The 71,283-nt window shown below is 44.2% G+C and overlaps 3 protein-coding genes across 3 annotated transcripts; 2 read left to right on the plus strand and 1 right to left on the minus strand.

Annotated features, from left to right (window-relative positions):
- Nucleotides 1–239: 239 nt before the first annotated feature.
- On the minus strand, nt 240–19,211 carry LOC134395509 (killer cell lectin-like receptor subfamily B member 1B allele C). The gene is made up of 7 exons (XM_063121672.1): nt 19,127–19,211; nt 16,448–16,531; nt 10,701–10,790; nt 8,200–8,340; nt 4,960–5,114; nt 3,297–3,412; nt 240–436 (listed from the first exon to the last, which is right to left on the minus strand). The coding sequence occupies exons 1-7, from the start codon at nt 19,209–19,211 to the stop codon at nt 307–309; spliced, it is 801 nt and encodes a 266-aa protein (XP_062977742.1). The 3' UTR covers nt 240–306.
- A 22,467-nt stretch (nt 19,212–41,678) lies between these two features.
- On the plus strand, nt 41,679–48,831 carry LOC134396889 (zinc-binding protein A33-like). The gene is made up of 5 exons (XM_063123494.1): nt 41,679–42,173; nt 44,291–44,386; nt 45,199–45,432; nt 46,751–46,773; nt 48,570–48,831. Exons 1-5 carry the CDS (start codon nt 41,760–41,762, stop codon nt 48,757–48,759), a joined length of 957 nt encoding a protein of 318 aa, XP_062979564.1. The 5' UTR covers nt 41,679–41,759; the 3' UTR covers nt 48,760–48,831.
- A 5,921-nt stretch (nt 48,832–54,752) lies between these two features.
- LOC134395510 (nuclear factor 7, ovary-like) lies at nt 54,753–61,467 on the plus strand. The gene is made up of 3 exons (XM_063121673.1): nt 54,753–55,154; nt 58,632–58,727; nt 61,192–61,467. Exons 1-3 carry the CDS (start codon nt 54,753–54,755, stop codon nt 61,465–61,467), a joined length of 774 nt encoding a protein of 257 aa, XP_062977743.1.
- Nucleotides 61,468–71,283: the final 9,816 nt, after the last annotated feature.

Consider the following 71,283-nt stretch of genomic DNA (forward strand, 5'->3'; position numbering starts at 1 on the left):
ACAGAAGACGTGCTCCTGGTGGAGATGATGAAAACTACCAGAAACTGGTGTGTTGATAATGGATCAACAGAACTGGCCTCCTGTCTTCTGGCCTGCTGGCAAAAATCGAGCAGGGCTTTGGGTAGATCTGAGCCTCTGATACCAGAGTCTCCAACCCGAGGGTGTAGGGTTGTTAGCCTAGTGCTCTGAATTTCATAACGGGGAATTTTGATGAAAACATAAGTACCTTACATACACAAAGTTGTTAAGGGTTTTTTATTTTGTGTTTGTGACAAATAACAAAAAACATCTACATCAACTACAATATCACAGAAAAGTAGTGTCTTTCTGGCAAACCCATCTGCGTTCTGTATTGCATTTGTCAACAGTTATTGTATTCATTGGATCCTTTATCGCCGCACAGGAGTTTCTTGTAGCACCCTTCGGTTCTTGAAACCTGTGAAAGAAAAGAGAAAACCTGCTTATCAGAGCTGAGGGGGTGCAACAACTCTTCTGTTTTTCATCATTTATTTCTTTTCTGTGCTACCCAATAGCCAAAGTTCTCTGGGCGGTTCATAAAAAGCAATGATGGTACAAAACTTCGTAATAAGGTCTTTATGGGAATTTTGATAGTTCGAAAATGTGCAAGTAGTATCAGAGGAGACAGGGTGGACAAATCCGTGCTCTCCTTGATACTGTGAGCGCCAACACTTCCCCCTTTCTCTGCCTCAAGCTCCACAGGAAGGAGATGGCAGTAGATGCTTCACCAGGAGCCTGGGAGCAACCACTGCAGGTAGCTTGCTGAGTCCAATACCTCTCCTGCTCATGCCCCACAGCAACTGATATTGGGAAGGATACTGCCACTGATACTGCAGGTAGCACATAGCCATGAGGTCTAGTTGCCATTCATGACTTCATCCACCACAAATTTCTCGAATCCCCCCTTTAGAGCTGTCCACGTTGGTGGCAAACACTGCCTCTTGTAGCAAATTCCACAGTTTAACCTCTTCAAGGAGATTTATAAGGTAAAATTTTAAAACAAAATATTAAATGCTATTAACTAAAAGAACAGTACACAACATTTAATAACTGTAAAACCTCCCTCATGTATAAAACAGAAATAGGCATCCGTTCATTTAAAAGCAGATCCAGGTCTTCAGGGCCCATTTAAAAGCATCCCATAGTAGGGCATTTCACAAAGCTGAGGCCACCACAAAAAAGGCCCTGTCCCTTGTTCCACCAACCCAACAGGCCTTAAAATTAGGCACTTGAACAGGGCCTCAATGGCCAACCTTAGGGGCCGGGCAGGTTCATATATGTGTAGGCTGTTCTTCAAACAACCTAGTCCGGAGTCATTTAGTGTTTTAAAGCTTAATGCCAGTACTTCAAAAGGGGCCTGGAAACACACACACAACCACTGCAGCTGGTACAGAATGGGTGTTAAATGCTCCATTTGCCTGGCTCTAGCAAGCACACCAGCAGCATTCTGCACCAGCTCAAGCTTCCCAGACGTCTTTAAAGGCAGCCTCATATGTAGAGCACACAATAGTAGTCTAGTCTGGATGTAGCCAAGGCATAGATAACTAGCAAAATCTGTTTTCTCCAGATAGGAGTGCAGCTAGCCAAAGTTGATAAAGGGCACCATTGAGAAACAACAGAACCTGTGTTTCCATAGATAGTGCCAATTCTTGGGGCAGATCTACACCAAGCAGGATATAGCACTATGAAAGTGGTATATGGTATGTGTCAGTGAGCCCCAACAGTTGTCAGTGCATTTCAGTACTGCTATAAAGCAGTAGTGTGGCTCCTTCCACTTTCATAGTGGTATATCCTGCTTGGGGTAGATCTGGCCTTGGTCCTTCAGGGGGAATGCAGTCAGTCTCATGGCTCAACTGAGACTGTCAGATTCCCCCGTCCAAAGCTCTTCCATCTTATCTGGATTTAGCCTCAGCTGGATTTGCCCTACTCCATTCCAAAGCTGCCACCAGATGCCTCTTCAGGGGTTTTGCAGCCTCCCTGGGACTAGATAGAGGAAACGAGGTGGTCAGATACTGATAACACCTTAGCCAAAACCTCCAAATGACTTCTTCCAGTGGCTTCATGTAGATGTTAAAAAGCATGGGAGCAAGATAGGCCTGAGGCACCCCAAAACAAGAGCACCATCTTCTGGATATGTCCCTCCAGAAATGACACGCCATTGTAATATTGTGCCCCCATCCCCATTTGTACCCCAGGTAGCCATTCAGAAGGAGACCACTGTCAATGGTACTGAAGGCTACTGAGAGGTCTGACGGAACAGAGTTGCACGCCTCCTGTCCACTCCTCAACGTAAAGCACCCACCAGGCTGTTTATGTCACCAAACCAGGCCTGAAGATGGATTGGAATGGATCCAGGTAATCCGTGTCATCCAAGACCAGCTGGAGTTGAGCTTCTTGCTCAAATATAGGACATTAGATACTGGGTAATATTTATCCAAAATCAGCATCTTATTTTGATATTTTTTTCCAGCTGGGGGTTAACCACTATCTTCATATTGGACTGTGACTAAGGGCTTTGCTAGACCTACCTGATAATCCGGTGGTGAGGAGGGGCCAGCCCACGCTACAAGTAGCGCAGGCTGTCGCTCCTATCCACACGTCAGATGTGACGGGCTGCAGGAAAGCCCCGTCACGTCCGCCATTTTTTATTTTTAAGGAGCTAGATGCGCAAGAACGCTCATGTGCTTAGGTAAGTATTTTTTTAAAAAAACTCTGTTCTCCCCGCTCCCCCCAACCCCGATCTCCCTGGCTCCGATCTCTCCCTGGCTCCAATTCTCCCCGCCCCTGGCTCTGATCTCCCCCCCTGCCCCCGGCTCCGATCTCTCCCCCTGACCCCGGCTCCGCTCTTCCCGCCCCCAGCTCCGATCTTCCCCCCTGCCCCCAGCTCCGATCTCTCTCCCTGACCCCGGCTCCGTTCTTCCCGCCCCCAGCTCCGATCTTCCCCCCTGCCCCCAGCTCCGATCTCTCCCCCTGACCCCAGCTCCGCTCTTCCCGCCCCAGCTCCGATCTCTCTCCCTGACCCCGGCTCCGCTCTTCCCGCCCCCAGCTCCGCTCTTCCCCCCTGCCCCCAGCTTCGCTCTTCCCGCCCCAGCTCCGATCTCTCCCCCTGGGCCCCATGTGCAGCTTCTCCCGGCTACGCACAGGAGGTGAGCCCGGGTGTCAGCCCAGGCTAACCCCTGGTCTAGCAAAGCCCTAAGTCTAGTTATATTGAGCTCTACAATTTCCATACTTTTCTCCATCATCCAGAAAATGAAGGGTTCTATAAAAGAGGAACTCACAAATTTGGATCAATCTGCAAGCCTGTAATCCACACCCATTTGTTCTCTGGAGATGATGATAAGGAGAGTCCAATCCAGTATCTGGGTCCTGGCACTGTAATATTTTGAATGAATTCCTGTATCAAAGAGAAAGTATTTGGGGGCATGATTATTCCTTTGTTATATGCATTTTCCTGCCAATTTCAGGAAAGCTCTGGGCTTCTGAACATTAGAGCTGTGTCTTGCTTATCCGTACATTCAGTATAATCCAGTGTCACTCCATCTACACACCAATCCCTCCTGCCCAATTCCTTTCATCTCCAGCACCTGTTTTAATCCAATCAGAGCTGCATATCCGGACCAACCACAGTGACCGCAACTTGGGTTTCTTGTGTCTGAATGAGTGTTTATTTCTGCATCAACACTCCACGCAGCAGAGCTTTGGCTCTGGGGTTGGGATGTAGCTAAATGCCACCCCAACCAGCACCCAAGCTGGAGCCCCAGTGCTGGGTGAGCCAGAAATCTTTTGAGCCTCACCTATGGATTCCAAAGCTAGTCTTATTCACTGGATGGAATTCCACTTACTCGTCGAATCCCCTGCCTATTCCAACTTTGTAAATAAGCACACAAAGGTTACTGGCCCACCAATAAATAAATAAAAAATACTAGCTTGCTGAGGGCAGGGAGGAGAGAGACACCTGCCTGCCCCCAGCAGCAGCCCCACCCCCTGCATTTGTAAACCACCCAGAGAGCTTCAGCTGTGGGGTGGTATATAAATGTAATAAATGAATAAATATCCTGGATGCAGGGGAGGAGGCTTCTCCCCTCTGGTAAGTCATTTGCTCTGTAAACTGGGCACAGAGGGAAGGACCCACTCACCCATCTGCGCACAAATCCATGTTGCTTTTCACTAGTGAGCGAGTGCTTGAATACCAGGCTAGTATATACCCTTGTTATAGCGTGAGGAACATCTGTTGTGGGCACTTGGGAACATTCTCTAACTATGCAGTTCAGTGATTTCGGCATTTAGGGTCAAAGCACTTGCTCTAGTTTAGTCTGTTTGTTAGTTATGGGACCAGAAGAAACGTTGCCTTGGTTCTAATTAAGTTCTCCAACTCTGTTCTACTGGGTGTTTGTGGAATTATGGAAAGGAAAAGAGGAAAGGAACCTCTTGTGAAAGCACTGAGTCATTACTGACTCTTGGGGGGACGTCAGCTTTCGCTGACATTTTCTTGGCAGGCCTTATAGCAGGGTGGTTTGCTGTTGCCTTCCCCGGCCATTATTACCTTTCCCCCAGCTAACTAGGTACTCATTTTACCGATCTCAGGAGGATGGAAGGCTGAGTCGACCCGAGCCGGCTGCATGAAACCAGCTTCCGCTGGGATCGAACTCAGGCCGTGGGAAGAGTTTCAGCTGCAAAAACTGCTGCTTTACCGCTCTGCGGCACACGAGGCTCGGAATTATGGAAACACTGATGAATTTAACATAGTTTGGGAATGGGATGGAGCACAGAGCTGGGCCCTAGCCCCACATGATTCTCCATTCACCAACCATCATGCCATTGATTTAAGGTTTCACTCCTATGTAGTTTTACTGGACTCAACCTCAAACTCAAGCCTTACTTCAGAATCTGCATATGCTTTCTATGAAATGCATTGTATCAATGTGTAATTGTTTCCTTTACCTTCTCCTCCTTGTCTTGGATCACCACTAGGTGAGAACGCCTTGCTGAGCAATAATCTTGGCTCTCATGCCAGGACTTAATATCTGCTGATGGCCAGTAGCACTTGTCCCTGTGGAGGCGCCAGTGTTCAGGGCAGAATTTGCAAGTGGAATTCACTGGGAAGGGAAAGGAGGAACACACACATAATTAGTATTTCTGGCCAGGCCTCCATATCTAATGTGGAATCTATATTTTTTAGAAATCAGCAAATGTTGGGATCCACTTAGACTAACCAAAATTGTCCAGCAAACTGTTTTCTACTGTGCTGCAGTCAGTTTCAACAAGCTAAACATTTGCAATCCATCAAAAGTTCTGGAATCTTTTCTAGTCCTGCTACTCTTATTTCCATAAGCTGGTGACTGATGGAGGATTCCTAGCGGTACCAATTCAAAGACGTTGTACAGCTGTTCCCTCTTCTCCCTCCCCCCCCCCTTTACAGAATTTCTGCAGAGAGAAAAAAAATACAGAAGAGGCTGTGGGGACACAAGCAGAAGATGACAACATCTGGACCGTCAAAGAGGCAGGCTGATTGTGCAATAAAGGCCTTGTCTAGAAGCACTCTTGGAGACGGAGGGAGGGGAGAGGGGATAGCACTGAGCTGCCTGAATTAGTCACAAAAAATGAGGACGTCATCTTAAACTAACTGAAAGACATCTTTGGGCCAAACTACATGTTGCACTATATCTACATGTAACATTAGCCAGGCACAACAAAGTGTCCTCTGGAAGGCGTGACTTGCGGTGGGAAAAGTGGATTTGGCAACCATTGGGTTTCTGGAATCCAGAGTGGCCTATACTTATCTTTGTAAGCGAGCGTCTGGAATCCCAATTTGGGGTGGGGAGAGAAAGAGAGAGAAGACCGCTTGGGTAGGAGTTTCAGAGGGACAAATCACCACTTCCCAAGGACGTTTTGCACCACTGATGCAGTTGCATGTACTGAATACAATTCATACTGTACAAATAATCACCCAATTGGGAGAATCCAGGAAATCTTGAGAAGGTGATTTCTCTCGGTGCTGCTTCCCAAATGGTTTCTGTGCAACTAATGCATTTTGGATGCCCTGAAGCCAAAGGAAATATGTTGGAAAAGCCATAACAGCCCAGCCTTAGCATCCACTGGATCTCAAGCCTTGTGATATAGGATGGGATATAAATGTTTCAGTAAATAAATAAAATAAGCCTCGTTCCCTAGGTGCAATGATGATGGCAGTAAACCAGTCCCTCGTGATAGAGCTCCACTGACTGGAAGGGCAGGCAACTGCTCTCATCTGTTGTAAGTGCCTAAGGCAAAGGACACGATGGGGCCTCCCATATTCCATGTCCAGAAGCCAGCTGAACTAGCGGTTGAATCTTAATTCAGCACTGGCATCCCCTGCTATATCTGTGAATAGCAGGACTTCATTTTGACGAGCACAGGAGGAAAGCGCATTGCTCTTATTCTCTGCAGTATGATGAAATCGGCACTGCTCCTTCAGAGTTATACAGCAGAGCTGGCTGTCCCTAAAACCAGGAAAAACATACTCCCAGGTGTGGGGGTGGGGCAGAGAGGAAGTAATAGCTCCCACCCCTCCCCCATTATGCCCACTGTTCTGAGAAGAAGCAAAAATTCCAAGTTATCCAGGGCAGGATCTGAAGGGAGAATTTGCGCATTTGTGGAGGGAGCTTTTATCCTTTACTTTGCTAATGCACAGCTGTGCATCTTTAGTTTACAAAAATAGAGGTCTGCTGCGTTCCCTGATAGTTTGATGGAATCAGGGAACACAGCAGACCTCCTTAATTTCGCCCCAATAGAGCAAAGAGTCAGGGAATGCAGCAGATCTCTATTTTTTATAAACTGGAGATTCACAGCTGTGCATCAGCAAAGTAAAGGATAAAAGCTCCCTCCACAAATGTGCAGTTTCAGATATAAATTGGGGTGAGTTAACACAGAATCAGAAAAGTTAATTAACACAACCTTTCCCTCTGCCCAGCTTCCCGCAACCAATCAGGGGATGCCATCCACCTCCGGCTCAACCCTGGAGCAAAGTCACATGGCAGAAGGGCTGTGGTGAGCTCACTTTGATGAAAAAAGTTGGGGTAAGTTCCCGATGTTTTTACCATGCAGCTTTGATGAAAAGCCCCGCGGTGGCTGCAAGTTGGCGACTGCGTCGTATAACTGATGCAGCTCCACTGCGGAGCTTAGAAGACATATAGACAGACCCCTGGTTAGCGTAGCATGTGCAGGGCAGGCCACAAAGCACACCCAGCTCTGTCCTCCAGTCATGGGAATGGCTAGGGGGACTGCAGTTTACAACACACGCACCCTCCAGCACCTGCAACCTGAGGCAGCTGCTTCACTCTGCCTTGTAGTAGGGCCTGCCATGTGGGGCATACAAGTTGGATTGGGGCCATAGCACTGCGAGACAATTAAGACCCCCTCACTGTTACCCCAATTTAAATCACTCCCTCCTCTATGCTGAAGCTGCTATTACCTGTGGAAAGGGGGAGCGTCAGACACAATGGAGGAGCCTCTATGTGGCTATTAGTAGCTTCAGTAGGGGAGTGGGGGAGAATTTTACATCAGCTAAATGGCTAAGTGAAAAGGATTTACCACCACCACCCCAGCAGTGCGGCACAATTCCAGTACACACACACACACACACACACACACACACTGCCCCACTGCTTTTAAGTCTAAAAAAGATACTTAGAAATCAGACCATGGATCGTTCACACCATGCGTAGTCTGGCCTTTAGGTCAGGAGTGGGGAACCTAAGGCTCCCATCAGCCCCAGTCAGCATTGCAAGTGATCAGGGCTGATGGGACTTGTAGTCCAATAACAACTGGAGGTCCATAGTTCCCCCACGCCTGCATTAGGTAATGGTCCGGTCTGCGCTAACACAGAGAGAGGCAAAGTGGAGCCCTCTAGAGGGCAAAGCTCAACACGGAACATACTGAGGTCTGGAAATGGATATCTGAGTGAATTGTCTGAAGTTCTTTTACTGCAAAGTTACTGCAGGAATAAAGCTACTTGTTTTTGAAAACTGCACAAATACCCATAGGGAGCAAAGCACATTTGTTTCCAGGAGGTCAGATGCCACAAAACAGCACAGGTTAATGTCCAGTAAAGGAGCAAAGACAAAGCACACAGCTGCTATGTATCCTTGGCAAGAACTGTTGATTAAGGGGCACCAGAATAACGCTACAAAACATTGGCTTTACCTGAGGAGCTGCTCGGGTTTTGGTTGCAGAGTCCGCTTCTTAGACGAGACCGAAAATTTTCTAAAGCGGCACTGCAGTTCTCTGAGCATGGGCCAATAGATCTGCCAGCTTCAGTCCCAGGTTTTCCTTTCAATTGCAGAGCTTTCAAAGATCCAAAGTGAAAATTCAGACATTTAAACAAATATACATAAGGTTAAAGTTCAAAATGTGGAAGCCAAAGAATAGAAAAAGAAGATGGATGTTAATGTAAGATAAGGGGAATGACCTGAAAAAGAGACACAAGTATTCTGGGTTTTATTGGCATAATAAATAAAAAATATATCCAGGGTTACAGATGCAAGCTACTCCACATGCAGGTAAGCTCATCCCTTCGTCAGTTTTTTTGGATGCTTAAAAACTGGACAAAAACAACCTGAGTAGCTTTGCCATACTAAGGCCATGGCTAGACAGGCCTGTATCCCAGGATTGTCCCGGAATCATCCCTGTGCAACCAAATGACACACAGGGGATCCCGGGAGCAGGCAGGGACGACCCCTCCATTTGCCTGGGATAATCCTTAGGCCAAAATCAGAGTACCTTTTGCATCATTATCAAATAATGTGTATTACACTTGCTGGATTTGAAGAACTCGGAAATGGCATTGGCCATCCTGCATATAAGCCTCAACATTATTAATAGGTTGAAATTGTAAACTTGAATTGCTCTGTGTTTTATCTTTTCTGGTCTGGACTGGGATGTCTTGAATGAGGCTGTCTTACATTGATACCATTTCATAATAGGACCCAAACTATACTTTAAAATAAATTGATTACTTTTTGGCAATATAAAAATTGCAAGTGTGAGTGACCCAACCTGAATCAGAACTGAAGCAGGGACAAAGAGTTAAAAGTCCCCAATCTTCATGCTAGGGTCCCCTGTCTAGATTGGGCTCATCGAGATTACTTTAGAGTAAAAAGAAAGAAAAAAGAAAAAGTAAGGTGTAGTTTGGATCTGGGTTGATATTTTCAACAACCATGTGCAAGTTTGTGTGCAGAATTTCCATTATCTAAAGGAAGAGTTCTTTTTTCTAATAACTTCCTTGACACTGGTCGCTAACCACATGGTAGCCTGTTGGCTTAGTGCTGCATTTCTTGACTTGTGATATACATTCTACCTGAGCCTTTATTATTGTGTTGAGTACCCTCCAAGCATTTTCAAGGGATTTAACTCTCTTGAAACCCCCTTAACTCCTTGTCCCCAGTGGCTCCAGTCTCCCACCTCATTTGCCAGTGATGTGTGCCCCTCCATCAGTGCCAAAATACCACTTTGGAAGAACCATAACTCATCCGTCGCCATTTTCTTTTTCCAATGCTTTGAAGTCCTCAAACGGGTTCATAATTTTTTACTTATTCCTTGCCCCCTGGTGCAGTTTCACCTTGTCAATTTCCTAGTACATTACTTACTCCACTTCAGTGCTTCCCTTGACAGCTCTAAAAGCTGTAATATAGCTGTAATTCCAAAGGACTGGGAGGGAAATAATACCAAAAGAAAATACAAACCTGTTTGTGCAAATCAGAAGCACTGAAAAAAACATGCAGAGTTATTGCTCCAAAAAGCACTGAACGTGTGAGGGAGATAACTCTCCCTTGTCAATGTCATCCTCTTGCTGTTATGACTTCAACTGACACTTGTCAGTTTCCTTCCCCTTTTCCACATCCCCAAACTCCGGCAGCAGCAGCCAAAAGAGATGGATTAAGGGGCTGGAGCATCTCCCCTATGAGGGAAGGTTACAACAGCTGGGATTGCTTAGCTTAGAAAAAAGGAGGCTAAGGGGAGACATGATAAAAGGTGTGTAAAATTAGGCATGGTGTGGAGAAGGTGGATAGGGAGACATTTTTCTCCCACGCCCATAATACTAGACCCCAATGGGGCCATCCCATGAATGGAGATTCAGGATAGATAAAAGGAAGTACTTTATACTTTGTCACACAGTGCATAGTTAAATTATGGAATTCACTAACACAAGATGTAGTGATGGCCACCAATTTGGATGGCTTTAAAGGGGGGTTGGATAACTTCCTGGAGGAGAAGGGCTATCAACAGTTATTAAGCCCTGATGGTTATGTGCTACCTCCAGTATCCAAGATAGTTATTGTGTGTGTGTGTGTGGCCCCGCCCGTCAGTGGTTCTTCTAGGGGGCTGTCGATATGTTCTCTTTGCCCCACAATGGCTTCAAATTTCCCAACCATCTGGTCATTCCCTGATGGTTTCTTTCATGTTGGTGTATGGTTAGTCTTGTTTCAATTCATGAACAATTAATTTCCCTGATTAATGAGTGTACATTTTAAATTTTTGCTTGAATCATCGGGTTCCTCCTGCCAGACATCCTATTGCCAAAGTCAAAAGGTCCCTTAACTAACACGTATCTTGTGAGCGTGTGCCTGTTTGTACGCCTGTTTGTAGACATGTCTAAAGAAGGACATTCGGGAACAAGTACTGATACAGATCCCTCTGTTACTCACCCAAGGCTATAACAGCTGCTGCCAGGATGACATTGCCAATGTATCCTATCCATAGAGCGATAAGGTGACGACGAGGACATGGGGGACCATCTGTGAAAAGTGACACCTGATGCTTGAAATTGGAGGATGGGTGTTGGAAGAGCCTTAAACCTCCCTCCCTTCAAAGGATTTCAGGTTGGAGGAACACCCCAGTGATGAGACGTTCTGGGAAGTCAAGGCTTTTCCCCTACGCAATGTTACCTGTCAATGCACGAAATGCAAAAAAGAATGCATTCTCAATGGTGCCGAAGGGAAACTTTTTTATTTGAACCCATTGCCTTTCAGAAACAAACGCTCCTTTATCTGAGGCAATCTTATCAATGCAAATGCTGCAAACAGATTAAGACAACAGATTAATCATAAGTGTTCCTTAAAGTTGAGAAATGTAAGGAATACTTCTCTTTCACACATTTGCCTTGATAGCGAATGAAGAGTATGTTGGAGTCCTGGACTGGACTCTGATTTTTCTTTTTCCATATTTCTGGACTGATCTGCAAATCCTGGATAAAGTGTGGAGTCAGCAAAAGACAATCACTGAAAAGGTCAACTTTGCAGATGTGCTTGATTGAATAATTGGGCTATGACATAGTGTTAATTTTTCTATTAGTGCCAATTATGTATTGCATCATTTGTACTGTAAAGTGTATATAAAGAGAGTTTGGAATCACTGTAACCAGATTAAATAATCACTCTTGTTCCTGTGAAGCCTGTTGTAAGCTGTATATCTTGTGACCATGTGTGAGTATTGATTGTACATTGGCTTGCCATAACTAAGTTATTTTTGTGCCAGTAAAGTATTTATTTTTGTACATTACAAACAAAAATCTCTACCTTATAATTCTTGAGTCTTTTACTGTATTCATAGTTGAGAGCCGCTGTAACTCTGCTATCACTGTGAGTCTGTTTTGTACAGCACGTTTATGTTCAGTGATTACCCCGACAGAGTAGTAGCTGTAAACAAGCTCAGGGCTAATCTATACCTACAGCTCTTTCACAATGGAGAAGGGATAATTCCGATGGTTCCCAGCTTCCGCGATTGGGGCTCACGGGGCACACGCCACCGATATTTCCCGCAATTAAGGGAGAACCATTGTGGGAGAATGTGTGCCCCGTTACAGCGGTTCTGAATGTGTATCGGCAGAAGTGGGTAGGACTAGGCAGATGGCTACGGGGCACAGAATATTTTTTTAATAACGCCTGAGATCTGCGCACCAGCGCAGACACACAGCAACATAAAGGGGGGTAAGTATTGTGTCAAAAATGCGGTACTGCGCAGAGATATGTTTGTTTTTTAAAACACACACTCGGCAATGAAACACGCCGATGCCCATGCACACGCCCCTGACAGCAGGTTGGCTGTTCAGTGAACCAGGAGCTCATGCTGAACAGCAAGAGCTTCTCAAAGGGGGCACACCAGCCGTGGACATCGGGATTGTAGCGACAGAGCTGTAAAAATGTAACAATAGCAGTCAGCGATATTCTGGGGAAACTGAGGGGTGGACCCGAGATCACAGCGGGATCAGCTGTGTGTCATGTGGCCCGGTAGGGATATTATTCTAGAATAAATGGCTGGTGTAGACAGGGCCTTAGTCTTTGTTTTCAGTATTTTGTGGGATTAGTCCTGATCAAGGAGCTTTTATCTCTGAAACATGTTGGGTTCAAATGAAGAAGTTTCCCTTTTGCACCTTTGAGAATATATTCTCCTTTTGCTTTTCATTCAGTTTGGGTCCCTCCCTTCTGTTTTGTGTTTGTTTGTTTAGCTGCCACTGCAGACATGCACTGGAAACCATTTACCAACAGACCAAATCGTCACTGAAAGTCAGCATTTGCTCATTAGTAGATTGTGGAGTAGATTTTTGGCAACACAATTCTCAAATCCACTGACCTTTTCAAATCTCAATAATTATTTACTTGGCCTGATGGTCCAAGGGTGCTGGTCACATAGAGTGCCGAAGCATGCATAGTTATAGCTAATTTAAGTTTTACAGTCCAGATTCTGATTCAAAAATAGTTATTTATTTGTTTGTTTTATTACTTTTCTATACCACCCAATATCCAGAGCTCTCTGGGTTTCTCTAAACCAAAACACTGGGGGTAAACAAAGTCCAATGGACCTTCATCAGAGGAAGGGGTAGGTAGCACGTGGTTCCAACATTGTGGTAAGAATGCATGGAGAGGTGCATTGAATACGTGGAGAGGTTCATGTGGCACCTCCACCCCATTATCTGAAGTGAAAAGAAGTTATGTGGTAAACACCTTGACTATAAAATCGGCAAACCTAGCAGGCATTTTCAGTGGAACAAATGATTCAAATCCTTCTGCTAGGCAGCTAGAAAGAGAATAGGCCACGATGGTTAACAAGTGTTAAGAGGGACGGACAGATTAGCTCTGCAGGCATCACTAGAGGTGGCCTCTTCTGCACAATTGTCTTCGTATTGGAAGAGGATGTGGGCAGAGAAGGAGGTGGTGGTGGGGAGATGCTTACAGCTTTAGTCCGTGGCTTGGCCAGAACACTGTGGGCAAGGTCTGACAGAGTGATGTGCACCCATGGCAGGAGCCTGAAAGCAAAGTTCTAGCTGCATGCACAGTTCAACTTTGCATGCCGGATCACTTCTTTGGAACTTGTCATGTGACATGAAGAGTAAGATCAATGGGCTCAGGTGTGCCTAAGGCCCTAGCTAGACCTAAGGTTTATCCCAGGATCGTCCCAGGGTCATCCCTGCCTGCTCCTGGGATATCTTGTGTATCATTTACATGAACGGGGATGACCCCGGGACAATCCTGGGATAAACCTTAGCTAAGGTTTATCCTAGGATCGTCCCGGGGTCATCCCTGTTCATGTAAATGACACACAGGGGATCCTGGGAGCAGGCAGGGATGATCCTGGGACGATCCTGGGATAAACCTTAGGTCTAGCTAAGGCCTAACTCTGTATAAGTCTGAAAGTACAAGAGAAAATGCAACTGGATGGTTTGCAAGATTCACCTTGCTCTGGTGCTTAGTATTTGAAATCCCTACAAGTTGCACTGAGACTGAGTCTAAGGTCATCTCAATAGGAGAGAGTTCTTTCTTAAGGGTTGCAGTCCAACCTTCTGCTAAATCTGCCCTGAGTTGTTGACTTCGAGAGTGTGCCAATTTCTGCTGCAAGGGTGTTAGTCAATTTTGTGCCCTTTGAGTCTTTCAGCCCACCCTTCGCCATGTCAGTTCCCTCTTCCTTGCTAAGGCCTTCTGAGCTGTCAGCAGCTATATCGGAACAGAACTTGAGTTTCGGTACCTTACCATATCTCCCACTTATTCTTTGTTGCATCTCCTATCTGGGTGCAACCGAGGGAGGAGAGTAGGTCAAGCTTGCTGTCATCAGTGCCTAAAAGGAGTTTGAGGTCTACAGAGCTAAGCAGTTATGCCTCCATTTTGCTTGGTGGCAAGCCACGCCCCCTTGCTCTGGTGCTTAGTGCCCACAAGGCAGGGCAGAACTAAAGCCTAATTTATCATTCAAACATAAACTCTATGGGTTATACAGAATTAAGGTTGCTGAACATGTCCCCTTTCTTTCCCCAAGTAAAATGTCAGGGTTTCGTGGATGCTTTTTATTCAGAAGCTGAGAGACCAGGGGTGCTTCCAGATGAAGGAGCCCGTAGCACTTAGCAGGCAGAAGGCATCGGACCACTATTCCATCTTTTTTTCCTTAACGGATTTTCCATGGCAAGAGAAAAAATGGAAGAAACATTGAGAATATATGGGAGGGTTATGAATTGAAGATGACAATGTAAATGTTGATGCATGAGGCAGGGCGATGGTGAAATAAAAGCTTCATCTGGAAGGACCCTAAATGTATTGAGCTAATTGGCATCACCTGTTATTAAAAGCCAGTATGAAGCTGTTTTGTTCAACTGATATTTTTATACTATGCGTTCGATCCAATTGCAATTAAAAGCTTTTATATTTGTATTTTATATTATGGTTTTATACTGTTGTTTTATACATTGAATGGTTTTAATTTTTGTGAACCGCCCAGAGAGCTCCGGCTATTGGGCGGTATAGAAATGTAATAAATAAATAAATAAACATGTTGGTTATTATAGTTTTAATTTTTGTGAACCGCCCAAAGAGCTTCGGCTATTGGGCGGTATAAAAATGTAATAAAATAAATAAATAAATAAATAAATCATTATAACAAATAAATAAATCCCAATGATAGAACATAAACTACTTTATACATCATCCCTATAAGCCAGGCATATCTTTACAACACCAGCAGCATTTTGACATCTCTATGTTAGACCATGCAATTTCCAAAACACAATTCAATAAATTCTATTTCCTTTGAAAAGTCTCCATTTAATTCTCACTTCCCTCAGTTCAGCATCACTTGTCATCTCTTTCATGACAGCCAAATCCCAAATTTCAAAGACTTTATTTATTTATTTATTTATTCATTTATTCATTCACACATCCATCCATTCACATTCAGTTTCTGAGTCACCTTGTAGCCGAAGCTCTCATGGTGACATACACAATATGGCTGTTAAGCCTGTTTTGGTATTGTGGACTTTCCTACATTCAAGAAATACGTATTATTGATACTAATGATTAATATAGAATAAAGCTTGATCCTTCCTTGGAATATGTCTTTGATTAGATTGTAAGCCTATGCGGCAGGGTCTTGCTATTTACTGTGTAATCTGTACAGCACCATGTACATTGATGGTGCTATATAAATAAATAATAATAATAATAATAATAATAATAATAATAATAATAATATCCAGTATTAGCACTTTGGATGCATTCTGGGTTTTTATTTTATTTATTTACAATATTTATATACCTCTCCCCATTCAAAATTTCGGAGCAGTGTACAAGATAAAATAAAATAAAAACAGAATAAAACACCTTAAAATAGATTTTTAAAAGAAGCAAAATGAAAAGTGAACCGTGAACCGTGGCTAGTCATTAAGAAAAGGCTTCCTGGAACAATGGTGTTTTCAAGGGGCGCCAAAAGGAATACAAAGTTGGCACCTGTCTGACCTCCAGAGGCAGGGAATTCCAAAGGAGGGGGGCCACCACACTGAAGGCTCTTCCCCTGGTAGATTCCAATCGCAGGATGGCTCAATGTGGAACCACCAAGGTTTTGGTCAGAAGCAGCCAGAACACCAAAAGTGCAATCCAAAGTTTTGAACCCAATTGGAGGGGTGGGGGGGATTCAGCACCTCGGATTGCTCTTTTAGAGTTCTGGTTGGTTCTGACTAAAATCCAGGATGGAATCACAGCTCCACCAAAACTGGAGCTACTAGCCTCCACTGAATCCATCAGAATACATGTAACCCATTATCTCTGTACAATACATCTTAATCTGTGGAGTTCCTTACCATATTTAAATATCATCATCATCATCATCCAATAGATTTATATACCGCTGAACATATTTAAAATTTTCTCTATGTGGTCTTGGACCATATCCTTTCCATCATGTTCCTTATCCAACATCTGAATTTATTTTAATCTCCAAGCAGTACGGTACCATCCAGAAATAACGTTAAAATATGCTTCTTTCAAAGTAGTACACAAAAAGAAATAGAATTCATAATTCCATAGATGCTGCTAAACATACTCTATGCAAACAGTGTAGATCTGAAGCTAGAGAAACTTTTATATTGGTGTCTCAACTGAATTTTGAATCTCAATTAAACAAAACTGGAAAGTGGTACCTTGTCTGCCCGTTGGTGAGGCAGAATCCCTCTTAGGCCGGCGGTTCAGAGCAGTGTAGCCGTCTTCTTCCTCCACTGCGGCCCCTTGACAAGAAAAGGGCGCAAAGAAGCAGCTCATAGATGCAGACAGGCCTAAAGGTAGCTATTGGCGTACTGGTCAAACAGTTTTGTGATTTTATATTTAACCCTCTTCCTCCCTGTCACTGGCAATGAACGCTTTTTTCTTTTTAAATAAAAGCTTCTTGCACAATTTTACAAACAAACAAGATATGAAATGAGAGATCTACAAGCAGGTATCTCTATTTTTAAAAAAGATCCAAACAGGTGTGGAAGTGGTGGAGCTGGGTAGAATAGGGTCACTGAGGGGAAAGTGTTGTCAGGGGAGGATTATCTCTTCTCCCATGCTATTTTTCTGATTTAAGTCATCCAGTAATTGCCATTTGCTCCAAGGAGGAAAACATACAAGCACTAAATTGGTGTACCTGTTTTTTCACAGTGGAGTAAAGATCCTCAGAGGTCAATTTCAACTGGGGGAAAACTGAAGTGGGTAAAGGAATACCCCCACCAATGCTCCCCCGTGTTTCTTTGTTGAATTAATTTTTACCTCCCCATCTGCTCATGGGAGTTCCATTCGCAGTTCTCCCAATTTTCAGCTTTTGACCCTTATTTTCCAAACTAGCTAGCAAATCTGGTTTAATTTCCATTGTCTTTACTGTACGTCCCTCATGCTAGCCCCATTCCCTCTAACAGTCAACTCAGGTAGGTGAGTGCCTATCATTTTAGAAGAAAAATGGGCTCAGCCCAAAATAAGGTAGTGATTTCTTTTTACATACATGGGGGGCTCTCTAGCTATAAAGAAATATCTAAATTTGTACATTTAAAAAATGCTAAAAAAAACAAAACCCTAAACAGCCTGACAAAGATCTCTTTTCCAATCTCCACCCACCCCTGACCCTCTACTATATTTCTTTTAAAAAATATTATTACATTTATATCCTGGCTTTTTTCATCCAAGAACCCAAGGTGGCATACATAATCCTCTTCCTCTCCATTTTTATGTATTTTATACTTACTGTTGTTCCCTGCCTCGATCAGGATGGAGAGGCGGGTAAGAAATATTATTATTATTATTATTATTATTATTATTTCCTCACAACAACAACAACCCTGTGAGGTAGGCTGGGCTGAGAGTCTGGGACTGGCCCAAAGTCACCCAGTGAGCTTCCATGGCCGAGTGGGGACTAGAACCCAGATCTACACCACACTGATGTAGCTATGAAATGATCAGGTTCAGGGCTAGCATCCCCAAATTAGGGCCTTTAGTGCCTTTTTGTTATGTAAATAGCCACCCCAGAGATTCTTGAGCAGCCTTATTTATTTATTTATTTATTTATTTATTTATTACACTTTTATACCACCCAATAGCCGAAGCTCTCTGGGCGGTTCAGCCTTATTCTTCCTCTTCCTCCCAAGATCCCTACAACCTATTTGCATTTCAAGGGAGGTTCCCATTTCAGTAGCAGTGTCCCTTGAAGTGCAGATAAGTGCCAAGACTCTCGTTCACGCACTGGTTATCTCTCGGTTGGACTACTGCAACCTTCTTCTCTCTGGCCTTCCTTCGTCTCACATCAGTCCGCTGGTCTCTGTCCACCACTCTGCCGCTAAGATCATCTTCTTGGCCCACTGCTCTGACCATGTCACTCCACTTCTGAAATCTCTTCATTGGCTTCCAATTCACTCCAGAATCCAATATAAACTTCTCCTGTTGACCTTCAAAGCTTTTCACGGTCTAGCTCCTGCCTATCTCTCCTCTCTCATCTCACACTATTGCCCCGCTCGTGCCCTCCGCTCCTCTGATGCCATGCTTCTCGCCTGCCCAAGGACCTCCACTTCCCTTACTCGGCTTCGTCCTTTTTCTTCTGCTGCCCCTTACGCCTGGAATGCTCTTCCAGAACACTTGAGAACTACAAACTCAATCACAGCTTTTAAAACTCAGCTAAAAACTTTTCTTTTCCCTATAGCTTTTAAATATTGAGTTTGTTCTGACTCTATACTGTTAGCTTCACCCCACCCGGTGCCTGTTTACATTTCCCTGTGCCTGTTTGCATTCTCTTTCCCTCCTTATTGTTTACTACAACTTTATTAGATTGTAAGCCTATGCGGCAGGGTCTTGCTATTTACTGTGTAATCTGTACAGCACCATGTACATTGATGGTGCTATATAAATAAATAAATAAATAAATAAATAAATAAATAATAATAATAATAATAATAATAATAATAGATAGCAGCTTTGGAGGAGTGATTTCTGGCAGTACCACAGCAGGGGGAACTAAGGGTTACACTCCCCCTCCCTGCCTACTGTGATCCTAATAATTATCCCCCCCAGCCCCGTGGCTGCTATTTACCATTAAAAACATATGCATTGTCCTGGTTTGGACTCATAGTGGTAGGCTGCTGTTAGTTTATTTGAGGACTGTAGCCCCCTCAAACAAGCCATGCTTCCAGGGTTCAGATGATGTGACAAGCCACACCACTAAGAGTAATTAGGGGGAAACCAGCTGGCATGCGACTGGCATACATGGCGGGATTACCAAGCCACTATGGCTTATTAACTATGCCACGATCATGCAAACCGGGCCATTGTCAAGTCTACTTTGGCCCGACTTCAACCTATACCTTGTTTCCCAGATGGAGAGGCAGTTCCCGAGGTATCCTTTCTGGACTGAAGGTTCAGAGCAGTATAGCCTTCTTCATCCTCCATTGCGTTCCGTGGATAAGAAAAGTGTGCAAAGAAACAGGTCGGACTTGCAGACAGCCAGGGAGGCAGCACCAGAAACTGAAACTTTGTCAGTAGCCTGCGTGATGGTCAAACACTCTGAAACATTCTTCACTTTTGAGTTAACCACAAGTTTATCAAGATGTAATGAACAACAGCGATTGGCAGGGTGAGGAAAACAAGGTGGTTTAATTTTTATTTTTTAACACTTGGGGGAAGTGTGATTGAAAAAAATGTTTTTAAATCGTGTTTTTGGTCATACAATACTCTCTCTCAGTCCCCCTACCAGCAATGTGAGTATAACAACACTGGGCTACTTTGTAGGGGAGGGAGAGAGAATATGGCTCTAAGAATGTGGAGTGTATTTGCATCAGCAGAGTAATTTTAAAAAAGTTTACAAAGTCATGAAAAATACATGGGAAAAAACCTGAGTTAGAAAGAGCTAAAACCCTTGTCTTCCTGCTGCTGCCTAATCACAGCTGCTCTACAATTCTGGATTGCTCTATGGGCAACAGTCACTTCTCCAACTGGGAAGACCCAAAACAAAGTTCAAATTCAACCAGAAAATCTCTTCTGGGTGTGCCACTATACTACCACTGTTTCCTTAAGTATAAATCATAGCTGTGACTTTATTCATTTGCTAAGAGCATCTCTACACCAGTGATATATTTCCACTGTTGTAAGTGGCCACTCTCAGAAGTTTGCAGCTCCTTTAGATTACGTCATCAACCTCCTGCATGTCTCCTACACCTTCCCCCAGTTATCCTGTCCTAAAAAACCCTCCCACAACCTGGATATCCTGGTGCTTCTGAAATGTCACAGGATTTCAGTCGAAGTTGTGCTACAAAGCACCCAATAGAGGGCGATGTCCCATTCTTTTCCTATCTAACATTGTCCCATTATTCATTAATTTATTTATTACATTTCTATACTGCCTATTAGCCAGAACTCTCTGGACAGTTCACAAAACAAAATATAAAACCATAAAATGCAATGGCAGAGGAAAACAAAATATAAAAACGGAATACTCCCCCCCAAATTAAAAAATAGGGTAGAAGCCAGTAGGAATGCAAAAAAATTAAAATCTGAGGGGCCAAAAAGCCCAGGAAAATGAAAATACTACAACATAGGTACCAGGCAAGTATTTCGGGGGGAGGCACTCAACCACTAGGGTGCCACACTGAAAAGGCCACTCCTTCATAATCATTTACCTCACCTCATCCAGCTGGGGCACCCAGAGAAGGGTCTCAGACCTTATGGATTTCCACACCAGGCTGCCTGTATGTTCATCCTATGGATTCTGGGGAAGGCCTGCTCTGTGTGGTTCCACCAGCAGAAGTGTGGAAGACAGGGACCTGGAACAAGGCCGTCTCATTAGGCGGTGGTGCCTAGATTTTGGGAATTCTCTTCCCTTGAATCCCGTACAAGTCTACAAAAAAGTAATATTTGATTCACACGTAACTACAATTCAGACTCTGGGGACAGATCTACACCAAGCAGGATATGACACATTGAAAACGGTTTGAAAACTGTATCTGGAGTGTGTGTATCTCAACAGTTGTCACTACTGTTATAACCCATTTTAAAGCAGTAGTGTAGATCCTGCCTGGGTTGAATCGAGGTTGTTATTGATTCATCAGATGTCATCGTTATGTACAAACAGGTAGATTTATAAACTGCCCAGAGAGTTTGGTCTATTGGGTGGTATAGAAATATAGTAAATAAAATGAAATAACCCCTGCACTATGGTTTAACTGTGGGCTGTTACCCATTAACAACTCACAATTCACAACCCAAAAAGAAACCATGAGTTCTCTTCCTCGGTTGCTTGTGATTCACAGCCCATTGTTAAACGATAGTGCAGGTTTTGCATGTAATGGCAGCCTGTGATTCAACAACATGCTCTGAGTTGTTGTTAAATGCAAACCAGTCTCATTGAATTCACTGGAGCTCACTTCCAGATAAGTGTGCATAGGATTGCAATCTAAGCACATTGAGGCATTACCTGGCGTAACCTTGTTTTGACAAGCTTCTTATGAAAATGTCCCCTGTACTGACCTGCCTCTATGTTAACATGAGCTGATGTTCTTTTTAATTGTTGATGTTACTGTTATCATTGTACTGCAGTTGTTGTGCTATTTGTTTTATAATTGTTGGTGCCCCTTGCCATCACAAGAGGTAACCAGAGGCACCACAAGCCAACTAAAAGAGGGCCCGTATGGGTGGCATGTGTTGCCACCCTCACATCACAGTGAGGCTACATACGGGATTCATGGGAGTGAGGCAGGAAACAAGGAGGAACGGAACATGTAAGAAAGGAAGGGACACACCTGCAACTGAGGGGAAACATCCTCCACCACTTGCACCTCAGCGGAAGGGAAATGGGTCAGGAATCAACATGGCTTCCGTAAAGGTAAGTCTTGCCCCACTAACCTGTTAGAGTTCTTTGAGATTATCAATAATGTGTAGGGCTCCATCACACCTATTTTTTCCCCTCTGGTTTTTCTCCACATTTTTTACCTCCGTTTCATAAGCGGGTCGAGGGCTCTATCACACACAGTCCCTTTCATGTGGGTTTTCGTTTGTTTGTTTGCTCTTCACCCTGCCCCTTCTCCTTTGCCCTGCCCTCCCCTTTCATCATCAAGACTCCATTAGCACACACCCCCAACATAGGAAAAAGGAAGAGGGGAAAATAATCCAGACTTTCCCCACACCAAAATAAAATGCAATCAGGGTAGTGGTAGAAGGGGTGAGATGAGTGCAGGACAGGGACAATGTCATGTGAGTACCGTGCTGCAAATCCACATACCAGGAATGGTGAGTGTGCGATAAATCACTGGTGTGATAGAGCTCGTAGACAGGAGTGATCTGGTAAACATAGTTTACTTGGACTTTCAAAAGTCCCTCACCCCTGAGCAAACTTTGCAGTCATGGAATAAGAGGAGAGGTCTTCTTATGGATCAGAAGCTGGTGAAAGAACAGAAAACACAGAATAGAAATAAATGGTAAATTCTCCCATTGGAGGGATGTAAACAATGGGATCCCACACGTACTGTATCTGTACTGGGACCAATGCTTTTTAACCTATTCTCAAACTTTTAAATGGGTAACATAGGGTGACCATATGAAAAGGAGGACAGGACTCCTGTATCATTAACAGTTGTATTGAAAAGGGAATTTCTGCAGGTGTCATTTGTATATATGGAGAACCTGGTGAAATTTCCTCTTCATCTCAACAGTTAAAGCTGCAGGAGCCCTGCCCTCTTTTGAATCTGGTCACTCTAGTATAGCTCCTGCAGCTTTAACTGTGGTGATGAAGAGGGGATTTCACCAGGTTCTCCATATATACAAATGACACCTGCTGAAATTCCCTTTGCTATGCAACTGTTAAAGATACAGGAGCCCTGTCCTCCTTTCCAGATGGTCACCCTAGGTAAGAAGCCCAGTTCGCTGGTGCTGCAGTTTTATCTGGTAGAGTGAATGATTAGAGGTCTTGGGGCTGAAACAATCTCAACTTATTCATAAATGATCTTTAATTAGGAGTGAATAGTGAAGTATTCTGATGACACCCAATTATGTAGGATGGAAAAACAAAAATGGGCTGTGAAGAACTCCAAAAGTCTCTCTCCAAACAAGAATAACAGGCACCAAAAGGGCAAATGCAACCAAGTATAAAGTATGTATGCTGGAAGGGAAAATCCCAACTTCAAATATAAGCTAATGAGATTTGAGTTAGCAATGACTGACCAAGAAAGAGATCTTGGGAGTTGTGGTTTGTAGTTTGATGAAAATGTCAAGTCAGTGTGGGTTTTTTTTTAAAAAAAAGCAATATAATGATTGAATGCATTTTAAAATTATTGGATAAATAATTTAATTAGGGTGACCACATGAAAAGGAAGACAGGGCTCCTGTATCTTTAACAGTTGTATTGAAAAGGGAATTTCAGCAGGTGTCATTTATATATATGGAGAACCTGGTGAAATTCCCTCTTCATCACAACAGCAGAGGTGCCCTGCCCTCTTTTAAATCTGGTCACTCTAATTTAATCCCCCCTTTTTTTTCATTAGTTTTTACAAATGCAGTAAATCTTTCTGGTCACTGCCATTTTAGCAAGATGGTTAAAGGCAGTGATCAGAAATTTAAAAACAAGCAAACACCTCAGTTGCTTATAGCACCAAAATAATCATTAGTTTAAGTGATATTTCATATATATATATGGAAAAACATTTTTAGCACTAATAAAAAGATTTTTAAAACGGGTTTATAAAATGGCGTATACCACAACAGTGATAATTAATAATGAATTTGTGCTGAGGTTCAAATAGCTGCTTTGTAACACCCTCTTCGTCTTCCCAGTTAATAAATGGTTTTACTTTTCCTTGCCTGCCCACTAGTGGTCTCTGCTGGGAGTGCAACAACTCCAAGCCCTCTCATAGACAAAAAGGCCTATCATTTATGTAGGCCCTGCCACCCCCACCACACTCAAAGATGAACTGGGAAGACCCCTTTGTCTGTTTCCCCTCTCCTTGTTTATGTCATTAAAAGTCTGGTATCAGCAGTTTAAATCCCATCAAAGGCTATCTCCAGTGTAAGCAGGGAGCTTGTCAGAGTCACAAAGTTGGCCACTTTCATAAGACCTAGCAGACTCCCATTCCTGTTCTCTGGGCCATCTTGTGACCTGAACCAAGAGGAATCCTGCTGCAGCGGGCTTTTCTGCAGCTTTAACTGTTGTGATGAAGAGGGAATTTCACCAGGTGCTGCATGCGTACACATGACACCTGCTGAAATGGCATTTTCTATGCAACTGCTAGAGATATAGGAGACTAGTCCTCCTTTTCATATGGTCACCCTTCCACAGCCCACGGGAAAGCCAGGACTTACTTCTGAGTAGATGTTGTTGTAAGTTCACATCACACTTACTTGGGAGTAAGCTCCATTGAACACAATGGGACTTACTTCTGAATAGACACATGGTGGTCGGATCTTACCCTCTTCTCCCCCTGTTCAAAGTCCTTCCTCCCTTCCTCGGTAGGTTCATAGTGCAATGCCAGTTTTACACGCTGCCGATTTCATGCCATTAGGGGTTTATACTAGTTTATCTGTGTTGTATTTTAAAATGGAATAAGGGCGGGGGGGACGGACTACAGGAAGCCTCCTGTTTGAGCACAGCGTCCTTAAATTGACCAGGAAACTTCCATTAGTGGCCAGAAATAGGGATGTTGTTTAGAGAACACCAGTGCTTCTTAGGAACTCGGTTGCCTGTGCATGAGGCAATACTCTATACCAGACACGCAACTTTCAGTTCTCTTTTTTTGCCAGATTGTGTTTTTTTAAACCATTCTGAGGTTCGTCCTTGATGCAAAGCCCATTCTCTCGTTACTGGTTTGAGCGGGGAAAGACAGAAGGTGGTAGAAGGAGACTGAAGGAGCTTGTCCTTGGAAGAAACAACGTGCCTGACGCATCACCTGGCAGAACCCAAGGTACCCGTCCACATTTGCAATTCCTTGTGATTCTAAATATAGTTATGGAGAATCAAGACCAGGATATATTATTGTTGCCTATTATTAGTTCAGAAAAAGAAGAAAAGGATAAACATGACATGGAAGATGGGCTTTGACAGAGATGTGTTAAACCCCTGGTGTGTCTGGCCAAAGAAGATGGAGATGTATTTATTCTTTCTCTGTTACAATGTTATAACTTGGGAGTCATCCAATGGACATAATAACAGATTCAAGACAAACATAAGAAGTGACTTCTTCCTTAACACATAACTAACTTCTACAATTCACTGACACAAATTGAGGTGATAGGCAGCAGTTTACTTAGAAATACCATGCATGAGTAGGGGAGGTTTAAATCTTCCTGCCCAGCTACTTCACCACCCCCTAAACTCATCCCATCCTCCACTGGCATCAATCAAGTTTTGTATCTGGTCATGAGGGCAGGGCTCCTGCAGCTTTAACTGTTGTGATGAAGAGGGAATTCCACCAGGTGCTGCATGCATGCAAATGACACCTGCTGAAATTCCCTTTTCTATGCAACTGTTAAAGATACAGGAGCTCTGTCCTTGTTTCCATATGGTCACCCTACTTTAGTGCCTCAATAGTCTTTGCTGTTCTTTCTACCGCACCTTTTTCACCACAAACTTTAATTCCACAGCTCCTTTGATGCTCGGCTGATGGAAAATCATCTTAGGAATTTTCCTGGCAGGAAGCATTGCTCTGAAGCTGGTTGTGATTGTTGTCATCTTCTCAGGTAAAGTTCAGTTATCCAATTGGATTTAGAAATGACTTTAGATTAAGACTGACCTCCCCACAAATCCTTTTAAATGTTGTTACTATGAAGGGAAGCCACAGAAAGATTTGTTCTACTTAGTTTATTCAGCCTATCTCACCTTCCCTTCATCAAACACACAAAATGCATGCACATCTCTATCTCTCTCTTTCTCTTCCTCTTGTATTTATACCGTATTTCGTCAATTCTAAGACACACTTTCCCCCCCCCCCCCATATAGACATCTCTAAAAACGGGGTGCGTCTTAGAATCGCAGGTGTGTCTTAGGGTTTTTTTTTCTGTTGGTGGTACTGAAATTAGTGTGCATCTTACAATCGATGGCGTCTTACAATCGAAGAAATACGGGGTGACCATATGGAAAGGAGGACAGGGCTCCTGTATCTTTAACAGTTGTACAGAAAAGGGAATTTCAGCAGGTGACATTTGTAGGCATGCAGCACCTGGTGAAATTCCCTCTTCCTCACAATAGTTAAAGATGCAGGAGCTATACTAGAGTGACCAAATGCAAAAGAGGGCAAGGTCACCCTATTTATATACCACCTTTCTTCCATGGCGCAGGTGGTTCACACAGGGCAGGCACAAGACATTTTGCTGCCTGAGGTGAAGAACAAGATGGCACCTCATCCCATTCCATGTAGAAAGCCTTTCTTCAAGGCTGAAGATCTTTCAACACCAACAATGGGACACCACATCTGACGGCAGAAGGGAAGGCCACATGGCACACACTTCTCTCCTCCAACACATTGCTGCCACCTCTCAGAATCTGCTGTCTGAGGAAACTGCCTCACATTGCCTAATGGTAGGGCCGGCCCTGGGTTCTCAATTTAAGACACCCAAACTATAAAAGTAGTAAGACAAATAAGACAAAGCAATAATACAAATAACAGAAGAATTACTAAATGCTGTTGGTAATGCTGATGTCATAAGTACTTGGGCCTCTGCTTCCCCACCCTGAGGACACATGCATCATTAGGTTGCCTCTGACAAGGTGGGGGAGTGGCTGCTCCTGGTGGATTCTCTTTCTTCATGAGTTGGTGGTGTGACATTCCCATGTAGGGTTGCTGACTGAGAGGAAGCAGTGTGTTTGCACAATAATTCAAGAAACCTACATCACAACACTAGTCTCCCTATAGTTTACTGAGTAAGCTAGCAGAGCTAATAGCCTTATGACAGGAATACTTAAGTTCTCAGTGAAGCCTCTGGTGCTGGGTGGACAATTCAAAATGGGCATTTTGCCATGTTTTATGCTGTATAATTGAGGTAATTTGCAGCTGCGAAGCAGTTAACCAACGTAGGGCAGCCATGTATCCTCTTTTATGGTGGACAGTCCTCTGTTTGAAGGGCTGCCAGAGGACAGTCCTTTATTTGAAGGGTTGTCCAGTCCAAGTCCAGTTATAAAGATAAAGAGCCATCAGAAGGAAGAGCTGAGCCTGGAAGTTGCTCACCAACAGCACCTGGACACCAGACTGAACAAGGCACAGTGGTCCCCTAGTCACGGTCTTCCACAGTAGGCTGAGATGTACTGCATTTCTACTCAAATTATACTAAATATTTCTAAATTTGCATCTAATCCACCTAGAGAATATTAGTTATTGGGCAGATAAGAAATGTAACAAATAAATAAATAAAATGTATACATACAAATTAGCATATGCAAATTTAAAGCAAATCAGTGTCCTCTTATGAAGAATGGTGTCTTTTTGGGGAAATTTACAAATGTCCACCCTAGCAATAAGCCGAGGTTCACAAATACAGGACAAGCTCAGGGAAAATGGCAATCAGTACTGGAGTTTACACTAGGTGAGAATTGGCAAGGATGTGGCCAATTCTTTTCTGTAAGAACTCACGTTTTTAAAAGGAATGGTGGATGGAAAGTGACTCTAAAGCAAGGATAGGTAATTTTTGGCCCTCCAGGTATTTTGGCCTACAACTCCCATCATCCCTCACCATTGTCTATGTTGGCTAGAGCAGATTGGAGTTGTAGCACTCCTCTTGGTGCTCATAGCCTTGAATGGGATAGCACTTTCTAGTAGGTCCTTTGTAGCGTAATTTTGTTTACACATGATAGGAAATCCTGTGATATTTCAGAAGAATCCGGATATCCAGGGTGGTGGTGGTTTAGAACAGAAAAACTAGGGGAAGTTGCAGGAGACATGCAGGAAGTTGATCTCATTGTCAAAAGGACCTGCAATCTTCCGTGAGGGGCCAGTCACAAGTGTGCCCAATTTTGCTCATATGAATCAATGGCACCTAGTTAACTTCTGCAGAAATGCCCATCACCATTTCCTTTGGCTTGTGTGAATACGAAACAAGTGCCGGACTTCTTACCCTCACTGTTTTAAAGCTTCTCAGCATACTTCCAAAGAGCAGCAACTGGAAGAACTCCAGGACCCAGGTTGCCAGCAAACAATATCAATAAAACATGTACAGCAGCTAAGGACAGTTTATTTGGTAAGTTTTCGGCTTGATAATTCCACACTGGCTCTAAAAATCTTGAGCAAAAATTAAACACGTTTAATCTCCACTCATTTCAATGGGGAAGATAAGCACATGCTTGAATCTCTACCACTGAATTTAATGGGACTTCAGTGCTCTTAACTGTGCCTGGATTGTGCCTCTTGACACTGCACTGTAGCTCTACTACTGATGGAGAAAAAGAATTAAAACGTTTCTACTTTGTAAAGCAGGTGTGCAGAACTTTAGGCCTGGGGGCCGATCCACCCCTCCAGGGTTCCCCTTTTCCCTGACAACCAATCATTTGGTGGCTTCCTGCCTTTTGCTCAATTTTGCCCTATTCTGGAAAGTCAAAATGCCTTTCCTAAGGCTTAGCTACTGGGAGTAAGGGCTTTAAGCTAAAATAAAGTGGTGTGTTTGGCACCAGCCCATTGGCTGTTTTGGCCCCACCCACCACCACTAGAATGTGATGGTCAAGAGCTTCACCAAATTGGATTTGGAAAAGCTCTTGGGGTCTGAAAGAGATTCAACATTGTTTCGGGTGACCATATGGAAAGGAAGACTGGGCTCCTGTATCTTTAACAGTTGCATAGAAAAAGGAACTTCAGCAAATTCAGAAATTCCCTCTTCATCACAACAGTTAAAGCTGCAGGAGCCCTGTCTTCTTGACCAGATACAAAAGAGGGCAGAGCTCCTGCAGCTTTAACTGTTGTGATGAAGAGGGAATTTCACCAGGTCCTCCTTTTCATATAGTCACCCTATTCAACACCCTCGCTGTGGACCACAACTGAAGGGGTGTGTGGAATCAAAGATGGAAATATTTCATTCAGTAGTCCAAACGTTTGTGTTTTTTTAATGACTTTTTCAGTTGTATAAAATGGAAGTCTTTTTTTTCATCACTAGAAAACTTCTCTCAGAGTTCCTTGGTTATGACTAAATACAGATGTGAACACAGATTTATAGTGACAATTGTAAAGCAGTGGGGCTGATTTTGGAAGTTCCCTCATGGGGTTTGTCTCAAAAAATTTACCAAACATTTCATACATGTGGAGATGGGGGAGAAAGGTTCTTCAAACTTTAGAAAAGTTCAGCTGTAGATGGTACCATCTGGCTAATGGGTATGAGCCCAAAAAAGTCTATATTTGCAAACAAAATGAGGCCCAAATTAGAAAGAGATGCAACCTTTTGTGCAGAGAGTGTCAGGAATAGTTAAGGCACGGCTGTGTGGTCTTGTGCATTTTAGCTAAAATGTACAAGACCTCACGACTGTACCTAACTATTCCTGACACAAAGTAACCAATCACAGCTATATTAAAATTCTAGATTCTGCCCCCAATTTCCCCCATCTATGGTCAGCTGTCATTTTTGCCTCAGGAGAGACTAACAAAAATTGGTGTTTGATGTGAACCCAGAAATGTCCCCTCCAAGAATGTCCCAATAATTTAGTATGCCTTCAACATTCTGTAGGGCCTGAAAGTTCACAAGTCCTGGAAGCTGAAAGGCCCTAAAAACATTTTCCCCCTTTTAATTCAGAAACTTATTTTCCTAGGGAGTGTAAAGTGATACACGTTGGGACAAAAAATCCTAACTTCAAGAATAACCTGATGGGATCTGAGCTGGTGCTTACCAACCAAGAAAGAGATCTTGGGGTTGTGGTGGACAGATCAATGAAAATATCCATCCAGTGTGCAGCTGTGGTAATGAAGGCAAACTCCATGTTAGGCATTATAAAAAAAGGAACTGAGAATAAAACTGCCAGTATCATACTGTCTTTATACAAACCTATGGTGCCAAATTTGGAAAACACAAGAATGGCCATCAGATTGGAAAAAATCAACTTATATCCCCATACCAAAAAAGGGAAACACTAAAGAATGTTCAAACTATCGGACAGTGGCACTTATTTCACATGCCAGCAAGGTAATGCTCAAGATCCTGCAAGGTAGACTCCAGCAATTCATGGAGCGAGAATTGCCAGATGTACAAGCTGGGCTTAGAAAAGGCAGAGGAACTAGAGACCAAATTGCCAATATCCGCTGGATAATGGAGAAAGCCAGGGAGTTCCAGAAAAACATATATCTCTGTTTTATTGACAATTCTAAAGCCTTTGACTGTGTGGATCATAACAAACTGTGGCAAGTTCTTGGTGGTATGGGAATACCAAGTCATCTTGTCTGCCTCCTGAGGAATCTGTATAACGTAGGGGTGTGCACGGACCCCCCGCTCCGCTTCACTTGCAGATCCGCCATTTTTCGGATCGGGCCGCTCCGCCCCGCCCCCGCTCCGCCCACTTCCGCTCCGCTCCGCCCGGAGCTCCGGATCCGGATCCGGAGCTCCGTTTCCCCCCCCCCATAGGCTTGCATTGAAAGCTAAAAAATTATACAACTTTTTTTCTGTTCAAGTTAGAAACCTCATGTTTGGCACCATGACACCTCATGGGGATATACACACGCACGCCAAGTTTCAAAGCAATCCCATCATCCCCTGATTTTTGGCGAATTTTTGAAAATCGGGCACCCCACACACAACATCCCTGCGAGGTGTGTTAAAAAACACGGGGAAAAGCCCGTTCAGATGAAGAAAGAGAAGTTTCCCAGAATCCCAAGTTACCTGTTTTGCCTATGCCCTCCTCCAACTTTGGGATCATCATGACCGGGAGCTGACTCTGCCCCTCAGCCCTTTGAAAAAGGTATTTTTCCCGCCGATTTTTTAAAAACTTCTAGCCCGCGACCCGTACGATGCAGAAAGTTGAGAGTGGTCTCAAAATGACCCCCATCCACGACTCTCTGTGCACAAGAATTTTCAGAATGATAGCTTAAACCCCCCCCCAGTTATCCCCGATTCTTTCCCTCAATGCAATCCTATGGGCGAAAAGCCGAAAACGCAGTTTGAGCCGCGCGGTTGACCCGATTTTCACAAAAATATAGCCCGCGACCCGTACGATGCAGAAAGTTGAGAGTGGTCTCAAAATGACCCCCATCCACGACTCTCTGTGCACAAGAATTTTCAGAATGATAGCTTAAACCCCCCCCCCAGTTATCCCCGATTCTTTCCCTCAATGCAATCCTATGGGCGAAAAGCCGAAAACGCAGTTTGAGCCGCGCGGTTGACCCGATTTTCACAAAAATATAGCCCGCGACCCGTACGATGCAGAAAGTTGAGAGTGGTCTCAAAATGACCCCCATCCACGACTCTCTGTGCACAAGAATTTTCAGAATGATAGCTTAAACCCCCCCCAGTTATCCCCGATTCTTTCCCTCAATGCAATCCTATGGGCGAAAAGCCGAAAACGCAGTTTGAGCCGCGCGGTTGACCCGATTTTCACAAAAATATAGCCCGCGACCTGTACGATGCAGAAAGTTGAGAGTGGTCTCAAAATGACCCCCATCCACGACTCTCTGTGCACAAGAATTTTCAGAATGATAGCTTAAACCCCCCCCCCAGTTATCCCCGATTCTTTCCCTCAATGCAATCCTATGGGCGAAAAGCCGAAAACGCAGTTTGAGCCGCGCGGTTGACCCGATTTTCACAAAAATATAGCCCGTGACCCGTACGATGCAGAGAGGTGAGAGTGGTCTCAAAATGACCCCCATCCACGACTCTCTGTGCACAAGAATTTTCAGAATGATAGCTTCAAAAACAACGTAGTTATGCGCGATTATTTGCCGCAATGCAATCCTATGGCGAAATGTTTTCAAGATGGCGACCGGAGCGCTCCGCCTCAACTCGGAGCTCCGAAAAATGGCCGCTTCTCTTCGCCTTGCTTCTAGGGGGTCCGCGGTCCGCTCCTACTCCGCCTCTGGGTAAGGCGGAGCAGGCCAATCCGCTACTGCTTCTACGCTCCTAATCGGAGCGGAGCACATCCCTAGTATAACGAACAAGTAGCAACGGTAAGAACAGACCACGGAACGGTTTAAGATTGGCGTATGGCAGGGCTGTATACTCTCACCTTATCTATTCAACTTGTATGCAGAACACATCATGAGATGTGCTGGGCTTGACGAATCCAAGGCTGGAGTTAAAATCGCAGGAAGAAACATTAACAATCTCAGATATGCAGATGACACCACTTTGATGGCTGAAAGCGAGGAGGAGCTGAGGAGCCTTATGACAAAGGTGAAAGAAGAAAGTGCAAAAGCTGGGTTGCAGTTAAACCTCAAAAAAACCAAGATTATGGCAACCAGCTTGATTGATAACTGGCAAATAGAGGGAGAAAACATGGAGGCAGTGACAGACTTTTTATTTCTGGGCGCAAAGATTACTGCAGATGCTGACTGCAGCCAGGAAATCAGAAGACGTTTACTTCTTGGGAGGAGAGCAATGACAAATCTTGGTAAAATAGTTAAGAGCAGAGACACCACACTGACAACAAAGGTCCGCATAGTTAAAGCAATGGTATTCCCCGTAGTAACCTATGGCTGCGAGAGCTGGACCGTAAGGAGAGCTGAGCGAAGGAAGATAGACGCTTTTGAACTGTGGTGTTGGAGGAAAATTCTGAGAGTGCCGTGGAGTGCAAGAAGATCAAACCAGTCCATACTCCAGGAAATAAAGCCAGACTGCTCACCTGAGGGAATGGTATTAAAGGCAAAACTGAAGTACTTTGGCCACATAATGAGAAGACAGGATACCCTGGAGAAGAGGCTGATGCTAGGGAAAGTGGAAGGCAAAAGGAAGAGGGGCCGACCGAGGGCAAGATGGATGGATGATATTCTGGAGGTGACAGACTTGACCTTGGGGGAGCTAGGGGTGGCGACAGCCGACAGAAAGCTCTGGCGTGGGCTGGTCCATGAAGTCACGAAGAGTCGGAAACGACTGAACGAATAAACAACAACAACATGGTGCCACCACACTTAGAAAAAGGATATTGTAGAACTGCCTACAGTTCTAGTCACCACACTAAAAAGAGGATATTGTAGAGCTGGAAAAAATGCAGAAAAGGGCAACTAAAATGATTAAGGGGCTGGAGCATCTCCCCTATGAAGGAAGGTTACAACAGCTGGGATTATTTAGCTTGGAAAGAAGAGAGCCCTGCCCTCTTTTGTATCTGGTCAGTCTAGTATAGCTCCTGCAGCTTTAACTGTTGTGATGAAGAGGGAATTTCACCAAGTGCTGCATGGATAAAAGTGACACCTGCTTAAATTCCCTTTTCTATACAACTGTTAAAGACACAGGAGCCCTGACCTCCTTTTCATATGGTCACCCTAGTTAGAAGGGACACATGATAGAGGTGTACAAAATTATGCAGGGTATGGAGAATATGCATAGGCAGACATTTTTCTCCCTCTCTCATAGTGCTAGAAACTGGGATCATCCCATGACGCTGATTGTGTGTGTGTGTGTGTGTGTGTGGGAGAGAGATTCAAGATAGATAAAAGAAAGTACTTCTACATACAGCGCAGAGTTAAACTGTGGAACTCACTACCACAAGATGGGGTGATGGCCACCAATTTGGATGGCTGTAAAAGGGGGTTGGATAAATTCCTGGAGGAGAAGGCGATCAATGGCTACTAGTCCTGATGGCTATGTGCTACCTCCAATGCCACAGGCAGAAAACCTATACACACCAGTTTCTGGGGAACATGGGTAGGAGGGTGTTGATGTATCCATGTCCTGTTTGTGAGTCCCTGGTTGTCAGCTGGTTGGTCACTGTGTGAACAGAGTGCTGGACTAGATGGACCCTTGGCCTGATCCAGCATGGGTCTTCTTATGAGGCATTAAGTACAGAACTATTGGCTTATTTTTTGGTAGCCTTTCACTGACAGCAGGCACTTTATTTGAAGGAACGATTATGCTAATGATGTTTAAAGGTTTCCTCACAAAATAACCCCCCCCATACCGATCTGCATTTTATCAGTTGATAATCTCTCTCTTTCTCTCTCCAGCAGCCAATGTGATTCTGGATCCAGACACAGCTCATCCTAAGCTCACCATCTCTAGGGATCTGAAGGATGTGCGATGGAAAGGGCTATCGAAAGATGTGGCCAACAACCCTAAAAGATTTTACAACAACCCTTGTGTGCTGGGCCATGAGGGATTCACCTCAGGAAGCTATTGGTGGGAGATGCAGGTGGTAGCAGGGTATATCTGGGCTCTGGGGGTTGCCAGAGCGTCCATTGAAAGGAATGGGGAAATCTCATATTACCCAGAGTGGTTCTACTGGACTATAGGAAATTACTCCAACTCAAACCATGGCTTGGACTTTAATTACGCATTCCCACATATGATTGAAAATACTCGGAGGATACAGGTCTTTATTAACTATACCGGACGGCAGGTATTATTTTTTAATGCTGATCTTGGGGTTCCGATTTATGTACTACCAGCTGACTTCTCCAGCGAGAAAATCTACCCCTTTTTCTGTGTGGGGTTCAAAACACGTCTTAGACTGCCTCGCTGTCCCCTTACACTAGCTTCCCCCTCTCCCTTGACCTGACACTCTTCACTCAGTTATTACTGGGAGTCTGTATGGTGATCTTGTATTCCTGGTTTGGGACAGTTTGTCCTGGCTCACACCAGCCTAGGATAATCCTATGGAAAGGAGGACAGGGCTCCTGTATCTTTAACAGTTGTATTGAAAAAGGAATTTCAGCAGGTGTCATTTGCACGCATGCAGCACCCGGTGAAATTCCCTCTTCCTCACGACAGTTAAAGCTGCAGGACCTATACTAGAGTGACCAGATACAAAAGAAGGCAGGGCTCCTGCAGCTTTAACTGTTGTGATGAAGCGGAAATTTCACCAGGTGCTGCATGCATACAAATGACACCAGCTGAAATCCCTTTTCGATACAGGAGACAGGAGCCCTGACCACCTTTCTATATGGTCACCCTACACTAGCCTGCCTGCATGTTCTGGTCCTTGGGCAAGGCCTGTTCTGAGTGGCTCCAATCAGAAGATGGGGACAAGAAACAGTGCCTTCTCATCTAGATTGCTGGAATTCTCTTTTCCTCCAGTCCCATACATAGCCACTCAAAAATAAGTCTTATTTGGTTCAATAGGGTTTACTCCCAGATAAATGGATACAGGATTGCAGCCTATCACCTTGAACAACCTTGTTTAGGCATGCTTCTGAAAATGCCCATAGAACTAATTTGCCTGTATATTAACACTTGCTGATGATTATGGGAATGAGGTTTTTTTCCCCCTATTTCCATTATGCTACTGCTGTTGTGCTCATTGTTTTATAGTTTGATGTTTTTGTTTTATGATGGTTAGCCACTCTGAAGGTAAGCTGCTTAATTCTAGGTTAGATTATCTGTCCACCTAGCCCACAGCCTTCCCTAATTGAGTGACCTCCAGGTGATTGGACTTCACACCCATCAGTTCTAGCCAGCAGGGACAAGTGTCAGGAATGCTGGGGGTTATAGTCTAAAACATCTGGAAGGCATCAGGCTGGAGAAAACTGGCCTAAACTGACTTCCAACAACACTCCAGGTTTCAAAGCAGGTGTCTTTCATAGCCTTACCTGGAGAAGATGGATCCTGGGACCTTTTGCAAAGTATATGTTCTGCCACTGAGCTGTACTGTACTGTACTGAAATCCAATCCTGTTTAAATTCAAATTGTTGCTGCCTCTGATTCTGGAGGTGGCACATAACCATCAGGATTAGCAGCCCTTGATAGCCTTCTCCTCCTCCAGGAATTTATCCAACCCCCTTTTAAAGCCATCTAAATTGGTGCCCATCACAACATCTTGTGGTAGTGAATTCCATAGTTTAACTCTGCGCTGTGTGAAGAAGTCCTTCCTTTTATCTGCCCTGAATCCCCCACCAATTAGCTTCATGGGATGACCCCGGGTTCTAGTATTATGGGAGAGGGAGAAAAAGGTTCCCCATCAACATGTAGTTTAGTCCTTCGTTTACACTCGACATTTTTGTTTCCTTTTGGGGTGCAAGATACCATACATGACAGCATGTGACTATTTTGTATGCATTCAAGAGATTAAGCAACATTTGATTTTCTCTGGAGAAAGATGACGTAACTGTTTCCAGTTACAGCCTGTGTACAGAATCACATTCCCTTTTTTGAGGAGGCAGGCCATAATGCTGACACTTCTGCTGCAGGGAACACTTGACAGCTTCCCTCTGAAGGTTCTTCTGGCATTGTGGTACACCCAACATGCAAACTCCAATTGAACTTTATTGCCTATATTACCATTCCAAAACCTGGCTTGTGTGCAATAGTGGGCTAGATGCAGCGGAGGCTGGTGGCTCCAATGTCTGTGGGGTGGTGAAACTGCTGTAGCTTTCAGTCAGAATTCTAGAGGAGCTATCAAAAGTGCAAACCACAGAGTAGATTCACTGCCCCATTGACATGGGAGCCACCAGCCTCCATGTGCTAGATGGACAAATATTCTAAGTTGGTATTACCTTCTCCTGTACAATCTGCCCCACACACTCAGGTCCTCTGGGAAGAATTTCCTTCAGTCAGCGAAAACTAGGAAGACAACTATTAACCAGAGGACCTTCTCTTCTGCCGCTCCCAGGCTGTGGAATGGCCTGCCGGGGGAGATTCACCAACTTAACAGACTCTGAATTTAAAAAAGCTATAAAGACTGATTTCTTCTGGCAGGCCCACCCAGTCAAATTTTAAGATGTCTGGCTGTTATTTTAATAATGTATTCATTTTATATGTTTTAATCAGTTTTATGTATTTTATGGTATTTTTGTATCTGATGTTGTTCCCTGCCTCGATCCAGAGGAGAGGCAAGTGAGAAATAAATAATTTATTATTATTATTGTTATTATTATTTATTTAATAATATATATTAAATAAATTGTTGCGGACCTTAAGATCATCTACAGGGGCCCTTCTCCGTGAGCTCCTGCCAAAGGAAGTGAGGCAGGTGGCTACTAGGAGGAGGGCTTTCTCCACTGTGGCACCCCAGTTGTGGAATGAGCTCCCCAGAGAGGTCCGCCTGGCGCCTACACTGTACTCCTTTCGTCGCCAGCTGAAGGCCTTTTTATTCACTCAGTATTTTAACACTTAATTTTAACTTAAATTTAAATTATACTGTTTTAACTCTGTATTTTAACCTTATATCAATTTTGCTGCGTGGTTTTATCCTGGTTGTGCTTTTTATACTGTATTTTATATTTGTGTTTTTAACCTGTTGGTTGTTTTATGATGGTTTTAATTTTTGTGAACCGCCCAGAGAGCTTCGGCTATTGGGCGGTATAAAAATGTAATAAATAAATAAATAAATAATTTCTCGCTCATGGCAGTTTTTCTAGAAGGACATGATGGGCTTTGCCAAGTCATGCTGTCTTTTACAGATTCAGGAATATCCTGACAATTATTATTATTATTATTTATTTATTTATTTATATAGCACCATCAATGTACATAGTGCTGTACAGAGTAAAACAGTAAATAGCAAGACCCTGTCGCATAGGCTTACATTCTAATAAAATCATAATAAAACAATAAGGAGGGGAAGAGAATGCAAACAGGCACAGGGTAGGGTAAACAGGCACTGGGTAGGGTAAAACTAACAGTATAAAGTCAGAACAAAAAGTATGACTGCTTTCTGGATGTTGGTGTGGATGTATATTGGTAGGCCCAGTTTCTGATGGTTTTCAGGCTACTTTTTTTGATGTGATGCCAGTGACTGATGTGACTAACGGAATAATTGTGACTTTTTCCTGGTGCCATAGTTCTTTGACTTCCATGGCCAGTGGTGTATATCTTTCTCTCTTTTCCTCTTCCTTTTCAACAACATTTTTGTCATTCACTATTGCTGTGTTGATGAGGTATGTGTTTTTTTCTTTTTTGTCTATGACCGTTATGTCTGGTCAGTTGCACGGTACTGTTTTGTCAGTATGAATTGTTCTGTCCCAGTATATTTTATGATCCACATTTTCGAAGATTGTTTTGGGTGAGTATGTTTAAGTATGGTGTAGGTTGTTTGCTAAGGTTGATTTTATGGCTAGTTGTTGATTAATTATTTTTGCAACTGTATTGTGTCCATTTCTGCCAGAATTTTGTTCCTCCTGTTACATGGTTTATTGTTTCTTGGAGTTGATGGCATTTCCTGCATAGGTCTGTTATTACATTATTATCTTTTTAGGATATATTTTTAGTAGTTCTTGGTTGCTATAACTTGTTCCTGTATAGCTATTAGGAATAATTCTTTTTCTGGAAATAGCTCACCCTTCCTGAGCCATTCGTATGATTGTTCTTTATTTGTGGGTTCCATATTATATTGTAGTGCTTCCCATGGAGTGCTTTTTGTGCCCATTTTTCTTTTTTCTCTGCAAGTGAGAGTGGTCATGTTTGGTCTTCATTTTGTAGTGCTAGGTTGAGTGGGGTGCAATTTTTATCTGCTTTTACTATGGCTTTATGGATAGAGGTGTTTTTAGTCTGGAAGAATTCTGAGTGATTTTATATGTTTAGCATGGGTTGTGTTAATGTCCAGCAGACCTCTTTTTTCCTGCTGATTGTTATTCTTTCAATGCATGAGTTGGGATGGAGCATGCAGTGTTTTGTGTGTTCGGTGCAATTGAGTCTGTTTATTTCTTCGAGTTCAGTGTGTGACCAGTGTATGATTCTGAATGAGTGTGTCAGGATGGGTATTGTGTAGGTGTTGATGGCTTTGAAAACGTTTTTAGAGTTGAGTTTGGATTTTAGGATTTGTGATAGGCGAGTTTTATATTGCATTCTTAGTTGAGTTTTTACTGTGGAGTGATTGATTTTCATGTTTTGTTGGAATCCTAAGTATTTGTATGTTTCATTTTCTTCCATGTTATCTAGTATTTCGTTTTTTGTGTTTCTGCTGTTTCTTCTTCTTTCCATTTTTCTCTTTCTATGTGTAGCATCTTGCATTTTCCTATTATTATTATTATTATTATTATTATTATTATTATTATTATTATTCAGTTTCCTATATACCAAGCCCCACAAAAGATGAGGGAGGGAGGGAAGCTATAAGGCATCCTTCCCTGACCTGGTGCCCTCTTGGTACCTTTGGCCTCCCTGCCTGGGAAACAGCAGGCAGAAAGTCTAAGCAACCTGATTTATACTCTTTAGTAATTGTCACTCTGCTTGCATTGGGGAATTTCCCTCAGGAATAGACTGGGCAAGTCCAGGAAAAGAAAAACAAGTGCCTAGTCTCCCACAGCCAGGTACCTGTTTTCAGCCATTCATTGAAAGTCACTTTGCTGCAAGATGCCTGTGTGAAGCAATATGTGCCCCTGAGCATGTTCAGAATGCATTTCATGCACCAGTAAATAAACACTATCTGACCCTGTCCTCAGATCTTCTATCACGTGGAATTAATGCCATAATCCTCAGGCAGGCTTAAACCTCTGAACCACTACCAAAAAAAAAAAAAAAAAAAAAAAGGACTGCACTGCAGGATGGGCCGAAAGTAGGTCTCTAGATGTTTTGGACTTGACTCTCAGCATTCGTGGCCGTTGGGCATGCTGGGAGGGGCTTCTGGAAGCTGAAGTCCAAAAGATCCGGCGATCTACCTTCTGCCCTGCCTTAATGTGCCACCACCATCACCAACTTTTATTATTATTATTATTATTATTTATTTATATAGCACCATCAATGTACATGGTGCTGTACAGAGTAAAACAGTAAATCGCAAGACCCTGCCGCATAGGCTTACAATCTAATAAAATCATAGTAAAGCAATAAGGAGGGGAAGAGAATGTAAACAGGCACTGGGTAGGGTAAACAGGCACAGGGTAGGGTAAAACTAACAGTGTAAAGTCCAAACAACATCAAGTTTTAAAAGCTTTAGGAAAAAGAAAAGTTTTTAGCTGAGCTTTAAAAGCTGCAATTGAACTTGTGGATCTCAGATGTTCTGGAAGAGCGTTCCAGGCGTTAAGGGGCAGCAGAGGAAAATGGACGAAGCCGAGCAAGGGAAGTAGAGACCCTTGGGCAGGCGAGAAACATGCCATCAGAGGAGCGAAGAGGACGAGCGGGGCAATAGTGTGAGATGAGAAAGGAGAGATAGGAAGGAGCTAGACCGTGAAAAACTTTGAAGGTCGACAGGAGAAGTTTATATTGGATTCTGAAGTGAATTGGAAGCCAATGAAGAGATTTCAGAAGTGGAGTAACATGGTCAGAGCGGCGAGCCAGGAAGATGATCTTAGCGGCAGAGTGGTGGACAGAAACCAACGGACTGATGTGAGAAGAAGGAAGGCCAGAGAGAAGAAGGTTGCAGTAGTCCAACCGAGAAATAACCAGTGCATGAACAAGCGTCTTGGCAGAAGAGATAGACAGAAATGATCGAATCCTGGCAATACTATACAGGAAAAAACGACAGGATTTAGCTACTGCCTCAATATGAGGAATAAAGGAGAGCGATGAGTCAAATATGAAGCCAAGACTACGAGCTTCCTTGACCAGAACTCTAGATAGTCAGGTGTTGCTGGTACCGAAGGACAGAGCTGCAGCAGTACTGGGCTTTTAGGGAAAATGGTGGATGTTATACATTGGGCAGAATCCTGGGCTCTGGCAGCATGCAGTCCATTCCTAGTGGCTGGTGGAAGAGAAAGCTTGGTTACTTTCTTCTTCTAGCACCATAGCAGTCCCTTGGCTAACGGCAGTTGTTGAACCCTATCTGGAATGTTAATTCATACTGCCTTGCCATACATGTTGCAGGGCTGAAGCAAAAGAATGCATCCCCAAGAGATCTCTCTGGACCTGGGAGAGAAATAGTTCAAAAGGACTTGAGACCTCTGATACAGGTTTTTTCCCCCTTGTGTTTTGTAGAAGTTCAGATACCTCTTACATGGAGCCCTTCTTAACCATAGATATTTTGAAGTACTGTGGTGTGTAGAATACTGCACAGCTGGGCACAAGCACTTTTAAACTACACTGGTTCTTGACTGTTTGAAAATCAGGAAACAAAAGCTATATTCCCACAAAGCAGTTCTTTGTGGGGATATAATCATTCATTGTATTCTAGTCTTGTAGTGCAAAAAGGCATCAGTTAATCGTGTTAAAAAAATGTGAGTAGTTCAAGAATAACATTAAGCCAGTCTCAAAGTTACCCACCCCTGCTGTAGGAAAAGCAGCATTTATATTAGGCAGGCAGGAGTAAGCCATCATACTCTTTCCATTTGTCATTTATACTGCTTATAAATCCCCAATTCCAAGCTGTAAATGGAAAAAATATTATATTATTGCTAGAGAGCCAAATGGACTCTAATATTCTGAAGTTCTCCTTCCTTTCTGCTTGCACCAAATAAATAAATAAATCCCTTTGTATGGCATATCCGAACCTATCGGGAACTTGGAGCATGAGTTAAGTCCAAGTAAAATATACTACCAAAAATGTTTATTTATTTAAATTATTTCTATGCTGCCTTTCGGGGCAGAAGTCCTCCCAAGATAGCTTACAAAAATAAGAGTCTTCTAAGAGTCCTGTTCAAGATGTATGAAAGTTCAATAATCAAAACAGTAGTAAAAGCGGGGTGGGGTTGGGGGAACAATGTCTCTACCAATCTACCTATAAAATTTTGAATTTTATATAATTCCTTCTCAGGTATGATGTTCCTTTTGCTTTAATAACGGTGATGGTTTAGTCTATATTTGAGAATACGATTTGAAGTGTGAACCGGTGCAGTCGAAAGCACTCATGGCGAGCTGAGGCCCTACCAGAAAGCACCAAAACTACTGAAACTAATCGGAAGGCTCCCCGCCCTCTTCCATAGACGCAGAAATGGAACCAAACGAACGGATTCGCTCTACTACTTCGGCGAAGTAAAGGGCAGTTCTACGGAGGGTCGTTCGCACAACCGAGTTTCCTCCGGCGACTCAAAGTGTGTCCCGATGGCGTCCAGCTTGGCGGAGGACCTGGAGTGTGCCATCTGCCTGGCCATCTTCCGGGAACCCCACACGCTGAGCTGCGGCCACAATTTCTGCCTCTGTTGCTTGCAGCGCTGCGTGACCGAGGACCGGGACGAGGGGACGTGTCCCGAGTGCCGCTTCCCCTTCGAGCTGCGGCGACTCACGCGCAACCGGGCTCTGGCCAACCTCGCCGAAAAAGCCCGGAAGTTAAGGTTCGAGCAGGAGCCCCTGCCGGGGGCCGCCGCCACCACCGAGCACTACTGCGCGGATCACGACGAGCCGCTTAAGCTCTTTTGCCGCCAGGATCGCGTCCCCATCTGCGTCATCTGCCGGGATCTTCCCCAGCATCGAGGGCATGAATTCCTGCCGACCCAAAATGCTGTGGAACATGCGCAGGTTAGACAGCCAGGGTGTCTGGTTTCCCCGAGAATTGAAATGGGGGTTGAACTCCGGGCATTTCTCGCCCGTTAGAAGTGGTGACTCGGTCTCTGTTGGCCACACCCAGACTTCCAGAACAATCCTAAGCAATGTTTACTCAGAAGTAAGTCCCGTTGCATTTGGGACGGGATTTTCTCCCCAGTAAGCCCGTATAGGCTTGCAGCTTTTGGAGCTACAGTATCAGAGGAAGCAAGCCTATACACACCAGTTGCTGGGGAACATGGGTGGGTTTGTGCTATTGCACCACGGCCTACTTGTGGGTCCCTAGTGGACAGCTGGGGCTCCTCTACACCAAGCAGGATATTCCACTATGAAAGCGGTATATAAAAGGCAGGAGCCACACTACTGCTTTATAGCAGTGTTGAAGTGCACTGCAGGATCTACACTATTGCTTTCTAGTGGAATTGAAGTGTACTGACAACTGTTAGGGCCCAGGACACATCTACACCAAGCAGGATATAACACTATGAAAGTGGTATGAAAGTGATATATGGTATGTGTCCATGGGCCCCAACAGTTCAGTGCACTTCAATACTGCTATAAAGCAGTGGTGTGGCTCCTGCCTTTTATATACCGCTTTCATAGTGGAATATCCTGCTTGGTGTAGACGAGCCCCTGGTTGGCCCCTGGCTGGCTGGTGTAGGATGACCATATGAAAAGGAGGACAGGGCTCCTGTATCTTTAACAGTTGTATTGAAAAGGGAATTTCAGCAGGTGTAATTTGTATATATGGGGAACCTGGTGAAATTCCCTCTTCATCACAACAGTTAAAGCTGCAGGTGCCCTGCCCTCTTTTAAATCTGGTCACTCTAGTATAGCTCCTGCAGAACTATAATAGAACTATTTTTAAAACCCCATCAAAACCCAGCCAGAATTTAATAGTCTTTAAAGATGGGGCCAATCTGACCTCCTCATGGAGGGAGTTCTAAAATTGGGTTGCTGCCAAAGAAAAGATCCTATCCCATGTCCCCACCATCCTAACCTCTCTTGGTGGTGGGTCACATAACAAGGCTCATACAGGAGGGAGCAGCTTTTCAAGTATCCTGGCCCTTAAACCTTTCAGGACTTTACAGGTAAGAACCAGGATCTTGAAATGTCCCCCCCTTGACAATTTGGGGGCCAATGTCCTTTGTATGAGACTGGTGTTTTAATGTTATGATATCTACAAAGCCCACACTAGAAAGCAACCTGGGTGCCACATTTTGCACTAGTTAGTTTCTGAATGGTCTTCAAGGGCAACCTCCCATGGAATATATTGCAGTAATCTAACTAGAGTGAGAGTAAGGCATAGATCACTGTGGCTGGATCCACATTCTCCAGGAAGGGGCACCACTAGGAAGTGGTATTCCTGGCCACAGCAGCCACTTAACCCCCCCTCCCCCAAAGCAGTGCTACACCCAAAAGCACCTGGAAGCTATGGATGTGATTCTTCAAAGAGAATGCAGGCTTATCCTGTATTGGATTGTCCAGTGATCAACAGAACATTTGCCTTGTCTGGACTGAAAGCTCCATCACACTGGGTGTTAACATGCTCCCTACCGTCACTTCTCCGCCTTTGTTTTCCTTCCTCAAGTTACTTCCTCTTTCAAAAAAGAGGAAGTACACAAGGAGCACGAGGCCCATTGAGTCCGCTGCTCTAATGGCGCTGCTTCTCCTGCACACAGCAGGAGAGAGCAGCAATTCCGAGTTTAAAAAAACATTGGACTTAACCAGGGGGGGTTTTGTCATGCAAGGAAGGCCAGAAGGGGCACGGCAGGCAGAGCAAATTCCTTGAGTGCCCAGTAACGAAACGTGCAGTAAAACGCTCACGGGATGGAGCTTTTAGCCTCCGTTTGTTAGCCCACATCCAATCCATCCCTGCATCCACACAACTCTTGTTCCGACAAATTCCCTAGTGAAAAGCAGGTGTATATGTAGATACATTTCTGTAAGCTGTCGTGTTGCCAAATGCGTGTTTTCTCATTACATCATTTTTAAAAAGGGAATTCCGGATCCTCTCTTGCAATACTTCTTGCTTTCCGTGAGAGGGGTGCCTTCATTTATTTTCAACTACTGTGGGTTTCTCTGCTGTACAGGAGAAGTGTAAATCATTTCTAAAGATTGTGGAGAAGGACCTACTGTGGCTGGCTAAGACTGAAAAAGATCAGCAGGAGGCAACTGAAGAGCTGGAGGTAAAGGAAAAGTGGGTGTAGAGAGGGCGAGAGTATAGCAATGAGGGGCAAGGTTCAGGAAAAGGTTAAAAGTGCTGCCCTTGGGTGTGTTTCTTTCTTGCAATTTAGAGAACAATGCTATGCATGTTCAGACAGAAGAAAGGCCTACAAATCCCAGGCAACATAATATGCATAGCATTACACCTTTAGGCTGCCATCCTATAAGGTCCCATTTTAAAAATAAAAAATAAGGGTTTAAACATTTATGTCTTTATTTATTTATGTTTTTTGTTTCCTGGATTTTTGTAAACTGCCCTGTTTGGTTCCGGGAATGCAGTATAGGAATGTTTAAAAAATAAATATAAATAATATAGTCTGTTCTTTCTGTGAATGTGGGGTGGTGAAAGCATGAAAATTCACATTTTCCTACACAACTTTCCCTAATATACACATCTGTATACACATTTTTGGAGTCAGGAACTCCATAGCAAAATTTTGAGCAGCGCACCACCACTGATGTGTGCCACTCTGCATACTAGTCCCAGATTGGTTGGTTGGTTCGTTTAAAAATGCAGACTAAATAAAAATTTCCACCATCCCTTTTAATTGCAATATGGAGCAACATACTTCAATTGTGTATGTCTTTAAAAAAGACATCTTTGTAATCTTGAAAGTAACTGTATGGTGCAATCTTATGGATGTTTAGACAGATAAAAGTCCTACAGCTCCCAGCATTCCTGGCTGGGAATGCCTAGGATTGCATCCTTCATGGTTCATTTCTCTCAAACTTTAAAAATACCTCCTTGACACTCTGGTTCCTTCACTCCTTACAGAGCTGCACTGAAGATACCTTGGGTCACATCTCCAAAGAATTTGAGGCTCTCCACCAGATCTTGAACGAAAAGGAAAAAGACATTAAGAAGACTCTACAGGAGATAAAGAAGGGGAAGCTGAAGGAGATGGAAGATGTATTAACAAGTCTAAAACAGAAAAAGACAACATATGCTGAGTTTGTTAACAAGGCCAAAGCACTATTAGAAAGCAGACATCCTGTTGCCTCCCTCAAGGTATGGCCACCTTAGATCAGCAATTCAGCTGCAAGATTGAATAAGATTTTGCAGAAGCAAGGGAAAAGCACAGACTCCTCTGGATCTGAGCCAGGGGTGGGGTGGGTTCTTTGGACACTAGGGAACACAGGGAAAGGGGAAAATATCGTAATGAATTTATATATTATTAGCATGGCTGTTTTGTCAAGGACTGAAGGAAAGTGCTGAACGTGATTCAGTGTGAGTAAGCTTTGTAGTAATCCTGGTGGGTTTCAGCAATCTCATTTATGTAGGTAGAAACAACAGGTGATTTTATGTTGTAGGTAAAATAGGGAAGGTTTTCATGAGGTAGCACACACAGTAGGAATGGATCTGCAGTGTACCAAGTTTGTCACACCCAGCAGTGAACCCATGGTTTGTTTTAGGGTTAGCCCCTGGGTTTTTTAGCCCGTAAACAATCCAATGGTCTGGGGTTGCACATCACAATCACAACCCTTGATCATGCTGAAATCCCAGCAATTCCAAACAGGGCCTTCTCTACAATGGTCCCAACATTTATAGAATTCTATACATATAGAATTATGTACAGATAATTATCCTATTCTAATACTACAGGCATTCTGCAGATTCTGTAGAACACTAACGTATATTATATAGATATTCTACTCTGGTATTTTTTTCTTGTGGATTGTATTGATCGTATTTAATTTTTATCCCACCCTTAACTCCAAATCCCTTTATGTTATCCTCAAAACTACCCAATGAGGAATAGTAGGCTGAGAGATAGCGACTGGATTTGGATGATCAGTGGGGAAACAAAGCCCCCTCAGTTCATATCATCGGGTTCGGATGACATTATAACCTGCACTGTGGGTAATTAGGGAAATGGCGGGTGCATGAATGGCTCACACAAGGCTGGGAAAGAAGCCATGTTGGCTTCTTTTCCCCACGGATTGTCCAACCCGGCCAGTGGCTGATCCAGGATTCCCCAGTGAGTTTTGTCCAAAAGTGGAGATTTGAATCCAGGTCTCCCTGGCTAAAGGACACCACCCCTATCCACTACAGCACATGACCTTTCTCTTACTGCAAGCCACCAGGAGTTTCTTGGGAAATTAGTGGTCATTTTCATTTATATCACTTAACACATTCTTTGTGTGTGTGTTTTGTGAGAAGAAATAGTAGTAGTAGTTGATAATGGCCCTGTTCAGAAGACACCTTAAACCATGGTGGTTAAGGCTTTAATCACGATGGTTAAGGTGTCTTCTGAACAGGGTCAATTCAAATTGTCAGGGACAAAGAGTTGTAAGTAAATATATGTCAATTTTTCTCTTTCGTGTAGATATTCAAGGAGCTGCAAGACCAGTAAGTTTTTGGAACACATTCTTCTGTTTCTACCTTTGTGTACCACTCCTTAAAACCTTACTCTTCCATGAATCCTTGGCTTAACTTCTCAGTCCTCATCCCCAACTGCATTACCTGCTTCTGATCCCTTATTACCCTTGCCTCTCCTCTGCTGGCATCTATACTAGAGCCCCATAGTATTTTGAGGCATTGCTTTTCTGCAGTCAGTTGGAAGCGTGATTAGAATGGGGAATCCATTTTTTATTTCATTTATTTATTTATTTATTTATTTATTAATTACATTTCTATACCGCCCAATAGCCGGAGCTCTCTGGGCGGTTCACAAACATTAAAAACATTCAAAGTATAAAACAACAGTATAAAACCATAATGTGTGGGGTCTCCCCAACTGGGAAAGCCTGCACAAAGTGAAGCCTAATGTCTGGCCCAAGCACCGGGCGGAAGATACAACCTGCACTTCAACCAGGAAGCAGATGATGTCAAGGAGGCGGGCCAGAGAAGTTGGGGAAGAACCAGACGAGTCCCCTTTTGCTCTGCCATTGGAGGAGCGATGGGACTTGGCTGGCTTGGCTTCACTGTGCGCTGGGATCCTCGAACTGGGAAAGCCTGCATGCAGGGACACCTCATCTCAGGCCCAAATGCCGGGTGGAAGAACTACCCAGCACTTCAGCCAGGAGGCAAATGACATCAGGTCATCGTGGCCATGCTCACCTCATGTCATGCAGGCTGCAGAGGGTGGGGGTGATCACCCAACCTCCCGCCCAGTTTTGGGTCTTCACCTCTGTTTTATTATATCTAGTAATACCCTTCTATGTACCCATAATCCTGGTACTCTTTATTCAGAACTTAATTCCATTCAGCGAGGTTCCTTACATTAGTTAAAAGCTTCCTCCTTGCATGTCCTGCCCCTTTTATTGCTTCTTATTCAGCTCAGCTGGGTGATTAGTGATGAATTATCAGTTGCTTTAATAGCTATTTAGCAATACAAGGAAGTGAGTGAATGAAATTAAAACGTTAGTAATTAAAGTGTGCCCCCCCCCTCAACCCGGTGATCATAAGCTGACTAATTAAGTTCCTCACAAATAGATGATTGGTGGAATCTGGCTTTTGTGCTCATTTCTCCCTGAATGGATGTACTCTTAGATTGTAAATTCTTCAAGGAAGGGGCTTCTTCTTCCTCTTCTTTTACTCTGTAAAGCAGGAATTGAAACCTTCCTGCATACTAAGGGACTCCCACGACACTTCCAGGAGCTGACTTTGACTTATTTATTTATTTCAAATTTATACTGCCCAACAGCCTAAGCTCTCTGGGCAATTTACAACTAAAACCATAAGATCCAGTTTAAAACTTTTAAATCACATAAAACCAGAATAAATTACAGTCCAGGGAAGGCTTGTTTAAAAAGATATGTTTTTAGGAGGCGTTTGAAAGTTATTACATTTTCCTCCTCCCGAACCGCACGAGGGAGGGTTTTCCAGAGGGTGGGGGCCGCTACAGAGAAGGCCCACCGTCGAGGTTCTTCATGGCAACATTCTCTTTGTGTCGGGATGTCAAGCAGGGCAATACTTAGGGCCTGATATCTATTCTGCCCACTAGTTGGACAATACCCTTTTTAGCAGTGCCAAGTGACAGAGCAGATGTAATACAATGGGACATTGTATTCCCAGGCCCTTTCTACACTTAAGAGTTATCCCAGGAAAATGGAGGGATCGTCCCTGCCTGCTCCCAGGATCCCCTGTGTGGCATTTAGATGCACAGGAATGATCCCGGGACCTGATACTTGTAGTTTTCTTAGATTCAAAGGTTTCGGTGACGAAGAGGAGGAGGAAGAGGAAGAGAAAGAGGAAGAGGAGGAGGAGGAGGAAGAGGAAGAAGAAGTGATTCCAGTGGATATAGCCCTTAAGGAATTCAAGAACCAGTTGGACTTTGAAGCTTGGAAGGAAACATTGAAATGTACTATCAAACTACAGCCCAGTATTAAATAAGTCTTCCTAGCTCAGTTATCTACTCAGCTGGCCTGGAATTAAACTTTGACGCTGACGTCAATTAAACTTTGACACTGCGTTTATGTTATTTTATTCTCACTGTATTCCTAAAGCTAAGGATTCTTTGGTATCTCTTTGAATGCAGTGAGATGTTATTTTTTTAACTTTACAGCTAACACCATTAAAATGGGTGGAACCAGCAAAGTTGAGTCATAGCTGTGAGGGGATGGTATTTCCAATGCTTCTACAGCTGGGCCTCGCCTCTGCTGGGATTTCACCTTCAATGGGACACAGATGGTTTCACATGTTGGGTGCATCCCTGAAAGGGGAAAAGCTTCTTGGTGGCTTTGGGAAGGTGCCTGATGCCTTCAGGAGAGTGTATGGAGCCCTCTCAGCAAGCAAGGTGCCAGAAACACAGGGCTGTGCACATGTAAGAACATAAGTAGAGCCCTGCTGGATCAGATCAAGACCCCCAAGCAGGACGCAAGTGCAACAGCACCCTCCTACCCATGTTCCTCAGCAACTGGTGTAAACAAGCTTAGTTTGAAATAAGATGTATTCAACTTCCTGTGATTCCCCCCACCCCCACCAACAAAATATACACCAGATTGAACTGCAGGGCTCATTAGAACAAGGGCAGGCCTACTGTGTGAGAGGGAGAGGGAAGTTTAAACACTTAATGAGAAGCCACCATGGGGGCTTTCTCGGTGTGATGGCGGCAGCCATTTTGAATATTCATGCACACTGTAGCTTGTCATTATGTGCAAAACTGGTGAGGGTGGGTTTTGGGGTAACTGACAGGCCACCCACAACCCTAAAACAGCTTGTCAAGCACTCCCAACAACCCAGCCTTGCCAAGTTTGCATGTACCAACAAGCTACGGTGCACCCCTGCCCAGATTGAGTATTCCAAGATGATTGCTGCAACCAGAAGCCTCATGGGGAAATTTTGCCCTGGTGGCTTCTCAGTATGTGGGAACTGGGGCTGAGAATGAGCCTGTTCACACGATCACTGTGGCTTCAACAAGCCACGCAACAACAGCCCATGGGTTATTTGATGGTTACTTCCCCATCTGACAAGCCAACATGACAAGTGGTGCCTAGTTGGGTAAATAGGCAAATGGCACGACATGGCTTAAAGAAGACACCATGTTTAAGCCATGATGATCATACAAACCAGATTAGGGGAGTGGGGAATGGATGAATAAGGGTGTGTGGGATTTGGATGTGTAACACAGAAGATGAATGGATGGTGAAGGGGAGGGTGCTAGACAAGGTTTTTACCACCCTGCCTCATTCATGGAATTTTACGGGGGGGGGGGAGGGTCTAGAGATCCATTGTAACTCTCCCATGTTTTTCGGGCATTTTTTCTCCTTGCCATGGAAAATTGATTAAGAAAAAAAGACTGAATGCCTACACAATGCCTTTTGATAGTTGGAAGAACCTGGAGAGAGAGACAGAGAAGGGGTGACCTTCACTGCCCACTTTTGATTCCTGGCCTGCCCACCACCAGTATGTAGTTCCTAATCATTTTGCTCCAAAGGAATGTGGCCCTTGACTTTGAAGAAATTTCCCGCATTTGCTTTAAAACGTACATTGCTGTCTAACTCAGAACTTCAAATGTACAGCAGATTCTTATTTACTTTATGAGCGGCTTTCTTTCATTAGCCACGGTGTTATCCCTTTTAGTCACATTAGATTTTTCTCAACTTATTTGCTTAAATAGTCACTGAGTCCCATTCATTTCCTACTGGCCCTTTATTGATCACTAGCTGTACCCTGCCACGCGTTGCTGTGGCTCAGTCTGGTTAAATTGAAAAGAAAGAAAAGACAAAGCGGATGTTTCTAATATGTTTAATTTCACAATGCTTGTGGATATACAATATTTTTAGTTGTTCCATTGTCTGTGTAGATATACAGATTGTCTGGTTTGCCGACTCTAGAACACGCAACATATAATTGTCCATGTGAGAAGCAATCTGTGTCTAGATCTAAACCGCACAATTCTAAAGATTGGCCCTGAGCTTTGTTGATGGTGATTGCAAACGCCAATGGAATTGGGAATTGCAATCTCTTTAATTGAAATGGCATATCTGTTGAAATCAAAGGAATGCGAGGAATGAGGACATCTTCACCTTTGAAAGGTCCTGTCAAGATTGATCTCCGACTATAACAATTGCCACTTCGTCTATAGTTGGAGCATTGAATCTTCGCACATGTTCTCCAGCAGGCGTTTTGTCAGCATGAATAACAATCTTGTGTGTATCAGATGGCATCATGTCAATTGCTGTTTTGAACAAATGTTCTAAATTGTTTTTTTCATGAAGTAGCTGATGCAGTTTTGAAACGATGGACCTTTTTATGCCGGTATAAATTCCGCAGCGTGCATTCAATTCATCATTGCCATCACCAATGAAATACATTTGTAGGAATTTATGTTGACTATCTTGAAACGGAAGGAAGGAGCCGGCTTTATGATAAATTTGTCCTTTGACTTTGAAAGTTGGCATAAATGGAGCTGTGATGATTTCTGCACCGAACGACATCATTTGGAAGCATGAGTTGTATTTCCTGATGTTAGATAGGAAATGCTTTGATTCTGTGGTATATCCGGCAAGCAAAGTTTGTAATGGCTCTGGTGGTTCTCCAAGTTGAGGCAGTTTAATTTTTCCAGCAGCGCAACACATTCCTTTTGTTTCTCCATTAAATTTAAGAGCCTTGCAATAAGGACACACTTCAGTCATAGTGCCGATGAGAACATGCAGCCTCAAACTATAATCATCAGCTGGGTTGTACCGGAATGCAAGGCGATTGTAATCGTGTGATTGTTTACCACGGAGTCGTGTTTGACGCTGATGTGCTGTTTCTCGTTTGCTGATGCCCGTTCTTCCTGAGTCTGATTTGCAATTTCTCGTCGCAGTGCTTCCGCTCCGCGAGTACGACGACCTAAGTGTGATCTTCTGCGAGGCATTATTTGGATGAAGTAAAGCAGTTTGTTTGGTTTTTAAAAAAGGTGTTTTTTTTACGTTGAGGAGGTTACTGGAAACTCCTGGCAGTTACCTTTCTTCTGAACGTGTAACTGTCACAGGTGTGACATCTATATTCACTCAGCCAATTGCGAGAGTATATGCAAATAAGAGAGGAGGCAGAGGGAGCGGATTGGCCTACTGGTTGGTGATGTCACAATGATCAGCAGGACTGGTTTTGAGGAGGCCTATTTCTTCGATTTTAAGACAAACCTTTGACCCCATAGAGAACATAGTTACATAACTCGCGTATTCGAACGCAATGCTGTGTCAAAATTTCAAAGCAATCGGTGAAGAACTTTCGGAGATATAACGACAGTAACGAACGGTCTTTTTCATTTTTATTTATATAGAAGATTGTGTTTCAGTAAACTGTTTAATTCATTTCTGGTACAATTTTGAATGTGCGATCTCTCCTGCTGGCTCAGCTTGATTCGCTGTGTATTTTTGTACAGATATGATGACATTCCTACACTAGTTTTACAAGCATCACCTTCACAGCTCCACACACTCCCTTTATCAGTCTTTAGAACGAAATTTGCCCACACAAATTTGCCCCACCTGCAAATGCGGATGGAAAAAAACAGCAGGACGTACACACATAACAAGCACTAAATTTCTGGAAAGTCCAGTGTAATTCTGCTTGGCTCTTGCAGCAGAGAACCAATAAGTTGAATCCAGATTTAGTTGCATCCAACTGGGTTGGCAGAAGCTCCTTCCTCCCCATGGCACCCTCCAGCCCCCTGAAAACATTACACAGAGGGTCCAGAGACCATGGTAAATCAGGTGAATTGTGGTGCAGAGCAGGGGGCGGGGATCCCAAAATCTGGAGGGGATTTCTGTGTGGAAGGACTGTGAGCTCCATTCAGTGGAGTACTGAAATTTCTGGGCTCAGAATTTTCTAAATCTCAGGGTATGTCTTAGGCCTCTGGTTGGTAGGCGTAGGCCAGTTGTGGGAAAACAAGGCCTGAAGGCCCAACTCAGCCCTACTGTGTTCCAAATCCGGCCCTTCTGGGGTTAGCGGGTGGCACCCTTAGCCCCACCCACTGACCATTTGGTGGTTCCTCATGCTTTTGTGCAGTCCCCCCTCTAAATGGTTGGAATACATCTCCTATGGCTTGGTTTCTAAGCCTTTTGGTTGAGCATTAGGTTGGGTGACCATACGAAAAGGAGGACAGGGCTCCTGTATCTTTAACAGTTGCATAGAAAAGGGAATTTCAGCAGGTGTCATTTGCCTATATGGAAAACCTGTTGAAATTCCCTCTTCTTCACAACAGTTAAAGGTGCAGGTGCCCTGCCCTCTTTTAAATCTGGTCACAGTACAGCTATAGCTCCTGCAGCTTTAACTGCTGTGATGAAGAGGAAATTTCACCAGGTGTGATAGGCATACAAATTACACCTGCTGAAATTCCCTTGTCTTTGCAACTATTAGAGATACAGGAGTCCTGTCCTCCTTTTCATATGGTCATCCTACATTAGGAGAAAGCAGGTCAACAATGCTGCCAATTACCAACAACAACAACAATAATTTCTTACCCACCTCTCCATCCTGATCGAGGAGGCAGGCAGGGAACAACAATAAGAATAAAATACATAAAATATTGATTAAAAACATAGTATACATTGTTAAAACATACTAAAAACATACTAAAAGCATCCTAAAATTCCACTGCATAGGCCTAGCAAGATTATGGCTTCTCCTTTGTTGGAGGTCTTCAGGCATTGGCTAAACATCTGTTGCAGATGCAGGGAGTTGGGCAAGAGCTCCATCATACCTATTTTTCCCCTGGGTTGCCTCTGCATTTTTACCTCCGTTTCATAAGCGTGTCAAGCTAATGGTCCCTTCCACGTGGGTTGGTGGTATTGCACGGCACTGTGAAACCTCCCTTTCGCTTGTTTGCTCTTCCACTCCACCCCACCCCTTCTCTCAAAGCACAAGCACCCCAACAAAGGAAAAGTGAGAAGGCAGCAATACTTGGAGGCTTAAGGGCGCATTAAATCCGCTTGGGGAAAATAATCCAGACTTTCCTCGCACCAAAATAATATGCAAAACGGAGAAGAGTCGAGATGGGTGCGGGAAATGTGAGCCCCGCACTGCAAAACCAGATGCCAGATGTGGCAAGAGTGTGTTAAGCTCCTGCTTTGATGGAGCTCCAAGATGGCCCTGTCTAACTCTTTGGTTCTATGTAACTAGGATTTCCTTGTTTTCTCATGTGGGATGGAACTACAAGTTCATATAGGACTACAGCCATACAGCCTGATCCAATGGATGTCATCTTAGAAGCAAGCCCCACTCAATTCAAGGAGGCTTACTCCCAAATAACTGTGCACAGGACTACAGCCATGCAGCACAGCGCTGAACATATTTACTCTGAAGTAAGTGCCATTGAGTTCACTATGGCCTGGTTCAGACAAGCTTTTTAACCACAAAATGGTTAAGGGAATGCAATGTAATTTAATAAATAAATAAATAAATTTGTGGTTAAGCTGCATGTTTTAGCATGTTGTCTGAACCAGGCCTACAAATGACCCTGTAGTCTGCATGTTTAGGATTCCAATTAACCTTAATTTTAATTCATTGGGAAGAAAAAGTGGGTTCTGATCCACGGAAGTCTAAGGCTGCAATGCTATCAACACTTATTTGGGAGTAGTCCTGTTGTGGCTTACTTCTAAGTAAACACACAGAGGATTGCACTGCACACCACAATGTGTTCTCTTTTAAGGTGCCACCAGACTCCTTTGTCTATGGCATTCTGGCCTTTGTTCACGTGTCGCTCAGTTTCCCCTAAGGAATTGCTGGTGTTTAATTTTAAAGAAGACACGGTTCCTTGCTTGCTCTTTAAAAAAATTCCCGCTGAGCGGCGGTGGCGGGAAGCAACGCTACAAGAGGGCGCCAAATTGCTTCTATTTAAAGGTGCGCCCCGTTCACACAACCGAGTTTCTTCCGGCGAAGCAAAGCGGGTCTAGATGGCGTCCAGCTTGGCGGAGGACCTGGAGTGTGCCATCTGCCTGGCCATCTTCCAGGAGCCCCACACGCTGAGCTGCGGCCACAATTTCTGCCTCTCTTGCTTGCAGGGCTGCGTGCCCGAGGGCCGGGGCGAGGGGACGTGTCCCGAGTGCCGCCTCCCCTTCGAGCTGCGGCAACTCGCGTGCAACCGGGCTCTGGCCAGCGTCGCCAGCAAAGTCCGTCGGCTGAAACTCGACCGGGAGCCCCTGCCCGGGACCGCGCATTACTGCGCGGATCACGACGAGCCGCTCAAGCTCTTTTGTCGCCAGGATCGCGTCCCCATCTGCGTCATCTGCCGGGACCTGCCCCAGCACCGAGGGCATGAATTCCTGCCGACCCAAAATGCTTTGGAATACGCGCAGGTAGGAGAGTCCAGGACCAAAACAAACGTCCCTTTCCATGCGTCAAGTAGTTACGGCTCTTTTTACTATTTCTTTCATTTTTACGCCGAGTCAGTGGAGGCTGGTGGCTCCAATTTCCGTGGGGCTGTGCATCTATGCAGGGTTTCAGTCAGAAGCAGCCAGTACGAAACAGCTGTGCAAGGTGCTGAATTCCTAGGCTGACCATATGAAAAGGAGGACAGGGCTCCTGTAATTTTAACAGTTGTGAAGAAAAGGGAATTTTAGCAGGAGTCATTTGTTTGCATTTAGCACCTGGTGTAGGGTGACCATATGAAAAGGAGGACAAAGCTCCCGTATCTTTAACAGTTGTATGGAAAAGGAAATTTCAGCAGGTGTCGTTTGTAGATATGGGGAACCTGATGAAATTTCCTCTTCATCACAACAGTTAAAGCTGTAGGTGCCCTGCCCTCTTTTAAATCTGGTCACTCTAGTATAGCTCCTGCAGCTTTAACTGTTGTGATGAAGAGGGAATTTCCCCAGTTTCTCCATATTTACAAATGATACCTGCTGAAATTCCCTTTTCTATGGAACTGTAAGTCACAGTAACCCTGTCCTCCTTTTCATATGGTCAGCCTAACCTGGTGAAATTCGCTCTTCATCACAACAGTTAAAGCTTCAGGAGCCCTACCCTCTTTTGAATCTGGGCACTCTCTGCAACTTTAACTGTTGTGATGAAAAGGGAATTTCACCAGGTGCTGAATGCAAACAAATGACTCCTGCTAAAATTCCCTTTTCTATACAAGATACAGGAGCCCTGTCCTCCTTTTTATATGGTCACCCTATGAATTCCAGACCCGAAGTAGGTTCAGCCCTTTGTATAGCTCCTTTAGAGTTCTAACTGAAACCCAAGAATGGATTGGAAATTGGAGCCACCACTGAAATTGGAGCCACCAGCCACCACTGCTCAAAGTAGGCATGGAACACTTGCTCTGGATTGCCAGTGGGAGTAGGGAGGCTTTTAAGATATGGATTGGGACCCCTGTACCAACTTCAGAGTAAAAATGAAAAGATATCCCTGCTAAACAGGCTGAGGCATTACACGACTTTTCAGTAAAGGGAAACAGCATCACAATAGGGCATCTATCCAGCTCTGCCCACTCGGGTTTCAGAGGACTTGTCCAGACATGCAATGCAACCCCCAATGCATTTACTCAGAAGTAAATCCCATTGAATTCAATGGGGTTTATTCTCAGAGAAATATAGACAGGGCTCCTGTATCTTTAACAGTTTAATAAAAATGGTATTTCAGCAGGTGTCTTTTGTATGCCTGCAGCACCTGGTGAAGTCCCCTCTTCATCACAACAGTTAAAGCTGCAGGAGTTACGCTAGAGTGACCAGGTACAAAAGAGGGCAGGGCTCCTGTGTCTTTTACTGTTCTGATGAAGAGGAAATTTCACCGGGTGCTGCATGCATACAAACGACACCTGCTGAAATTCCCCTTTTCTATGCAACTGTTAAAGATACACGAGCCCCGTCCTCCTTTTCATATGGTCACCCTATACATAGGATTGCAGTCTTGTATGTAGTTATCTGGAACTAAAGCTCATTGACTTCCATGGGATTTACTTCAGAGGGTCTGTCTTTGCTGAAAGAATGTGTGAATCCTGAGCGTTCCCGCTGCCTTTCCTGCAGTGGCCAGATCTGACAGAAGGCAAAAGGGAGAATTCCAGTAGTTGATGCAACTGCTGAAACCCCCTCATCCACACAACTCTTAAAGGTGCAACATGTGGCTACTGGATCCTTCTGTTTGAAAACCTAAGCCTGTGGTTAGTCTTTGCTTTATACTTCTTAAAACTCAAAAAAGGCAAGGCAGCATGTACACCAAATTGTTTCCCCAGAAATATATAATTTTGTGCACTGTGCAACATAAACAAATCTTGTGTTTTCTAATAATCTACCAAATTTACAGTGCAATCCTCTAAATGTCAAAGTCTGAAGTTAGGGCTTACTCCTAGATAAGCGGATATAGGAGTGTTAACGTATTATTTTACTAGTTTTTCTAGTTTTAATAATATGCAGACTGAGCAGAAGCATGTTTACTTGTAAGTAAGCCCCATTGGATTCAATGAGCTTACTCCCAATAATAACTATTAAAGGCCCCTGAGGCCAGTCGCATATTGAAACAGGTACTCCTGCTCTTCCAGTCCATATTACATCACAAATTCACTACCCAATAACTTTTGAACAAATAGATGTATTTGTGGAGATAGCCTGCCTTCCCCAGCCTGGTACCCTCTGGATGAAAATGTCGACCCTGTGGGCGTTTGCTGTGAAAAAAGGAAATTCCATGCTAGGCATAATTAGGAAAGGAATTGAAAATAAAACTGCCAAGATCATATTGCGCTCTGTAGTACAACCTCACTTGGAACACTGTGTACAGTTCTGGTCACTGCACCTCAAAAAGGATATTGTAGAATTGAAAAAAATGGCAGAAAAGGACAAGTAAAATGATTAAGCGACGAGCATCTCCCCTATGATGGAAGGTTACAACAGCTGGGATTATTTAGCTTGGAAAGAAGAGAGCCCTGTCCTCTTTTGTATCTGGTCAGTCTAGTATAGCTCCTGCAGCTTTAACTGTTGTGATGAAGAGGGAATTTCACCAAGTGATGCATGGATAAAAATGACACCTGCTGAAATTCCCTTTTCTGTACAACTGTTAAAGACACAGGAGCCCTGACCTCCTTTTCATATGGTCACCCTAGTTAGAAAGGAGAAATGATAGAGGTGTACAGAATTATGCATGGTGTGGAGAATACACATAGGCAGGCATTTTTCTCCTTCTCCCATAATGCTAGAACCTGGGGTCATCCCATGAACCTGATTGGCGGGGGGGCAGGGAGATTCAGGACAGATAAAAGAAAGCGTTTCTTCATACAGTGCAGTGTTAAACTGTGGAACTCGCTACCACACGATGGGGTGATGGCCACCAATTTGGATGGATGTAAAAGGGGGTTGGATAAATTCCTGGCTACTAGTCCTGATGGCTATGTGCTACCGCCAATGCCACAGGCAGAAAGCCTATACGCATCAGTTGCTGGGGAACATGGGTAGGAGGGTGCTGATGTATCCATGTCCTGTTTGTGGGTCCCTGGTTGACAGCTGGTTGGTCACTGTGTGAACAGTTGCTGGGCTAGATGGACCCGTGGCCTGATCCAGCATGGATCTTCTTATGAGGCATTAAGTACAGATTGGAACACTGTACAGAAAAGGACAACTGAAGGTGCAACCCTGTGCTGATAGATTTAGTTTAAATCATCTGTAGGGCACCAGGTTGGGGACAGCTGCCCCCTATTGTGATGCTGAAATATGTGAAAGTTTCTGCTTTGAAAATTTACTTTATTTTAATACAAAATGTTAGAGCTTTTTTAATAATATTCCTTGGCTGTCGGGGTCCTCTGGGATTTATGCTCAACCACTGTGGGTTTCTTCACTACACAGGGAAAATTAAAACCATGCCTGGAGGCCCTGGAGGAACATCTTAAAAACACAGTTGAAGATGAATCTTACCAGAAGAAAGAAATTACAGCACTGGAGGTAAAAAATAAATAGGGGGGAGGGGGGGCAAAGAGGAGAAAGATTCACAGGAGAGTTCAAAGGTCTATTTCTGATATACTCAAGGTTAAATTCCTTTGTGGTATTTAAAAAAGCTTTTGTTGTGCTTCAAAATATCCAGAGTTACAGCTGCTTCTGAGAAATAATCTCATATGGTCTGGGATGTGAGGGTTTGTTGTGTCTCCAGAAGACTCTACGGCTGATGGGCTGCTTTTGACTAGGTGGTTTTCTAGTATGCAGGTCTGACTAAAATCAAAACAGCTATGATTTGTGACTAAAGCACCAAAGCAGCTGCAACACCGCTCATGTCATGGCTGGAAAGGGTGGGTTTCAGTCAGCCTTCTTTAAAACAAAAGTGATGACGCGTGACTGGCTTCATTGTGGAGAGATAGTCCAATACTGTGGTGGTTGTTGTTCATTCGTTCAGTCGTTTCCGACTCTTCGTGACTTCATGGCCCAGCCCACGCCAGAGCTTTCTGTCGGCCGTTGCCACCCCTAGCTCCCCCAAGGTCAAGTCTGTCACCTGCAGGATGTCATCCCTCCATCTTGCCCTTGGTTGGCCCCTCTTCCTTTTGCCTTCCCCTTTCCCTAGCATCAGCCTCTTCTCCAGGGTGTCCTGTCTTCTCATTATGTGGCCAAAGTACTTCAGTTTTGCCTTTAATACCATTCCCTCAAGTGAGCAGTCTGGCTTTATTTCCTGGAGTATGGACTGGTTTGATCTTCTTGCAGTCCAAGGCACTCTCAGAATTTTCCTCCAACACCACAGTCCAAAAGCATCTATCTTCCTTCACACAGCCTTCCTTATGGTCCAGCTCTCGCAGCCATAGGTTACTACGGGGAATACCATTGCTTTAACTATGCGGACCTTTGTTGTCAGTGTGGTGTCTCTGCTCTTAACTATTTTATCAAGATTTGTCATTGCTCTCCTCCCAAGAAGTAAACGTCTTCTGATTTCCTGGCTGCAGTCAACGTCTGCAGTAATCTTTGCGCCCAGAAATACAAAGTCTGTCACTGCCTCCACGTTTTCTCCCACTATTTGCCAGTTATCAATCAAGCTGGTTGCCATAATCTTGGTTTTTTTTTAGGTTTAACTGCAACCCAGCTTTTGCACTTTCTTCTTTCACCTTTGTCATAAGGCTCCTCAGCTCCTCCTCGCTTTCAGCCATCAAAGTGGTGAGCAGAGCTTTTAATACTGTGGTGCTACCACCAAAAAAGCTCTGCTTCAGGTTCCCACAGGATAAAAGTCTAAAGCAGAGTTGGGAACCTGTGGGCTGGATCTGGCCCATTGCTGAATTTCATCTGACCTGAGGAGAATTTCAAGGTGAGGATTGGGCAGGGTGAAAGTTCTCCTCAGGGGGTAAACTGCCCACTCTTGCTTGAGGAGGGATTCCTTTGAGAGGATGGCTTTGAGCCAGCTGTTAACAGGCCCTGCCTGTGCTTTCAAAGGTAGTACAGTGAGCCATCCCAATACACATTTTCAAAGCGGGATAGGTGTGTGTCTTATGTGTAGGGCCTCAGTGACCTTGTTCTTTGGCCCCTGATTTGGGGAAAGGGAAGGAGGCCTGTATTGCACTACATGGTTTTTCCAAAGATCTGATAACTTGTTTTGACCCTATGAGTAGAATAACCCCCGCTGTATATGCTATTGCAGCGTTTCTGCAACTGTGAGGTCTCCACCCACTTTCAGGTGGGACTCAGCCCAGCAGCCCACCCAGTATCTCTGTTAAGAGGAAGGAATTAAAGAAACTGGCAGCATTGGGGGAGAACTTACAAGTTAGGAAGCTGCCTTATACTGAGCCAGACCCATGGTCCATTTATCCCAGTATTGTCGACACTGACTGGCAGCATTTTTCCCCACCTCTTCCTGGAGATTGAACCTAGAACACCCTGCTACAAGGAAATAGCTGTGGCAAAGAATTTAGTCATTTTCAATAAGGGATTACCTATCCATATAAAATTATATTGGTAATTGTCAGCTGGTATTCAACTCTATCCATCTGCGGCCATTTTGTGATTGGCTCTGCCCTGGCTCTACCATTTTGTGACTTTTTCAGTCATTTTTTCAAGGGGACCCTGAAAGTAAAAACTTTGAGAAGCCCTATGCAGTTGTAACCCACTGTGATCATCAACTCTGCAGGAAGAGTGGGAAAATTTAGGCTGTATTGACGGCAAAACTCCCACCAATGGTGGTGCTAGCAAACCCTGAATTGCAGTAAAGTTGTACTTCGAAAAAGCAGAGTAACCGCAAAATGTCCATATGTAATTTAGAAGGTTGCCCTATTTAGAGATTTCAGTTGTGTGTGTCTTTTTTTTTTTAATGAGTAACCTCATCTTTGATCGTGTAAACTTAGAGGTATGTTTTAAGCTTTCTTCACCACATTTTATGCTTTCTCTGTTACAAAAATAAAAATGGTTCTTGCTGGTTTGCTTCTTCCACCGCTTGCAGGGGTTCACTGAAGACAACTTAAGCTACGTTTCCGGAGAATTTATGGTTCTTCACCAGATTTTGAATGAAAAAGAACAAGATATTAAGAAGACTGTTCAGGAGATGAAAGATAAGAACTGGGAGAAAATGAAGGATGCCTTAAGCTCTCTGAAAGAGGAAATACTGTCAGATACAGAGATTATTGCCAAAATCAAAGCAGCGTTAGAAGCTACAGACCAGGTGGCATTCCTCAAGGTAAGCATCATGTCCGTCAGAAATTCAGCTGGAGGGGAATGAAGCTTTCAGAGCAATCTCGACAACTCCCAAGGAAGAGTGTGGAGTCCCACGGGTCTTGGCAATTTGATGGGGAGGGTTCTGTGACCCCATTAGATCTGAGGAAGGGAGAAGTGTTGGTTTTAAAGTGCTTAGCCAAATTAATATGGCTGCCACAAGGCTTCCAACCATAGCTTCACAGCTATGAAGCTTTAAACAACCTGGGAGAACCTCTCTACATATGTGTCCCCTCACCACTTGAGATCTGGAGGTGTGTTTCAGCTCAGAATCTTAATATTCTTTTTTTAAAAGCTGAAGTGGGTTGGGAAAGGGATTCAGGGCAGGGCCTTCTCCATGAAAGCCCCTGCCTTTCTAAAATTCAGGCTGGAGAGGGAGAGAAGGGAAGCAGGGCTATTCTATTCCCCCTATGGAGAGTCCAACTACCATTGGTTCTTCTCAGTTGTCACCTATCTGAACTATTTCCATCCAAGCTGGTCATTATATGAACTTTTTTAAGAGTGGTGCTTGGGTTTGGTTTTTTTCCTTCTCCCACCGTATCCCTTTTTTTCTTTTGTTACAAGTCTTTAGATTGTAATCCAGAGGGCAGGGATTGTCTTTGGCTTTTGGTCTGTAAACTACCCCTGGGAGCCTTTTCAGTTGAAGAGTAAAATGCCTTAAATAATAATAAAAAAAGCACACCTTGAGCTAAAACTGCAGGCATTCTGTTGATACCATCAAACGTTTTTCTAGGTGGCTGTTCACTCTAGCCAATGTTATACAGATACTATTTATAGGGGTATGTTTTTTATAGAGGTGTATGCTATTGATTGTGCGATGACGATGACTGATGATAGAAAAATATACACCACTGGCCATGGAAGTTTAAGAACTATGGCAACAGGAAAAAGTCACAATTATTCCATTAGTCACATCAGTCACTGGCATCACATTAAAAAAATAATAGCCCAAAAACCATGAGAAACTGGGTCTACCAAAATACATCCACACCAACATCCAGAAAGCAGTCATACTTAAAAAATGCTCAATTGTCAGGAAATTCCTGAATCAGTAAAAGACAGCATGACTTGGCAAAGCCCGTCATGTTCATCTGGAAAAAAACGACACGAGCAAGAAAAGAGAGGAGATGATAAATAAATAAATAAAGTTTGCTTTACACATTCTTGTAAAAAAAAAATCTGCTTGTTATATGTTGTATAGCCCCTTCTTTTTTTATGTGCTTGAATATTGGTGGTGATGATGATTATATTACAGCTTAAATAATATGTTCCATTCTTTGGGGGAAAATATGTAAACAAATACATTTCCATCTTTTTCATTTAGGGCTTCAAGGACTTAATGCACATGTGAGTATTTTCAGCAAGCCCTTCCCATATTTCACCCCCTGTGTACCCATGTCTTCAAAACCATTATCTTCCATGAAATCTTTGGCAAAAAACCCATTCTCTCCAACTGAAACAGTCATCAGTTCATCTTATTGACTTATGGCACTCTCTGCCCATATATCCTCTAAGGATCGCAAATATACATGGTTATCTTCACAACAACCCAGTCAGATAGGTTAGGCTGAGAGATTTCAAGGTCTTCAGACCACACTCTAAGCCAGCCTTCCTCAACCTGGGGCGCTGCAGATGTGTTGGACTGCATCTCCCAGAATGCCCCAGCCAGCTGGCTGGGGCATTCTGGGAGTTGTAGTCCAACACATCTGCAGCGCCCCAGGTTGAGGAAGGCTGCTCTAAGCCACAGTGGTTAAGCATTTTGAACTAAACATTATGGCTTAGCATGTCATGTGAACCATTCCTAACCATGGTGGCTACATAACCACAGTTAAATTTTTGTGAACCACCCAGAGAGCTTCAGCTATTGGGCGGTATAAAAATGTAATTAATAAATAAACACACTAACCATTTGCTGCAAAAGGGTTAGCAGCCTAATCATGTGTCATCTGAACAGGCCCTATGTTGTCTGTGTCACTGTTCAGACAAGGGCCTCTTTCCCCTCCCCTCCCTGGCTTCTGCCCATTATGACCATGACGTTGTATATTGTTATGCCCAATGACTGTGCAGCTGAGGTGAGACTTGAGTGTCATATGTCCAATTGTGCTGCACATGCTGACATTCAGGAGGCATCCGAATGTAACGTTTCCAATTCTCCAAACCATGGTTTGGGAGACCGAGGAACAAGCGACATGCCAAATGTAGTTTTCAACTCTCTCTTGAAGCCTTGCACCAACAATAATTTGCTAGTTTGGGCATGTGAGCAAGCAACATAATACTAACCATGTTTTGTTGTCTTACAGATAATTGAACAAACTGTGGTTTATTAACTAATCCTGGGGACGTTTCTTTCCCTACTGTTCCCAATTGCCTTTGCAGTTGTTGTTTTGTTTTAACCGCTCTTGCCCACCATGCGTAAAACAACCCATGAACAAGCCTTAGTTCTGGGTTCACATGTAACAACCCATTGTTTAAATAACACAGAGTTCAGAATCCAACAGCAAACCATGGGTTCCCTTTCTGGATTGTTCATTTGTTAGTGCCCCTGGGTTTGCACATCACGACAGACCAGAATTCAACCAGCCATTCCATGAGTTAGTGGTACGTGCGATTTTTAGCCGTGGAAAGTGCCAAAGCGAGTGCAAAACTGATGCACGCTGCTGGCAACCTGGTGCATATTGTGTCTTCCCTTGTCTTAGAATCAAGGCGTGTCAGCTAGAGGAGGTTGAAGATGATTCTGCCAGTGTGGTGGAGGTGGAGGAGGAGGAGGAGGAGGAAGAGGAAGAAGGGGAGGAGGAAGAGGAGGAGGAGGAGGAGGAAGAAAAAGAAGAAGAGGAGGAGGAGGAGGAGGAGAGGCTAGACAAAGGCATGAGCGATGAAGAGGAGGAAAAGACCCCTGCCAAAGAAGAGGCTGGAAATAATGGAGATGCATGTGAATATATAGGGGAAGTGGATGAGAATTCTTCCAATGATGAAGATTATGAAGAGGAAGAGGAGACTGATAGTGATGATGACAGAGTGATACCGGTGGAGTTAGCCGTGGAGGAATTCCAGGCCTCATTGAACTTTGAGGCTTGGAAGGAAATGTTGGACTGTATCAAGCCCAGTCAGTGAATGATCCAACTCTGCATTGTTCCTTTGAGCCATAAGGAGTGATCCACACCCTCCTTTACAGGAAAAAGCATCATGGCGGTAAACAAACGCCCCGGCACAGTTAACTGGTCAGCTCCAAGTGACGGCTTCTAGCACTGGCTCTGCTTTGATGGATTCCCCCGTCTTCCATTGCTCTGCTGTTACTGGGTGGTTTTTTATTTGGTTTTTGTAATGCAGGGGCAATAATGTCTTTGTTTTTTGCATAACAAATACATGGAACTGGAAATTCCAGTCATTTCTATGAAGCAATGAAGGAAGCAACACTTCCCCCCCCACACACACTGTTTTTTCCCCTGCCGGTCACCAAAACTTGGAGCCAGCACTACCTAGAGACCTTAATTCATGGGCACTGGACTGAAGGCCCTGGGTTCTTTCAGTTAACTGTTTCACGAATAAAAGCTTTGTAAGTCAACATTATGATTCATTGATACATTTTTGCATTCCCTCCAGGGTGCTCAGAGCATTGATTTAACCCTACTTTGCCCCTCTGTTTATGCTATCATAGCCACTGACCACATTTCCTTAAAGATAGTGCATCGTTTAACTCAGCACTTTCGCTTCCCACAAGATAGGGCGGCAGCCACCACTTTGGATGGCTTTAAGGGGGGATTTCTCCCTCTCCCAGGATCTCTCTCCCAAACTGATCAAACCTTGGCCTTTTATAACTGTTATGATGCCAAAGATGGGTTTTTAAAGTAACTTTTCCAACTGCACAAATCCCCTGTCAGACACTCCACCCCCAAGCCAAACACATTATTTCTCTTTCACGACTGGACAGATTATCACCAACACTAGTAGCACCTTAAAGACAGGTTGACAGGGCCATACGGATACCCAGGAAGGATGACAGACCAAGAGAAGTACACCACTGGTCATAGAATCATAGAATACCAGAGTTGGAAGGGGCCTACAAGGCCGTCTAGTCCAACCCCCTGCTCAATGCAGGAATCCACCCTGTAGGTTGCCACCTACAGCCCCCAATTGAAACCACTGTCATGGATCATCAATGAACTCCAACCCATCTTCAGCACAGACACTTCTCTCTCACAAGCCTTGGGAGGCAGACTGGTCCTGGCCTACAGACAACCTCCCGACCTGAAGCAGATGCTAACCATCAATAACACAGGACAGACAGAGGGACCAGACCATGCAATAGACCCAAGTGCCGACTTTGCCCCCATGTCTATTCAGGCAACACTGTCACAGGACCCAACAACATCAGTCACACCATCAAGGGCTCTTTCACCTGCACCCTTATATGATTTGTGTTACATGCCATCCCTGTCTATTGTGAAGTTCTTAACACATAACATGTGCCTAACTTTTTCACCACTTCTTTCAACTGAGCATTATCAGATTTCCAACTGCACATTTTTTTCACAACTGCACATTTTGTGTCCAACTGCAGACTAAAAAAAACCCCTGATGACAATGACCTCACCCTTAGTTATGGACCTGGTCATATCGCCGTTCGCTTTTTTCCTCAATGTAACCAGGTCTGCCACTGATACCAGTAACACCCAGATGGAGGTCTCCCTGCTAAACTAAGCTATGTTCTGTTTCTGGCACTTGACCGACCCATTTGTGACAGCCTCTTTCCATTCCCACGAATATCTTCCATTGCTCAAAGTTATGTCACAGCACATGCACACAGAACTAGTCGCACGGACAAGATACAATGACGTCTTAGCAATTCTACCAACACAATGAATATTCTGCTACATGGCCAAGCATTTTGTGTTAATGATGAAAGGCCCTAGTCGGGTGTACAGCTTCTCCTGGTGACTGGGAACCTTGATTTGGAAACTGGGCCATTGAGAATAAAGCTGTACAGGCATGATAGATCCCTTTCTCACTGTGTTTGCACGATCACTGCAGCATGGTAGGAGTAATGCATGTGGGTGGCCATTTTGAGTATTCAACCCCCAGCAGGGGGCTGCCATGGTTTGTCATGTTCTCCAAACCTAGGCAGCAGGGGTTGTTTGTGGGCTAAACAGCCCTCACATAACGCACAACCCACCATGGATAAATGGAGGGCTGTTCAACAACCCCTGCTGCTGGGTTTGGAAGACAAACCAGGCCGCTTGAATAAGCAACTGCGACTCATCGGGGCTTAAATAAACCATGGTGGGCTGTGGTGATGGAGCGAACTAAGTCAATGCTGTTTGTGCAGAGCGTGGCCTCAGGATCTGGGGCAGTGCTAGCAAATGTGTTTTTGTGCAGTGGTCCCCCAAATTTCCAAATTTTCCATTGGGGGGTGAATGTGGGTGGTGGGGGAAAATCTGGATTTCCCTGGTTTTTATTTTCCAGGCCTTGCCATCTCTAGGTGGAGAGGGTGTCCAGTGGACCTTCCATTAGAAGATTGTTCCACAATTTGATTAGGGCTATAGTAGGGTGACTATATGAAAACGACAGGGCTCCTGTATCTTTAACAATTGTATTGAAGAGGGAATGTCCGCAGGTGTCATTTGTATATATGGAGAACCTGGTGAAATTTCCTCTTCATCACAACAGTTAAAGCTGCAGGTGCCCTGCCCTCTTTTACATCTGGTCACTCTAGTATAGCTCCTGCAGCTTTAACTGTGGTGATGAAGAGGGAATTTCACCAGGTTCCCCATATATACAAATGACACTTGTTGAAATTCCCTTTTCTGTACAACTGTTAAAGATACAGGAGCTCTGTCCTCCTTTTTATGTGGTCACCCTAGCTATAGAGAAGACTTGGGCATCCCAATCAATTTAGGCACAGCCATGGCCAAGATGTAGAGAAGAGCCACTTAAAAATTCACTCATGCACCAAGAGGTATGTTAATAGTATTTTATGTCATCCATGTGACAAAAACCATAAATATAGTAGCCTTCTCCAACCTGGTGTTATCCAAGTGTGTTGGAGTACAACTCCCAGAATTCCCCTGCCAGACTGGGGAATGCTGGGAATTGAAATCCAACATACCTAGAGGGCATTAGGGAACATTTTTCTACAGTACTTGCTTACAGTTTTTCCCTTCCATCCTAGATCTAAGGCTGTGGGTGTGTTTGACTTTGACTTTGCGGTACTTCCTATTTCCAGGAAGATGTGTGAGTGCTCTGCCATCTTTGTGTTTTGATTTGGTTGTTTCCAAACTGCCATAATCCCTCTTAAAGGCCAAAGGAGACATCATGTTTCAACATGAACATTTATTATTTCATGAAAAGCAGCCTGAGACCATGTGGGGTGAGAAGGAGAAATGAGCTGTTCCGTGTCTTGCCATGGCCTGGACAAAAATCACCCCTCCAAAGCTTCTATTTATTTAAGTTATAGTGGAAGCCTCAGTTAATGCAAAGGGAAGCTCCCTAGAAATGCACAGAGAAGCTTTGAAGAGCCAAATTTTGTCCAGATTGTAAGCAGGGTGGGTGGGGGGTAGAGGGTTTAAACTGCCCTCCTCATCCCCCTATACACCTCTCCGTGGCTGTGATTCACATAACAAAAAATGTGATGATGATAATTTGCACAATGAACATTGCATGTACTTGGACCCTCAAACCCATCTTTGAGAAAGACTACAGTTGCGGGGGATATGAGATGCTGCCACTAGGTGGCAGCACTGGCTTTCAAGTGAAAGCTCGGACAATTTGACGTGAAAAGCGAAGATAATTTATTTTCTCACTTTCTGTGTTCCCTGGATTTGCAGTCGTACAGCCATCAGTCTACAATATGGGCTGCTCAGTTTACAGCAATTGAAACTACAGTAGCCTATGGCACTTGTAGATCTCCTTTCCACAAATGCAACCTACTTAACTACATTTTGTTTGATAAATTCTCTTATCCTGAAGATGGTGCTGGGCAGGTAACACCTCTTCTTGATTTCATTCATTCTCCCAGCCTGCAAGGAATCACTTTTGTTCCCATTTTTTAGATTCGCCGGGGGGCGGGGGGGAATAGTGACATGCCCAAAGCTAGATAACTTAAAACCTGGGCCGGCCCTACCATGAATGGTGCTCTCCCCTTTCAAAGAGTCTGCTGCTTCTTGGTCCTGGCCGCCTACACAGAATCATAGAATAGTAGAGTTGGAAGGGGCCTACAAGGCCATCGAGTCCAACCCCCTGCTCAATGCAGGAATCCACCCTAAAGCATCCCTGACAGATGCTTGTCCAGCTGCCTCTTGAATGCCTCTAGTGTGGGAGAGCCCACAACCTCCCTAGGTAACTGGTTCCATTGTCATACTGCTCTAACAGTCAGGAAGTTTTTCCTGATGTCCAGCCGGAATCTGGCTTCCTGTAACTTGAGCCCGTTATTCCGTGTCCTGCACTCTGGGAGGATCGAGAAGAGATCCTGGCCCTCCTCTGTGTGACAACCTTTTAAGTATTTGAAGAGTGCTCTCATGTCTCCCCTCAATCTTCTCCTCTCCAGTCTAAGATTGAGGGGAGACATGATAGCACTCTTCAAATACTTAAAAGGTTGTCACACAGAGGAGGGCCAGGATCTCTTCAGGATCTCTTCTCAATCATCTGTTGGCCATGCAAGCAGCCGGCAGGATCAAGAAGCAGCCAATCGCTTGCTTGCGCACCAGAAGTTCCAGGATCTCTCGTGATACTTTGCCAGACACACAGGTGTCACACATCTCATGAAGGCAGAAAGACCTTACAGGCAGCACACTGGTGATGTGAGCACATGTGTCCATTGCAAGAAAAAGTGAACTACCTGGCAGCGGGAAGGCATGCAGATTGGGGTGGGGGGAGGTGTGGCAAGTCCCTGCTTAAGGCAGTGACCTGCTTTGGGCCAAGCAGTGTTTCACACAGATTAAGCACAATCAAGCCCATTGAAATCTTTGCAGTAGATTGCTGGCATAGATAATGCAGCCTTAATCTAGACCAGTGGTTCCCAAACTTTTTCAGGTCACCGCCCCCTTGGTTCCACAAACTCATGCCCAGCGCCCCCTACCCTACCCTATAAAAATCATTATTCAGAATAGTGGTTTTCAACGACCCACCAAGGAAGATAATAACAATAAAATACAAAACAGTAACAATTAATTGAATACTTTATTCAAAATCCAATTGGTGTGCCCTGCCATGCTGGCTGCAAACAGAGGCATTCGCTCTCTTTTCCCTCCCTCCCTCAGCAAGCCTGGGGTGGGTGCTTCCATTTAGAGGGGATTCTAGGAGTTGAAGGACTTTTTTCGGTCTAAACATGCATAAAATTGTGCCTTTAACTTATCATGTCACACTAGCATGAATACAGGAATCAAATAGGATTTCCTTCTTCAGTGGAACACACTTACTTAGGAGTAAGCACCATTTTGCTATAGGAAAGGATAATGTATTTTAATTAAAATTTTAAAATAATTATCTGCCACCTGGTACAGAGTTTTCCTATGGAAAATCTGGCTGGGATTGAAGTAGAGGGGCACTAATTTTACTGTACTTATTGTCTTTTAATATGGTTAAAAATCCCACAGTTACCTTGCTATTCTATTTCTACAATTCATTTTCTCCTGTCTTTTCTTTCACCCCCCCCCCCTTCGTTTTCAGGCTGAATCCTATGCACATTTACCTCAGAGTAAGTTCTATTGATCTCAGTGGAGCTTACTTCTGAGTAGACATACTTAGGATTGTGTTGCAGCTCTGTTTTTATGGTGACACACGATACACACATCCCATGTTTACCAAAAGAACGCTTGAAAAAAGGGGGTTGGACACCCTGAAAAAAGCAAGGGCAGATAAGAATGTGCTGCTGAATCTTCTTTAGCCGGGAAGGACCTGGGGAATTGCAATTCTCTCTCCCTCCCCCTTTTCTTTTCTCTCCCAATCCTGTGGTAGTCCAGATTTTTTGGGGGGTGGGAGCACACACAGAGACACACAGCATCTCTCTCTTTCTCTCTCCAACCCCCCCTCCCTCCAAGCCTCACAATAGCTGCCGGGCTGATTACGACAGGAGGGCAGCAGCTCAGAGGGGAGATGGCCCCAATCTGCAACTCCTAACAGGGGAAGGGAGCCTGGTGATCCCTTGCAGCAGCACAAGCAGTCCTGCTCCCCACCCAGCCTGCCGGCTGACTGCTGTTCTTGGCAGCTGCTCTGCCGCCCGCCATCCTCCACATGCTCCTTCCTCTCCGCCACATGGCTGCTGCTCCCGCCTTGTGCAGCAACTATTGCGAGAGGTCTGCTGGGGCAGCTTGTAGGAGGGAGCAGCTCTGGCCGAGGAGGCGAGCGAGCGGGTGGCGGTGGCTCCAGCAGGAAAGAAGCCCCGGGCCCTCCTAGGTAGGAGAAGAGTGGGCAGAGCAGCTGAATTCGCCGCTGTTTCCTGCTCTGCTGCCTCCTGTGGGCGCTTCCCCCACCCCCTACTTTTGGTGGGGCCGCTGTGGGCTTGAGATAGGAGGAGAGAGCGGCTGCGTGAGTGAGAAAGTCCTTCCTGAGCAGGAGCGGTGTGGGGAGAGCAGCTGAATTTGCTGCTCTTTCCTGCTCCGTCCCTGGGTTTTAGGACCTTCTGGAGAGACCACCTCGAGCGCCCCCCTGCCACCCCTTTGCCTGTTAGCGCCCCCTGCCAGCGCCCCCCTGCCATCCCTTTGCCTCTTAACGCCCCCCTGTGCAATCCCACCGCCCCCAAGGGGGCAATACCGCCCACTTTGGGAACCACTGATCTAGACTCTAGTACTAACCATAACACTGGTACTTCTCAATTTGCATCATTGTAGCA

The sequence above is a fragment of the Elgaria multicarinata genome, chromosome 3 (assembly GCF_023053635.1).
Source record: "Elgaria multicarinata webbii isolate HBS135686 ecotype San Diego chromosome 3, rElgMul1.1.pri, whole genome shotgun sequence".
NCBI lineage: Eukaryota > Metazoa > Chordata > Lepidosauria > Squamata > Anguidae > Elgaria > Elgaria multicarinata.

What these genes read in the sequence shown, in the direction of transcription:
- LOC134396889 (XM_063123494.1), top strand. Translation starts at nt 41,760, where the DNA reads ATGGCGTCCAGCTTGGCGGAGGACCTGGAGTGTGCCATCTGCCTGGCC. An exon ending in ATGCTGTGGAACATGCGCAG is followed by an intron (nt 42,174 to 44,290) that starts GTTAGACAGCCA and finishes TCTGCTGTACAG; the next exon opens with GAGAAGTGTAAATCATTTCT. An exon ending in ATCCTGTTGCCTCCCTCAAG is followed by an intron (nt 45,433 to 46,750) that starts GTATGGCCACCT and finishes TCTTTCGTGTAG; the next exon opens with ATATTCAAGGAGCTGCAAGA.
- LOC134395510 (XM_063121673.1), top strand. Translation starts at nt 54,753, where the DNA reads ATGGCGTCCAGCTTGGCGGAGGACCTGGAGTGTGCCATCTGCCTGGCC. An exon ending in ATGCTTTGGAATACGCGCAG is followed by an intron (nt 55,155 to 58,631) that starts GTAGGAGAGTCC and finishes TTCACTACACAG; the next exon opens with GGAAAATTAAAACCATGCCT. An exon ending in AAGAAATTACAGCACTGGAG is followed by an intron (nt 58,728 to 61,191) that starts GTAAAAAATAAA and finishes CACCGCTTGCAG; the next exon opens with GGGTTCACTGAAGACAACTT.
- LOC134395509 (XM_063121672.1), bottom strand. Translation starts at nt 19,211, where the DNA reads ATGGAGGATGAAGAAGGCTATACTGCTCTGAACCTTCAGTCCAGAAAG. An exon ending in AGCAGCTGTTATAGCCTTGG is followed by an intron (nt 8,341 to 10,700) that starts GTGAGTAACAGA and finishes GATCTTTGAAAG; the next exon opens with CTCTGCAATTGAAAGGAAAA. An exon ending in TCCAAGACAAGGAGGAGAAG is followed by an intron (nt 3,413 to 4,959) that starts GTAAAGGAAACA and finishes TCTTTGATACAG; the next exon opens with GAATTCATTCAAAATATTAC.